The sequence below is a fragment of the Aquarana catesbeiana genome, linkage group LG09, assembly GCF_042186555.1.
Source record: "Aquarana catesbeiana isolate 2022-GZ linkage group LG09, ASM4218655v1, whole genome shotgun sequence".
In the NCBI taxonomy this organism is placed as follows: domain Eukaryota; kingdom Metazoa; phylum Chordata; class Amphibia; order Anura; family Ranidae; genus Aquarana; species Aquarana catesbeiana.
This window is the reverse complement of record NC_133332.1, coordinates 84,757,182-84,829,270: the sequence shown is the minus strand read 5'-3', so window position 1 is coordinate 84,829,270 and position 72,089 is coordinate 84,757,182.

Sequence of the window (72,089 nt, the reverse complement as noted above, 5' to 3'; positions counted from 1 at the left end):
TATATTCTAGATAGTACTGGAATGTCCGTAAGTGTCTGTTTATGTAGAAACTGAAGATTATAAAAATCCAAAGTAGATGATGATGTCTCTACGTCACATAAGTTGAAAGAAGATGGTGTATAATGGTGGAGGCTTACCGGAACCGTTGGACTCACAGAGACATATATCCCTTGAGTCAGAAATGCTTGTGTAGCCACCGGGCAATGGAATGAAGTATCACGCTGGACCAATATGGAATCCGGATACTGTATCCAAGGCTCCCAACAGATTTCTTTCTTGTATGACCAAATTCAGTAGTGGCTCATGGAAAGTAAAAAAGGGGCCACATAGTGTAATACCGTTTAAGAGAAATAAAATTTATTGTGGTAAAAAACTTACATGTTCCATGGTAAAAAAGCGCTTAAAATAGACTTAATGGCAGGCAGTGGAGTCTCCCGACGCGTTTCGTCTCATTAGACTTCCTCTGGGGTACCTTACCACCGCTGCCATACTTACTTATATACCCACTAAGACCCCCTTTGATGAGAATCCGGCGTGTGCCACTTGTTTACTTGCACTTCCGGGTGTCGCCAAAATGGCGGCCCCGCGTGCGTTCCAAGCCTCTTTCCAGTGGCTTCTATGCGTTCCAACCGTCCCTTGTACAAAAATAGGAAACATAAATGGCCAATTGTTGTCCGGTTGCTGAGTCTTATAAACAATAGATACCACCAGTGCTGTGTAGAAGGAAGAATTACTGGTATGGTTTATGGAGAGACAACCGGATCTTCCTCGGGAAGTGGTTAGATCCGGATGTCCGCTCCCCATAATGTGTCTGGCCTTGGCTTCCGCCCGTAAGGCTTCGTAGGAACTGTACGGATGTGGATACATTTATCTCACAAGCTGAGGTCTTAAAACAGAGATTTTTGGATAAAGGGTATAACCAAATAGATCTTGATATTGAGCTTCAAAGAGTGACCAATATAGATAGAAATACTCTTCTATTAACCAAACAAGAAAGAGATCCAGACACCACGTATAAATGGGCATTGTCAACTACATACTCAATACAACATAAACAAATCAAGAGTATTATAAGAAAACATTGGGGAGTATTAAAACAAGACAATGTCTTGGGAAAAATAGTGCCGGAACAAGCTAAGATTATCTTTAGAGGAGCACCATCCTTACAGGGACGAGTAGCACCCAATATTATCAACCCTCCAGTACGTCCTTCCTTCTTCCATGATTGGACAGGGTTTTATCCCTGCAAAAAGTGTGTTGTGTGTCGGCACAACATACCAATAAGAAGAAAATTAACGGAATTTACCTCAACAGCTACAGGGAAGAGATATACTGTTAAACCCTTTTGCACATGCAAAACGCCGGATTCTCATCAAAGGGGGTCTTAGTGGGTATATAAGTAAGTATGGCAGCGGTGGTAAGGTACCCCAGAGGAAGTCTAATGAGACGAAACGCGTCGGGAGACTCCACTGCCTGCCATTAAGTCTATTTTAAGCGCTTTTTTACCATGGAACATGTAAGTTTTTTACCACAATAAATTTTATTTCTCTTAAACGGTATTACACTATGTGGCCCCTTTTTTACTTTCCATGAGCCACTACTGAATTTGGTCATACAAGAAAGAAATCTGTTGGGAGCCTTGGATACAGTATCCGGATTCCATATTGGTCCAGCGTGATACTTCATTCCATTGCCCGGTGGCTACACAAGCATTTCTGACTCAAGGGATATATGTCTCTGTGAGTCCAATGGTTCCGGTAAGCCTCCACCATTATACACCATCTTCTTTCAACTTATGTGACGTAGAGACATCATCATCTACTTTGGATTTTTATAATCTTCAGTTTCTACATAAACAGACACTTACGGACATTCCAGTACTATCTAGAATATATGGTGTTGTGAACCAAATAGTTATATGTACATTTTCCTTGTCCCTTCTTTGCTTACTGCTTCTTTTAATTTAGCTATGGGGTGCATAGACACTACCATTAGAATCTGATCCTTCATTGGTTTCCAGATTTCTTTCAGGCGAATAGATATTTATTTAAATCCTTCTTGGCACCACTCCCTAAGTTTGTGGTGGCACGAATTGGACACTATGCTTTTTGTGACTTTTATTTATTATTAATTTATTATATTTTTTTTTGTGATTTAATATTAGCGCTACACTATTTATATACATACGGTTTACAAAATCTCCTTATTTTGTGTGTGAGCTGCTTTGATAGAGCAAGCGCGGTGTTTCTTGAGTTTATTTATTTTCATAGTGATTTAGCTGGGGGCAGAGTTGTGGATGGCTTTGTAACTTATTGTTAGTATTTTGAATTTAATTCGTTGGGTGAGTGGTAGCCAGTGGAGGGATTGGCAGAGAGGGGTAGCAGACACTGAGTGGTTTGTAAGGTGGATGAGTCTGGCAGCAGCATTCATGATGGACTGAAGGGGGGATAGTCTATTTAAAGGTAAGCCAATGAGGAGGGAGTTGCAGTAGTCGAGGCGAGAGGTAACCAGGGAGTGAATAAGGAGCTTTGTGGTTTCATTGGTTAGAAAGGGACATAGTTTAGAGATGTTGCGGAGGTTGAGGCGGCAAGCTTTGGAAAGTGATTGGATGTGGGGCCGAAAGGAGAGTTCAGAGTCCAGGATAACACCTAGCACCCTGACATGTGGGGACGGGTGGATGGTTTTGCCATTGCTCTTGACAGAGAAGTCAGGGGAAGAGGAACGTGGGGGAGGAAATATTATAAGCTCGGTTTTGGACAAGTTGAGTTTGAGGAAGTGGTGTGACATCCATACAGATATGTCGGTCAGTAAGTTAGTGATGCGTGAGGAGACTGATGGAGTGAGTTGAGGGGTGGAGAGATAGATTTATGTGTCGTCAGCATAGAAATGATATTGAAAGCCATGAGAGGCTATCAGCTGACCCAGGGAAGAGGTGTAGATTGAAAATAAAAGAGGTCCAAGAACAGAACCTTGGAGGACCCCAACAGAGAAGGGAAGAGGAGTGGAGGAAGTAGAATTGTAAGTGACACTGAATGTGCGTTGGAATAGGTAGAATGAGAGCCACTGAAGAGCACAGTCATGGAGACCGAGGGAGTAAAGTTTTTTGAGGAGGAGGGGGTGGTCAACCGTGTCAAAGGCAGCTGAAAGGGGCGTCTCTAAGGGGCGTCTCTAAGCTAGAAACTTTTTGGATACACCAAATTAAATGTTATACACCACATGGACTCAACATTGATTGGGATATCAATGCCTTTATCAACCAATCCTAGGCAATGATGTTCCCTTCATTGTGGGCCTATTATTTGAGATGCCTACATATCTTTATCTCTGTATACATTTATTGCCACCCCCCTTAGTTTCCTTCATCTAGGTTTTATCAGATTAATACTAGATTCCCTTTTATAGGTTGTCTGATACATACCAGAAGGTTACTCTTCAGATAGTTATCATTTTCCAACTCATTTCACTACATAGGAATTGGTTATCAAGCTGACTTTGTCTTTTTTCTTGTCAAAAGAAGTTTATTGAGTATACAATGTTATAAAGATACATAAAGTAAGTTTACAAGGATCTATAAAGTAAGCTCATTGTTTTACAGTAGGGTTTATATAGGTAAATATCATGAAATTTCAAATATTAAACATCGGGTTCACATAAACCTAAATTAAAGATATATATCATTTCCTTAGTTACTTTTGTAGGTATTTAAATGATTTATACCTACTATACATATTGTTTACAAGTAGAGTGTATATAGGTCAAATAAATTCTGATAATGAGCTTTAATCGTAAGGTGGAGAAAAGGAAAGAGAAAGAAGAAAAAGGGTTGAAAGGTAGAGGTATGGTCCACAAGGTTGTCCAGTTGGTCAGTTTATTATTCTTTTTAGTTCTCTTTGAAGCCTTAGAATGGGTGTTTCTGTAAGTCATTTAATCTGTTACCATGGCAACAGGACAGAGTCATTGAAGTTTGACAGGAACTGTTGTTTTATCCAAGGATGCCAAAGTTTTTCAAATTTTGGAATTTGATTTTGATCGATGGCTACCATCTTAGCATGGGACATTGTATTATTCATTCTGTGAATTGTTTCTGCTAGTACCAATGTAGGAGATTTCCATGCCTTGGCCACTGTTTGTTTTGCAGCCGTTATTAGTTGGATCATAAGTTTGAATTGAGAGAGTGTTAACCATTCCGGTTTTAGATTAAGTAAAGTTAAATATGGATCTGGTTGTATTATTTTTTTAAATATTTTAGATGCAATCACGAAGACTTCCTTCCAGAAGGTTTGGATTACTGGGCACGTCCACCATATGTGTAAATGTGTGCCTATTTCTGGGCATCCTCGAAAACAAAGACCTGAGGTATTAGGTGAATATTTTGCCACTCTAGCGGGTACAAGGTACCAGCGAGTTAGGACTTTATAATTTGTCTCCAGTGCTAAGATGTTGGGTGAAGATGACTTAGATGTGAGCCATATGTTAGACCAGTCCGTGTCTTCTAAAGTTCGTCCCAGGTCCTCCTCCCACCTCTGAACGTAAGAGGGTCTATTAAGATTTGCTACTCCATATAATTGATTATAAAGTGATGAAATTGTACCTTTAGCAAATGGATCTTTTGTACAGATTGATTCAAAAATGGATAATTGGGATAATGGTGTGTCCCCCTTTAGGAATGGTGTATAGAAATTTTTGATTTGGAGATATCTAAATATCTCAGAGTTTGGTAGATCATATTTTTCTCTAAGCGATGGGAATGAAAGGAATGATTTAGATGCTATGAAGTCATTTAGTGTCTGAATGCCTGATGTTGTCCAAGCTTTAAAAGAATTTGGGTAGATCCATGCCGGATAAAAGGCCGGATTTCTGATAAAAGAAAGGAGAGGATTGTGCGGAGATTGTAACTGATATTTGGTTTTTAGTTTATCCCAGAGAGATAAGAAGTGTTTAGTTATGGGATTATGAATTTTAAAGCGGTCTTTAGGATCAAGCCATAATAAATTTGATATTAATAGAGGGTCATTTTCTGAAGCCTCTATAAATACCCATAATGGGGTTTCCTGTTTTGCATGGTATTTGGACAGACTGGCCAAATGTGCTGCTCTGTAGTAGTTAGTAAAATTAGGGTATCCCAGGCCTCCTTTATTTTTGGGAAGATGTAGTGTGTGTATAGGTATACGTGGTTTAGAAGAGCCCCATATAAACGAAGTTGCTCTTTTTTCTACTATTCTCAAAAAATAGGAAGGAATTGGAATAGGGAGGACTCTGAATAGATAAAGCAATTTGGGTAGAATAGTCATTTTGATTGCATTAATCTTCCCTATCCAGGATAAAGGAAGTTGTGACCATTGTTTTATTAGATTTGTGATCTGTCTTAATACAGGAGGATAATTGGTTGAGAATAAGTCAGAATGAGATGCTGTTAAATGAATTCCAAGATATGGGATTGATTTTTCTGCCCATGTGAATGGGAGTGCAGCCCTAGCCGGGATCAATTCCATGTTTGTGAGTGAAATATTAAGCACTAGGCATTTCTTAGGATTAATCATAAGGCCGGATAGGGCTGCAAATCCATCAAGAGCTGGTATTAAGTTAGGACCAGAGACCTGTGGTGATGATAGAAAAAGTAATATATCGTCTGCAAATATACATAGTTTGTGTGTAATACCTCCTACTTCAATGCCAGTTATAGTTTGGTTTGTTCTGATGTATTGGGCCATGGGTTCGAGTATAACGGCAAATAATAAGGGAGATAATGGGCAACCCTGTCGGGTACCTCTTTCGATATTAAAGGCTTCAGATTTGTATCCAGCATATTTTATATAGGCTTTGGGTTTATTATATAATGCTTTGATCCATGTTAAAAAGTGGGGTCCAAAACCCCATTTTTGTAATGAATATTGCATATATTGCCAGGATACTGTGTCAAATGCCCTCTTAATATCGAGAGATAGAAAACATAAAGGGATTTTCTGTTTTTTAGCAATATGTGCCAACAACACTGCCCTGCGTATATTATCGCCTGCCTGTCTATTTGGCATGAAGCCTACTTGATCTCTATGTATTAATTTTCCTATAATGCTATTGAGGCGTTTTGCTATTATTTTTGCTAATAATTTAATATCGAGGTTTAACAGAGAGATAGGCTGATAATTCACACAGGAAGTATCATCAGAAAGGGGTTTTGGGATCATACAAACAATTGCCATTAGTGTTTCTTGCCGAAAAGAATGTCCATCTAGAAGTTTGTTAAAAGTTTCAGTGAGAATGGGAGAGAGTATTTCTGAGAATGTTTTATAGTATAAAGCAGAGTAGCCGTCTGGGCCTGGTCTTTTGTTAAGTTTTAGGTCTTTTATGGCGTTAGCAACTTCATCTATAGTTATAGGCTCATCCAAACTGCTTTTTTGATTCTGAGATAACTCAGGTAAGGTTATTTTTGAGAAGAAGGATTCAGCCTCTGTAGGATTAAATTCATTGTTTGTCTTGTATAAAGTTGCGAGATGTGAGTGAAATTTATGGACTATTTTAACTGGATTACAAGTGTAAACATTTTTTGATAATTTCAAACGTATTGGTTTGAAAGATTTGTTAGTTGAATTTAATGCCCGAGCCAAATATGTACCTGGTTTATTTGTATTCATGTAGAAATTGTGTTTGGAGCGTTTGAGGGATTTATCAACTGACTCAGTGAGAAATAGATCGTATTCCAATCTAGATTTTTCCAGATGAGATTTTGTACTCTGAGATGGATTATCTTGAAATGATATGTAGGCTGCATTAAAATTGAGTTCTAGTTTTTTTGCTAGATTTTTGCGTTCCCGTTTAAATAGTGCCATTTGTCTTTGTATTGTACCACGCAAGACAGGCTTATGAGCTTCCCACAGTGTTATTGGGGAGATGTCTGTTGTATTATTAATTGATATGTATTCCTTTAAAGCTTGTTCAATGGCCATCTGATGTAGTGGGTGTTTGAGCATTTTGTCCGGTAAGTACCACGTTGGGTCATGCGCTTTTGGTATGGCTGAGGCTATAGTAGTGTATACTGCATTATGGTCAGACCACGGAATCGGAATTATATCTGATGCAATAATTTCTGGTATCATTCCTATCGTTAGAAAAATATGATCTATTCTGGTGAAGGTTTGATGAGGGTGCGAGAAATAAGTGAATTTCTTTTTCATTGGGTTACTTTCTCTCCACGAATCTACCAGATTGTATTTGGAAAGAAGTTGAGAAAAAGGTAATCTAGAGGTTATTTTGGATGGTGTAAAAGGTGATTTATCTAGAAATGGGAGGAGGACCTGGTTCGAATCCCCACACATTATCACTGTTCCTATTTTGTGTGTATTAATCACTTGTAATATATGTGAGAGGAATGGTGTAGGTTGTTTGTTAGGAGCGTAGTAGGAAATCACCGTGATTGCTGTATCCATTATATAACCCATGAGTATCAGGTATCTACCTTCTGGGTCTTTAATTTCTGATGATAAGGTGAATGGTGTGGATCGGTGAAATGCAATTAGAGTTCCCCTTTGCTTGGTACAGGCAGAAGCCGAGGCATACTATGTGAGCCTTCTTGTTATGGAAAGTACGGAAGGCTTTGGTCCTTTTTTGAGGGACATTTATTCCCTGAACATTCAGGGAAAGTATATTCAGTGGTGCCATGGCAATAGATCAAATAGTTTTGACTTACTTTTTGTTATGCAGAGCTGACTGCGCAGATCAACCTGTGTGGACTGAAGAGATGAATAGATAGAAAAGAAACCAGTGAATTCTGGAGTAAAGAGTAAACAAAAAACATATGAGATTAGATGATACATTGTATAAATTATTTTTTGCAAATAATCACAATTTACCCGTGAAAGAGAATAAATATCTCTCTCAGGGGAATAAGTGCCTTCGTCACACTCCCACATAATATGGTTGGGAGAATGAGGAGGGCTAATGGGGGTACACGGATCTTCCGCTTACAGGAAAGAAGTGCTATGTCAAAAGACATCAAAATGATGTTTCATTAATTGGAGTGCAGAATATAGTTTTTGTTGAAATTATTTATTCCAGGGTGGTTGTATATGGTTAGTCTTGCCCTAGGCTAAATAATTCAGTTAGAAAGGTACTGTTAATAACTTTGGTATTGATGAAGATAGTTTGAATTATTTTGGGATTTTAACCCTTTTAGAGTAAACAATTACATATTTTATTCATATGTAACTGTTTAGATATGTTAACTCATAAAATTGAGGTTGTATTGCTTCAGATTGGAATAAACAAAAACATAATTCTAGGAACTAGTTAGGTAATAATATATTTGTTTTAAGAAAAGAAAGAAAAAGCTTCCATTACTTCTGGATTATTGAACATATTTGTCCTAAAAAGTAATAAATCTATTGTTATTACCTGATAATATATAACTGAACAAGAATTTCCTTATTTCACTTATATATTCTAAGGCTATATGAATCAGAAGTAATAAGAAATATAACTGGAATGTAACATGATCCCACACAGTGTGTGACTATCAGAATGCAGTTACATTCAGTTATAAATATAGTTTTTTTATAGAGAACCATCTCTTAGTATAATAAATGAAGAGATATCAGGAATTAGGATGTCAGTCTATTGAATCTTCTTGGTCCATGGATGATGTGGCATAACGGCCTCTTTTGTGAGAATGATGAATCCCATTTTGTTCTGAAATTTTCTGGGTGCTGCCTGAAGGTGAAGATGATGCCATTCTTCTGCGTGTGGGAGTCTTGCTGCTTGTGGGTTCTGTCAGATTTAATTTTAAAAGGGTTTGTTGTAGTTCATCTGCTGATCTGCTTCTGTAAATTGTACCTTGGTAGTTAAATCTGACTGAAAAGGGGAAGCCCCATTGATACATAATGTTGTGGCGTTGCAGTTCCATTAGTTGGGGTTTCATGGATCGTCTTTTAGTAATAGTAAGTTGGGATAGGTCAGCAAAAATTTGATAATTGTGTCCTTGAAAATTAAGTTCCTTTTTTTCTCTTGCAGCAATTAGTATTTGTTCTTTCGTTCTGTAATAATGAAATTTTGTGATTATATCACGTGGGGGTCCATCTTACTTTTTGGCTGTGAGGGCTCTGTGTACTCTGTCCAGTTCTAAACGTTCAATAGGGATATCTGGCTTTAGTTCTTGTAATAGAGCAGTAATAGTAGATTGCAGGTCTGTCACAGTTTCAGGTATTCCCCTTATGCGCAAGTTTGAACGTCTGGCTCTATTTTCGTAATCTTCGAGCTTAGTTTGAAGTATTAAATTCTCTTTTTTTAATTGTTCCAATTCTGTTATATTTTCTTGGGTTGTAATTTCAATTTCATCCATTTTTATTTCTAAGGCTGCGGTGCGGTTTCCCAGCTCTCTTATTTCTTTGGTTAGGCTTTTTGTTATTTGGTCTGAGGTTTGTTTTAAAGCCTTATGAAGCATCTTTTCAAATTGTAATAATATTACTGGGGATACTGAGGAGGCTTGTGGAGAAGTTTGTGAGAGGATTTGTTCTGTATCTGACTCAAATGGAGAGTCTTGCTGTGACATTTTTTGTCTGTGAGAGCGCCCTGATGCTGTATCTTGTGAGGTGACTGGAGCTGCTTCAGCTGCAGTGAGTGCCTGTGAGCTCTTTGTGAGGTGATTTTTATTTCTGCCACGGTTTCCTCCCAGTACCATATTTCCTGCCCAAACTTTCACAGTTTGTTCCCTGGGGCAAAAAGGTTCAAATGGATACCTTTTGAGCCTGCAGGCTCCGCTTTGTCCTTCTCTTCTCTCCTCAGCGGTGTGGAGCTCTAACAATGCATGTCTGCTCCGCTAGGCTCCGCCTCCTGCCCCCCGACTTTGTCTTTTTCTACTTATACAATTATATTTATGATTTACATTTCTCATTTTTATTTTTCCTATTTTAAAGATGCATTTTTTGCTACACCTATTTTTATGATGATTCAATATATGCATTCTTTTTCACTTATTGTTGATATCACCATGGTATTTCACTGCATCATGAATACTGTCTTGTTAGACAGATGATTCTCCCTTTATGTGCAATTTTTGCATTCATAGTCCCTATATTATTCCTATTTGATGATATTTCCTTACACGTCATGTTTACATATACATGTGATTACCATTGGTTTATGATGCACATTATTTGTTTGTAAGGCTGTTATCTGTCGTAGATTGTTGCGTGACCTGACTTCTGCTTTTTGGTATTGTCATGCCTATTGACATGCAGCCGGTGGTATAGATTCACCCATTACAAAATTTTACTTCCGACCATATAAGTGCTTGGAACATATTTGCGTTCCAAACCACGGATCAGGTAGTCTGCTCTTCCTGCCTCCTATCATACACAGTCTCCAAGTAGTCCATGTGTCACTCCGCTCACGTCAGATCACGTGGTGATCATGTGGCCATCCCGTCAGAGGAATACTCAGGAGTGTTGATTGGAGGGTCATAGAGAGGCTTGGCTCCTGATCAACCATGCTGAGATAGGATTGGCTTTCTACTTATCACATGGTCGTAGATTGCTAATGACCTAGACGAACCCGGAAGGCACGCCGCACATCATCGCGAACAGCTGTTTTTTATGATTTTGTATTCATTTTATATAAAGTGCAGTGGATGGAAGGTAAATTTACACCCCAGCAGAAGTCCTAGAGGACGAAACGAAGACGCCTACAGTGTCATACTGGCACCGTGACTAACCTATTCTTCAGAGACAGACAATAATATTCCACACGCCCACATTTTTGATACATTCATGTATTTTAGATTTTTATAATAAGTCTGACAGAAGTGTATTATTGCTGAGTTTATCTATATTACATCCATGTTAGTTTTCATATTGTGTTAATTTTCATTGGGTGTTTTATAGGTTATTCATCTATTTGTTATTTACATCCAGGTCACACTCATCATAACAGATTCACTTATCTGTAATTCATTATTAGGAGTTACACGCAGCTTATTTTTCAATACTCCTCACAATTTATTGATATTAGTCATTCACTTTTCACTTTTTGGGGGGGATACCCCTCTTCACATTTTTTTTGGTATATTGGTATATTATAAGTTTTATCACTATTTATTTAGGGCAACAACCCTTCTTTATTTTATGCATTATCACTACCCACTGTGATTTTTTGTTTTTTTCCATTGATGTTTAGTATACTTTATTAGCGCCACACTTTGTTGTTCCTCATACATTCACACATATGCCTACAAGGGATCATTGAATGTAGCAATACAAGAAAATGGCTAAAAGATAGTCACAAAATGGTATAGAACACTGACTCGCCTACACAAATTCTCACTCTCAATCCCAAACACATGCTGGAGGTGCAATAGGGATGAAGGATCCATGATCCACATATGGTGGGAGTGCTTAGTGCTTCAACCATTCTGGAGAGAGATACACTCCATAATAGCACGAGTCACTACTTACACCCTGGACTATAATCCGGCTCAGTATCTCCTCCATCATACAACCCTGCCTAAACAATCCTATCATAAATCACTGGCCATGCACATGGTTAATGCAGCCAGATTATGCATTCCTGTACACTGGCGATCAACCAACTCCCCAACTATCAGGGAATGGTTAACTAGGATTGCAAAGATTGAGGAGATGAAAGAGTTGATTTATACATCACAAGACCGCATACAGAAATTTGGCACTACCTGGGTGTGCTGGACACAATTCAAGACTACAGACTGCTATAAATCCTACTTCCCGATGTGATACTCCCTTCCCCAACTTGCATAGAACCAATCCGGTCGCTCCCTGACCTAAACCAGGAGGTCTGAGACGAGGAGCTCCCCCCTACTTCCCAACCCTTTCTTTTTCAATTTCTCCCCCACCCCCGCTTTCCCTCACATGTAATTCTTCCCCCTTTATCCCCCAATACCCCCCCACCATCAAGCTCTCTTTTTCCACTTACCCTTACCCCCCATACTGTCTCTATGCTATCTTATTGAAATAACTAGCAAAATGTGCTCTAATCTCTTGCTAGAGACACATGAACCTTACCCTATCTTATATATAAGTACAATGCTCTTCTCTACACCATGATTGGACCTGTTGATATTGGCCCACATGGATGACAACCAATTGTAACAGTACTTGTCTCAATTAGGATGTCTCACCCCAGGATGCATTAATATTGTTTCTTCATATAGCGTTTATACTCTTTTTAGTGTTTATACTCTTTTCGATTCATTTATGCTTATCATACCCTGCAACTCCATTTTCTATGACCCAGATTGTAACAACATTCTCTGTACTGCTAATGTATAACAATGTCATGGATGCTGTTTTCAAGGACTTGTTAAATGTTTTGTACATTCAATATTATTTAAAGTGACAGTCCCAACACCATAAATAAATTAAATCTTCTGGTTTGATGTTCCTTCAAATAAAAGCTTCACCACGAGTGCTCATGAGGTAGATGGCAGCTACACGTGTACACAATAAACACCAAAAATTACCGCGCTTCTCAAAACAGTAATATACTGCTAACTAGATTCTGTACAATTAGAGCTGCAGTCCTAAAGTGAGGCGTGCACATATATAGACAAAAATATTCAAAAAGACTGCGCTAAAAAATGTGACATTAATAATATTTATTTTTTTTTTAGTCAGAAAGGTTTTTATTTTGCATAAAGAAACAAATACAGGTAGCATACAGATACTCGTATATAACATGTACAAATTTCGGGATTCTCATAAAGCATGTCACAGGAGCAGTTATCAACTACCTTAGATTATTGTAGACTGTTCCAATGATATGTTACCAGGAGCATCACCTGTCTTACCCATGTCTTTTAATTATACTAGGTCTAACATATAATATATTTCGCAGGGAGTATGACTCCATACAAGGTACAGATTTAAGCAAATACCAGCTATAATAATAGTACCCTTATATGTTGAACGCTCTAATGATTTCCAATCATATTAGAGTATGAAAATAGTGAACCTGTTGTTCATTCAGCAGCAATATCAGAATCAACTCTCACTGTATTATAATTCCGACAACCTTAACTTGATTCGTTATGTTTAGTTCAATATTATATTCATTTTTAAAGTAAGGGAATATAATAGAAGGGAAAAACAGAAAAAAAAGGGATAGAAACAAAACAGAGTAAAGCCTTGCCATGTAGTACCTCATCATACATACTGTTTCATATTCCCCAGGGGGTGTCTTTTTTTTTTTTTTTTTTTTTTTAAATTTTTACGTTTCCTTGCATGCGCATAGTTACTATACAGTAGTCAAGTCTACATCAACCCAAGAGTAACCTATCCCTAACTAGTTGATGCGGGGCCAAACCAGGGATGTCCAACCATGCCTGCCATATGGAGAGGAATTTTTGTGGAGCCTTTCTACGTTGGTAGGTTATTTTTTCTCTTATTAGGATCCTATTCACACTGTCTATCCATTGCCCCCTGGTGGGAACTCGCGGGGTAATCCACCACTGGGCAATTAATTTCTTTGCTATGTATAGTAAACGAAGAAGCGCTATACGTGTAGGTGGAGGTGCAAATTCTTCGTCTATTCCCCCCAGTACACAAACCACCGGAGTTCTCTCAAGAGGTACCATATATACTTCTGAAATCGTGTCCAGCACTTCCTTCCAATATCTGAATAGCTTGGGGCATTTCCAGATCATGTGGAGTAGATTTCCATGATCCCGTTCACATTTTGGGCACAGGGGTGAGTCTCTAATTCCCCACTTATAGAGTTGAAGAGGGGTTCTGTACGCCCTATGTAGAAGGTAAAGATGTGAAAGTTTCTGTGATGCAGAAAGTGACACCAAGGGGGCATTCATAAGGCATATCTCCCAGGTGTCTCCATCTATTGCTCCTATATTTTCCTCCCACCGCTGTCTGGCTGGTAGTCTAGAGGGGTCTTGTATTCGTGCTATAAGTGTATTATAACATCTAGATATCATGCCCTTTTTAACTTCATCCATAAATACATCTTGTATAATCGGATGTTCTGTCGGTTGGATTCTAACATTTCTATTCTGGGTTTGTAAGGCATGACGCAATTGGAGGTATTTATAAAAATTATTATGTGGGATTCCAAACTCTGTGTGGATCTGTTGGAATGATTTGAGAGTATTGCCCTGGTATAACTGTGAGATATATTTGATGCCTGCGTCCTCCCAGCCCTTGAAGTCTTTTAGTTTTTGTATTTCTTTTAGTTGTCTATTTCGCCAGAGAGGCGTGCTGGACAGAAAGCCCGTGATGCCCATTAGTTTTTTGACATAGGCCCAAAGTGAGTTTAGTAATTTAACTGTAGGAGCTTCCGGGTCTAAGTGTAAGAATCCCGCCTCCAAAGCTGTCAGTGCTGTATAATTATTGTCTTCCAGCACCACAAGTTTACGGATCGGGTCTTTCGGGTCCAGCAGGCCCCATCCTCCTAGTTGTTGTAGTTGGGAGGCGAGATAATACATCCTAGGATGAGGGACTGCAAGTCCTCCCTCCTCTTTGCCGTATTGTAACGTTGATAATTTTATCCTCGCTATTTTTTTTCTCCATATGAGCTCTCTGAATTGGGTCTCTAATCTATCGAACCATTTTTTTGGTATCCAAACTGGGGAATTGTTAAAAATATAAAGCAGTTGTGGTGCCCAGACCATTTTAATAAGGTTAATTCTACCAACAACAGACAGGGGCAGTTTACACCAGGCCCTGCTTTTTTCGCGGAATTTGGTTAATAAGGGTGTTAGGTTCTGTTCAACATAAGTGGCTGGGTTAGGGGTCACCTGGATCCCTAGGTAGCGGAATGAGCCTACTTGTTGTATCATCTCTGCACCTAGTGGTAATGGAGTGTTCAGGGGGTCAAGCGGCATCAGCACTGACTTGTCCCAGTTAATGGAGAAGCCCGATAGCTCCCCAAAGTCCTTGATGAGGGACATAACCGTTTCTAATGAGTCTTTTGTGTCTCCTAGGTAGAGCAGGGTATCATCTGCGTACATGGACACTACATCTTTGTTCATACCTCTTTGGAATCCCGCTATTCTAGAGTCTCCTCTGATTTTTGCTCCCAGAGGTTCCAGGGCCAAGGCAAACAGCAGGGGCGACAGTGGGCACCCCTGTCTGGTGCCTCTAAACAAAGGAAAGGGTTCTGAAAGTTCCCCATTAATCCGTATTCTGGCCGTGGGCGCAGCATACAAAAGCTGTATCCATCGAATAAAGGTATCTCCCAATCCCATATTTTGTAATGTTTTCCACAGATAAGGCCACTCGACACTGTCGAAAGCCTTAGCTGCGTCCAGCGAAAAAATTGCTCTATTGCCTGTGTTGTCCACTGGGAGCTGTAAGTTCAGGAATAGTCTTCTTATATTTTGGGCCGTGGATCTCGTGGGGATAAACCCGGATTGGTCTCTATGCACTATTTTATGAATTACCTTGGCCAATCTGTTTGCTAACATCCGGGCCAGCAACTTGATATCAGATGTGAGTAGTGAGATGGGTCTGTAAGATCCTGGGGAATTCACATCTTTACCCGGTTTTAATATAACAATAATGATTGCCTCATTCATTGAGCTTGGCAATGAACCCTCCTTAAATGCTTCATTGTATACTTTCAGCAGTGTGGGGAGCATGGAGTCTGCATAGCGTTTGTATATCTCTGCAGGGAGGCCATCTATACCTGGTGCTTTATTGTTTTTAGTTTGAGATAGGGCAATATCCAGTTCTTCTGCAGTTAAAGGGGCATTGAGCATGACCCTATCCTCTAGTGAGAGACTGGGGAGTTCACAGCTATCTAAGAAGCGTGTTATTGCACTATCAGTGGGCGTAACTTTAGACGTATAGAGATCAGCATAGAAATCACCAAAGACCTTCAGGATATCAGGAGTAGAGCATTTCAGAGCACCCTGTGCGTCACATATGGCGGAGATGAGAGAGGTCGACTGTTGAGACCGCGCCAGTACTGTAAGCATATGACCAGTCGTCTCCCCCTTCTCAAAATGTGACTGTTGGAGAAAAAAACGTTTGTTCTCCGCCAGCTGCAACGCCAGTTGTCCAGACATTGTCTGTGCACTCAACCATACCCTCTTGTTGTCTCCTGTGGGATTGTTAATATAATCGTTTTCAGTCTCGGTGACTCTATTTCTTATCAATAGTTCCCAAGCCTTGGTGTCAGTTTTAATCTGTGTTATTGTTTTGATAAGTTGTCCTCTCAAAAAGGCTTTCGCTGTATCCCAAACCAGCCCCAGCCCAGCCGTGCCAATATTATCTCTCAGAAACAGTGTGAGTGCTCTGGCTATAGGATCTGGCTCGGCAAACAACGAGAGCCAAAAAGGATTAAGTTTCCACATTGGCCGTTTGTACCTACTTGGTAATGAAATGGTTACACAAAGTGCCGAGTGATCAGATATGTGCCTGTCTGCATAGTCAGATTCCACTATTAAATGTAGCATCTTGTCATTCCCAAGGCCCAAATCTATTCTGGATAACCCGTCATGTGAAGCTGAGTGGCAGGAGTATTTTTTATCATTTGGGTGTTTGGATCTCCAGACATCTATCAGCCCTGTTTCTTCAAGTAATCTGGCAAAGGGGGTACCACTTTTCATCTGAGATGTGCCAGCAGTAGGTACAGGAAATTTATCTTTGAGAGGATTTAAGAGATTATTGTAGTCCCCCATTGCCAGTAAGGGTACTTCTGGGTATTGGGCCATAAAACCTGTTAGGTGTCGGATAACCTCTGAGTTATACGGTGGGGGTATATAGATGCTAGCAAGGATACATTTGAGGCCTGTAATTGAGCATAAAAGAAAGACATATCTGCCAGCCGGGTCAATGCGTTTTCTAATGCAGTTGAACTGAACATCTTTTCTGAACAGTATACTTGCTCCCCTTGAGTAAGTGGAGTGGGTTGCATGAAACTGGTTAGTATACAGTCGTGGACAGAGGCTTGGAGGAGGGTCTGCAGAGAAATGGGTCTCCTGTAGGCAGACTACCCCCGCATTCAGTGACTTGAGATGTCTAAGGACCGCCCCCCTTTTAACTGGATTTCCCAGTCCTCTGACATTCCAAGTCACAATGGACAATTTAGTCATCCCCATTTTGTTTCAGGATCATTGACCAGGCCGGCATAATTCTCGACAAGACTCCCGGGTTATACCGTGACATGTTATCTGGAAGGGGGGATAGGCCCCTTTTCTTCAAATTATGTTTGTTTTCTCCTTTCAGAGAACATGTAGGTATTTGTAGACATGGAATCATATTGCAAGGCAGGGAGAAATACATTATTAGGTTAGTACATAGGTACAGAAGACAGCAAATTATTGGGTTAATGCATGTTACTCTGCATGGCAAGAATCTAAAGGTCAACAGTTTACACAGCCACTTGGCTGCAGCGTTAACTTTTCCCACACAACAGGTGTGGGGGGGGGTAAAAGCCTTGAAAACTCCTAGACAACCAGTAGGCTAGTTTCCATAGGGGTTTCACAGCTACGGTAGGCATGTATTGCTTCGTTATTTGCAGGCAAAAATGCGGACAGAAAAGGGATCAAAAGGATAAAAAATAGAAAAAAAAAGGGGGAAAAGAAAATCCTGTGGGGAGGAGGGTGATACAAACAAACAGTTCTCCTCGGCCGCCTGAACATCGGATGTGAGAGTAAAAACTGTCCTCCATAGACAACAATTATTTTGAATCTTAAGGCCTCTTCATGGCCCAGGGATTTATCTCAACAAAAATAGACCTGGTCTTGCCAGGTCATTGCATATCCAGGACTTATCTCTTAAGCAGGGACATCTCTTTGCGGTCTAGCAGCTTTAAGGGCCCTATCCTCACGATCCAGCCATTGGGCCGCCATGTCCGGGCGTTCAAAGAAGCGGGTTTCTCCAAGAGCGACTACCCTAAGGCGGGCAGGATATAGCATCGCATATGGCAAGTTAAGATCCCTTAATCTTCGTTTGACATCCATAAACTTTGCTCGTTGCTTCTGGAGTTCAGCTGAAAAGTCCGGAAACAGGGAGATTTTGGAGTTTTCAATGGATAACTTACTGCCCATGGTTCTGGCTTTAGCAAGAATGACATCTCTGTCCTTGTAGTTTAAAAGCTTAAACAGAAAAGCACGCGGGTGATTGCCAGGGGGTAGTGGACGAGATGGCACTCTATGCGCTCTCTCCACCGCAAATAGCGGAGAGAATGCTTCTTTTCCAAATGTAGTGAGGAGCCATTGTTCGATAAAAGCGACAGGGTCTTTACCCTCTATCCTTTCTGGGAATCCTAAGGCGCGGACATTGTTGCGGCGCATGCGATTTTCCAAATCATCTAAACGCGCAGCATGCTGATCAGCAAGATGGCAGTTATACTTTAAATCTCTCTGCATAGGCACTAAGTCATCTTCAATAACACTGACTCTACTCTCCACTGCAGCTGTGCGCTCTCTCAGCTTTTGCATGTCCTGTCTCACATAGGATATTTCAGCTTTAACACCTTTCACTTCATCAGTCAGGGTTGAGATGGATCTGTTGCATATAGTCACTGCAGAAAGGATATCTCTGAGAGTGGGTTCAGGGCCATCCAGGGGGATATTTGGTGTCTGAGTGCCTTGATAGGGATGTGAAACTGTACTCACTGTGGCCCAGTCAGATGGGGATCCAGCGCCATCCTCCAGTGGCATAGTATTATCCATCTCCAGCTGGTTTGCTTCTTCCTCACTGAGGTCAGATGTGGGTGATGGTATTTCTTTTGATGACTTATTACCAAACAGGAGTTTCTGGGCTGCTTCCTTATATTTTTCCTTTTGAGATCGCTGTGGCAGAGCGCCATCTTGGGCCTGTACTGCGGGCCGGCCGCCACCATTCTTGTCCCGTTTTGGCATGTTTTTCTGCTGTAGATCGGTCGGGTGGTTGGGTCTGCTGTGGCCCGGATAGTGTGCGGTTCCGATCGGAGGTATCAGCGGGTTGGATGAGTGATCTGGAGGATGATTACCAGGATTTTCGGCGGAGCTGAGGAGAAGTGTGTCCTGCTACATGCGCTGCCTGGCCACGCCCCCCCATTAATAATATTTATACATACATGAATATATAAATGGTGATGAATATCGATCTATCAAGTGATACAAAATGTTGATAATATAATGAAAGCAAGATATCAATAAAAATAAATGTGAAAAATAATAAAATAATAAAAAAGTCCCAAATGAAATCAAGTATTGAACACCAAATGACAAAAGTGACTGGAGATGAAATAAGGATGATCAGAAGAGAAACAGTCCTTGGAGCCAAGGCAGATTCAAATGGTGATCATAAAAGTTAAACAACCAACACCCAGTGAGGAATCCTCCACCTTATTAAATGTACGCTTACCAGAGGTAAGCTAAATATCAGCTTATCTATGGACATCCACTCAGGGGAAACCGACTCCTCAAATCTCCTCACAGAGAAGGGGCGAGGTGATATCGGCTCCGGTGGAGCCTTCGGGTGGAGCAGAAAAGAACGGGTCCCCCCGGCATGTCGATTGAATCCACCGCACGGAGAGATCCTGCCTGCCCCTTCCCTGTGAGGAGATTTGAGGAGTCGGTTTCCCCTGAGTGGATGTCCATAGATAAGCTGATATTTAGCTCACCTCTGGTAAGCGTACACGTGTACACAAATTTGTAGACCCTAATCCAAAACCTCCGTACCTTGGGACATAGCCACCAGATATGGTACGCCGATCCCACCTGGCCGCAACCCCGAAAGCACTCCAGAGTAGCGCACAAATGTGGCCAGTCTAGCTGGCACCATATACCACCTTAGTAAAACTTTATAATTCCCTTCAATAATTGAGGTGTTGATAAGAGATTTAGAGGCCGCCATTGCTATTGAGTGCCATTCCTCGAGGTCCAGACTTTCCTGTAGATCATATTCCCATTGTGTCATGTAGGACAGTTTTACTGAGACATATCCATGGAGGTCATTGTCACAAGGTCACCCATGCGTTGGATTTCGAAGTAGAAATGATGAGGGTATTACGGTACAATAGCAAAAAAAGTTTTTTGTTTTTTTTTTAATGAAAAATAGTTATTTATGAAAAGGAAGGAAATAAAGGTGGGCTCTAACCCCATTTAACCACATAGGAGAATGCTACATGTGACAAACCAAAAGGGAGGAAATTAGAGGTGAGATTTGTCATACATGGTAGGCCAGATTACATAATGACAAACATATAACATAGCCACGAGGTTCTCCCCCAGCCCACCCCATTTTCATTAGGCCCTAACTCGTTTAATAATCTGTAATAAAATATTTGGGATCTATATCTAAGTTTACGCCCCGGAGATATAGAGACTGGAGCCTATATATCCACCGGGTCTCCATTTGGCGGACTCCCTTAGTCATATCTTGACCCCTCCAATAGGTACAGACTTTGATATTCTTCTTTTTTGGTTTGCCACATGCCGCATTACCCTATGTGGTTATGTGGTTAAATAGGGTTAGATCCCACCTTTATTCCCTTCCTTTTCATAAATAACTATTTATAATTTTTTTAACGAACATAAAAAAACAAAACAAGAAAAAAATTTTTTTTTTTGCTATTATACTTTTATACCATCACCATTTCTACTTCGAAATCCAACTTATGGTATTTTAATTCCCCCACTAGAGGGAGCCAAAGAGCGTTTTGACCACACATGGTATGCCCAATCTAGGAAACCATGTTTGTGATGGGGGATATGTTACATTAGATATCTATGTTAAACTAGTATTATTTTTAAATAGGAGTTTTTATGAATTTATAGCTATCATTGTTAGTTGCAATTGTTTAGGTGTGTGCGGCATGGGTGGATGATATCCGGGAATGAGGTAGATTCCTTTTTTGTCCCCAACCTCCATGTTTGGGGAGCCTAGCCAATCACCCCTTTGTGCATTATAAAAGCAAACAGGAAATGGGAGTTCCTCACATCCTGATGACGCCAGTACGGTGAAATGTACATAGAAGCGCGGACTCGTCACTTCCAGATCTTCTATGTGACATCCTTTTGGTATATCCAGAATGAGGCGTGGAATGCACGCCGCCACGATTCTGATATATCCACCCGCACATGCTGTAGACACCTTAGTGCTGGGCATAGCACAGTCACATGTGGAGGGGGTCACTCAGTTGCAGGGGCGGACTGACAACTCATGGGGCCCCCGGGCAATAGGAGATCATGGGGCTCCCCTGTGTCCCTGCCACACTGCCCACATTACATACATTGGTCTCTACCCCCTTTAGCTGCAGAGGCAGCAGCTGAACAGGTACACATGCTGCCGCAGGAATTATACCCCCCCTTGCTTTTGGTGGGTGATCGTGACCCAATCAAGTGAATAGGGCCACTCTGCAAACACCCAGCAACCATGTGTAATGCACGCAGTAGCAGCATGCCAGTGTGGGATACAAGGGGTTAAAGCAGGTTATGTGATGAGGCAATACAACGCCTCCTTATAGCCTGCTTTAGCCACTTGGTCGCTGTACTGCATAAGGTTGTACAACCTTTGCAGAGCAAGCACCATGCCAAGCGTGATAGGGATATTTCTGCTGAGGCTGCAACATGTGTACACCCCTGGACCCCTAGGATGGAAGCAGAGAGGGATCCCTGGTATGGAAGCAGAGAGGGGCCCCTGGGATGGGGGCAGAGAGGGGCCCCTGGGATGAAAGCGGAGAGGGGTCCCTGGGATGAAAGCAGAGAGGGGCCCCTGGGATGGGGGCAGAGAGGGATCCCTGGGATGGGAGCAGAGAGGTGCCCCTGGGATGGGGGCAGAGAGGGGCCCCTGGGTTGGGGGCAGAGAGTGGCCCCTGGGATGGGGACAGAGAGGGATCCCTGGGATGGGGGCAGAGAGGGATCCCTGGGATGGGGGCAGAGAGGGTCCCTTGGGATGGGGGCAGAGAGGGTCCCTTGGGATGGGGGCAGAGAGGGGCCCCTGGGATGGGGGCAGAGAGGGGAAAGTGGCAACTCTTTGCTTTGGGGAAGGGGGGTTGGTTTTGAAATCCCCCTACTAGCACATGTCCTCTTCCCTCAAAGACCCCCCCAGCACATTTTTCCTATACCCCCCTTCTCCATGTAATACCTGCCCCCAACCCCCTCCTGTATCCACAAACTATACACAGACCTCAGAATCAGCGTGGCTCCTGCAGTGTAAGATCTCTTCTCCCCGGCTCCTCTCCCTCCTGTCAGTGGAGCCGAGGAGGAGGATCCTCAGTGAGCCGCGTTCAGGCTCAGGAGGGAGAGATGTCGGCTCAGCTGCTACAGTCAGAGAAGAATCACTGCGGGAGGGAGCCCAGGTACAGAAGATATCCTGACTCACTGCCCGAAACACTAGCGAACCCGTCAGCCTAGTTACTGGAGCTCAGTGCTGGGACTTGTTCCGGCACTTGGCTCTGGGATAAGCAGAGATTGGGACAGACAGGGGGAGTCTCATGGGGCCCCAGTGTTGCCAACCCCCCAAAGTGAAATTTACTGGCAGAACGACAAAATCTACAAGCGGCACCAATTTTTTACTGACAAAAATTCATGACATTTACTGGCAGATCCATATTCTTTACTGGCACTGCAAAAAAGTACTTAAAATAACTGTTTTTAGTGCTAAACAGTGCAAATATCAATATTTGAACTATAAATACATAGCTAATGCTATTAGTAATGTGTTTAAGTTAAACAAAAGTCAAAAAACATATTTCTCATTTTACATGAAGATCAGGTTACTGTAACCCAGCCAGCACAGAGTTCCCCCTTACATCAGAGTCTGCAGGATTCCCCCTTATAGTGCAAGGGAACTCTTATGTAAAGGGGAGCGCTGCAGAACATGATGTAAGGGGGAACCCTGATGTGGAGGGGGGCTCTGGTGAATAGAGGCCACCTTCCACAGAGTGAATACACTAAGTAAGGGGGGGTTACTAATATAAGGGGGAAACTTTATAACAGCGCCCACTTACATTATTTTATTCACTCCCCTCCTTACATCAGTGACCCCCCCCAGACTGGCTTGGTGGCACTGTCACTGACCTCTTAGGTGCACCATGCAGGGCTCAGTCAGACGGCTGCAGCTTGGCGGCTCTGGTTTTATTCTATAGTCTCCTCTCCACAGTCCACACACGTCTGTCTCTTCCCGTAACCCCCATCCCGGCAGATATCCCACTCTTGACTCCTTTCTAGGATCCCCCTCAGAGACTGCAGACATGATAAAAGACAAGAGATGGTCAGAGGCTGTGGACATGATACAGGAAGTGGACAGAGGCTGAGAAGTGCGAACATGATACAGGAGGTGGACAAAGGCTGCAGACATGATACAGGAGGTGGAGAGAGGCTGTGGACATTATACAGGAGGTGGACAGAGGCTGCAGACATGATACAGGAGGTGGACAAAGGCTGCAGACATGGTACAGGAGGTGGAAAGAGGCTGTGGACATACTGCAGGTGGACAGAGGTTGCGGACATACTGCAGGTGGACAGAGGTTGCGGACATACTGCAGGTGGACAGAGGTTGCGGACATACTGCAGGGGGTGGACAGAGGTTGCGGACATACTGCAGGTGGACAGAGGTTGCGGACATACTGCAGGAGGTGGACAGAGGTTGCGGACATACTGCAGGTGGACAGAGGTTGTGGACATACTGCGGGTGGACAGAGGTTGCGGACATACTGCAGGTGGACAGAGGTTGCGGACATACTGCAGGTGGACAGAGGTTGCGGACATACTGCAGGAGGTGGACAGAGGTTGCAGACATACTGTAGGTGTACAGAGGTTGCAGACATACTGCAGGAGGTGGACAGAGGTTGCAGACATGATAGTGTCCTCCTCACCCCCTCACAGTAGCCTCCTCCTCTGTCCACCATCATATTACTTCTCCACATCATCAGTGTGCTTTGTCCTCCTCCTGTGCCCCTTTCACCTCTCCACAGGTCAGGGCAGCACAGTGCTGCCCTGACCTGTGGAGAGGTGAAAGGGGCACAGGAGGAGGACACAGCACTGATGATGTGGAGAAGTAATGTGATGGTGGACAGTGGACAGAACACATCAGTCTCTGTCCCTCCCCTGCATGCCACAGCTTCACCCTCCGCCGCCTCCAGGCTCCCAGCGATGTCCTCCGTTCTCACTCCCCACAGTTTTACTCTCCTCCTGATCCTCAGTCCTCACCCCTGCTCCTCTGTCTGGACCTCTGCCATAGTGCGCCGTTCCATGGTCGGCTCGCGGCCATCTTTTTTATGGGCACCGATGCCCATAACGGAATTTAAAGGCAGCCCCAAAAAGGGTTTAAATCTACAGGTGGTTGGCAACACTGTGGGGCCCCTGCTGAACACCGGGCCCTCGGTTGGCGCCCAAGTGTCCTAATGGTCAGTCCACCCCTGGTCAGTGGAGAGATGAATACCTAGGATTCCTCTGGTCCATTTAACCTAAGCGCATTTTGATGAACTGTAAAAAGTGGTCAGACACCTTTGGTGAGTTGCCATCTACCTCATGAGCGCTCATGGTGAAGCTAGCAATTAATTTTTTATTCGGTTCAGTGTTTACACTTTCTTAAAGGGGAAGCTATATTTTTTAAAACAAGACACTTGGCGCCATTTTTAACCCACTCATTATCACATTGTTAAAATCATTGTAATGTACTGTGTACATGGATCACCCAGAGGGGAACATTTTTTTCTCAACAAGAGTGGAGTTACTCTTTAAAGTTCATGTGCGTGTAGAGGCATCCCAATACTTTTGGCAATATATACAAATATCTTTTCATGTGACAACACTGAAGAAATGACACTTTGCTACAATGTAAAGTAGTGAGTGTACAGCTTGTATAACAGTGTAAATTTGCTGGCCCCTCAAAATAACTCAACACACAGCCATTGATGTCTAAACCGCTGGCAACAAAAGTGAGTACACCCCTGAGTGAAAATGTCCACAATGGGTCCAATTAGCCATTTTCCCTCTGCTGTGTCATGTGACTCTTTAGTGTTACAAGGTCTAAGGTTTGAATGGGGAGCAGATGTGTTAAATTTGGTGCTATCGCTCTTACTCTCTCATACTGGTCACTGGAAGTTCAACATGGCACCTCATGGCAAAGAACTCTCTGAGGATCCAAAAAAAAAGAATTGTTGCTCTACATAAAGATGGCCTAGGCTATAAAATGATTGCCAGGATCCTGAAACTGAGCTGCAGCATGGTGAAGAAGACCATACAGCGGTTTAACAGGACAAGTTCAACTCAGAACAGGCCACGCCATGGTCGACCAAAGAAGTTGAGTGCACGTGCTCAGTGTCATATCCAGAGGTTGTCTTTGGGAAATAGATGTATGAGTGCTGCCAGCATTGCTGCAGAGGTTGAAGGGGTGGGGGGGGCAGCCTGTCAGTGCTCAGACAATACGCCGTATACTGCATCAAATTGGTCTGCATGGCTGTCATCCCAGAAGGAAGCCTCTTCTAAAGATAATGCTCAGGAAAGCCATCAAACTGTTTGCTGAAGACAAGCAGACCAAGGACATGGATTACTGGAACCACATCCTGTGGTCTGATGAGACGAAGATAAACTTATTTGGTTCAGATAGTGTCAAGTGTGTGTGGCGGCAAACAGGTGAGGAGTACAAAGACAAGTGTGTCTTGCCTATAGTCAAGCATGGTGGTGGGAGTGTCATGGTCCTGGCTGCATGAGTGCTGCCAGCACTGGGGAGCTACAGTTCATTGAGGGAACCATGAATGTCAACATGTACTGTGACATAGTGAAGCAGAGCATGATCCCCTCCCTTTGTATTCCAACATGATAATGACCCCAGAAACACCTCCAAGACGACCACTGCCTTGCTAAAGAAGCTGAGGGTAAAGGTGATGAACCGGGCAAGCATGTCTCCAGACCTAAACCCTATTGAGCATCTGTGTGGCATCCTCAAACAGAAGGTAGAGGAGCACAAGGTCTCTAACATCCACCAGCTCCATTATGTCGTCATGGAGGAGTGGAAGCGGACTCCAGTGGCAACCTGTGAAGCTCTGGTGAACTCCATGCCCAAGGGGTTAAGGCAGTGCTGGAAAATAATGGTGGCCAATCAGAATATTGACACTTTGGGCCCAATTTGGACATTTTCACCTAGGGTTTAGTCACTTTTGTTGCCAGCGGATTAGATATTAATGGCTATGTGTGGAGCTATTTTTAGGGGACAGCAAATTTACACTATTATACAAGCTGTACACTCACTAATCTTCATTGTTGTCACATGAAAAGATATTATAAAACATTTACAAAAATGTGAGGGGTGTACTCACTTTTGTGAGATACTGTGTGTGTGTGTATATATATATATATATATATATATATATATATATATATATATATATATAATTTTGTGTAGGGGGGCTTATTATTTTATTATTATTATTATTATCTCATTATACCCAAAATTAATTTAAAATCTTCTTAATTGATTTCTAGAAAGCCTTTACTTGTTTTATTTGTAATTTTCTTGTCTAGCGTCTTATATTTTATCATTGTAGTTGGTAATAATTTTTTTTTTGTATATGTGAAAGTAAACCAGGAAATGTATATAATACTAACAATATACAGATTGGGTATCACGTTTCAGAGATATATGGCTATACCTGGTAACGAATCAACCACTAGATGGTGCGAATATGGACGGGTTTATATATATATATATATATATATATATATATATATATATATATATATATATATATATATATATATATATATCTTGTGGATTACATTTTGTAATCAACTTAACTCAAATTTATTCACATTCATTGATCTGATTTAATAGTATTTTGTGATACTCCACAACACTAGAAGTATATAGTTTGTGGACTATGTATTAAGTATATAAAGCACGCAGTAGTACAAGTATAAAGCACATAAGATCGTTACTTTAGTTTTTTTAAAAGTTGCCCCATATGCTGGATATAACCCTGCGGCACCCATAATACCTCGGATTAAGCAAACCAAATCGAGTTAGTGAAAGCAAGGGCAACCACTAATGTGTAGTGACGTTGATTAACAAATTAGTAACCATGGGAACAATGTATGGCTACAAATAGAGGACTGTCACCCACCGACTCCACCCCTGATGAAGTCACGTGTGTTGTGACGCAACACATTGGGAGGAACCGGATTACATAACTTTTGGTCACAGCCGGGACTAGAAGATTTGTGTATTGATGTGCTCTGGAGATTTATCCATGCCGAATATTGTTTGTTATATGTGAGTTACTGCTTTTTAATAAAATCTTTTTATAAAAATACTACACTATGAGGATTATTTTCATTACATATTGGCACTGCTGACTGGAGAAAGGAAGAATATACAGTAAGCCACAGTGAGGAATTACTTGCTACCAAGTGCTGTTAGACCTGTATGGTCTAAATGTGAGGTGAGCTGCTGGAGTACACTGTGTGGATTTCAGATGGTGTATGGGAGTGTGATTGCGTCACACAACAAGCTTATCTTATATGCACTTTATCATCACTGGACTTTAGTTCACTTATTTATGGACACCTGATTTCATGAATTTAAGCACTAAAATTGATTGTATATTGCTACTCTATTGGTCATTGTATTTATTGACATATAAAATGTGTTTTTCTTTAATTTGCTCATTTGCACAATTTTTGGATTCACCACTCAGTAGGGTCACTTTAGAAATTATGTATTTTTATTTTATTGCTGTATGAAATTGCTCCATTTATTTTACTTCACATGTGTGGCTTCTGTGCTTGAGCTCGTCGGGACGGGGCGCTTTAAAAATGTTTATTTTTCTTATTTATTTTACTTGATTTTATTTATTTTTTCACTGTTTTTAAAAAAAAATAAAAATTTGGTCACTTATTTCCTATTACAAGGAATGTAAACATCCCTTGTAATAGAAAAAAAGCATGACAGGACCTCTTAAATATGAGATCTGGGGTCAAAAAGTCCTCAGATCTCATATTTGGACTACAATGCAAAAAAAAAAAAATTGTCATTTGAAAAAATGACAACAGAAAAATGTGCCTTTAAGACGTATGGGCGGAAGTGACGTTTTGACGTCGCTTCTGCCCTCCTATGCTATGGAGACGGGTGGGGGCCATCTTCCCCTCACTCATCTCCATACCACAGATGTGAAAGATATCGATCACCGGAACCATCAGTAGCGGCGGAGGGCACGGGTGATCGGTGGGAGGGGGGTGCCACCTCTCCCGCCGCCGATAATGGTGATCTTGCGGTGAATCCTTCGCAAAGGCCACCATTATCGTAAACAGAACAGCCGGCTCTAAGATGGATACTTTGGTTGTGGCAGCAGCTGCTGCCGTTACCGAGATATCCATCTTCAAACTGCCGACATATATGTACATGAGCCGGTCTGTAAGTGGTTAATTGCTTATTTGCACATTTGCTGAGTTCTTTGTAGCACTGGTGATTTGGACTCATCACCCAGTGGAGTTATCTTAAAATTTTATTTTAGAAAATTGATGATTCATACATTTGTTATATGCATATTATTTTGCCCTCTGTAGCACTGGTAATTTGGGATTTTTCACCCAACAGGGTAATTTGGAAAATGTATTCATTGACTCTGGAGATTTTTATACATTTTTTTAATTACGTTTTTTGCACATTGTTGTAAAAGTAATTGTTGTAATTAATCTAATTGATGGAATATTGACACATTAGGGCACAATCACATTTTACGTATGTTTATTGAATATAGTATATAACATACAAGCAATATTTTATAAGGATTTGTGATTTAATGTAACATATAAATAGATACAATTTTATGATTATTCATGTCAGAATCATTACTCGATTCTCTAATCAGCACACACAACTTCAAAACATTAAACATTATTTGCACTTACTGAATTCAGATACCTTAGTGAGTTCATTTGTCTCTGACCCACCTAGACTTACGTATTGACATACTAGATCTGTCGGCAACAAATAAGTCCAAAGTGAATTCAAAGGAACAGAAAGAAAAGACCCTTCCAAACATTTGGGTACTTTCAACTGTGGAGGTTGCTCCTACTGCCAATTCATAAATACCAACAAAAACATCAGATTACCCAATGGTAGTACATTTCATCAATGTCACTGTGCCAGTTATAAAACCATAGGCATCGTATACCTATTGACATGTGAATGCGGATGTTTTTATGTTAGAAAAACAAAACAGGAATTTTGAAGAATGTACTGAGCATGAAGACGTGCGACCCTGACCTCTCCTTAGATAGGCACACTGCATCGGTACATGGACGTATCTTTCCCAAGATCACCTTTTTTGGCCTTAGACCGAATTCATCCCAATAAAAGAGGGGGGGATTGGAATAAGATTTTATTACAGCATAAACTCAAATGGAACTTTTCCCCGGGGTTTAAATGACTCAGCTTCAAACCCTTCCTAGAGGGGTTTGTATCAGGGGATATGGAAAAATAAAACATATCTAGGACCTATTAAGATAGCCATATAATGCCCTTTATGGACATGTATACCTGAGTACATATTCATATAACTGAATGCTGTATAACGAATCCTGTTTATTCCGAATTGCATTATGACATTCTCGTATTTAATGTTCAGGTTCTAGGTATTTCTTGCTATTTTGAGCTGTCCGGTTGAGTTGTCTGGTTTATGTACCCTTTTTTTAGCCATTTGGTTGTTAATACCCACAATATTTCTCTATACTCTTGTGTAATATTGTGATAGCTGGGTGCTGTTCTCGTACGGTCCACTGGGGGCCGCCCGTCTTTGGACCTGGTGTGGTTGGCTGCCACCTTATGCATGGGCCGACCATCTATTAACTTTTTATGGTGGGTGGCTTCTTTAGGCATATGACATGAAATGGATGTTTCCACCTTTTTCCTACGGGCGGATCCGAGCATCTCTCTCATCATCCTATCCCGACTTCCGCCCACATATGTCTGCATGCACACATCTGCCTATCTCCCATGTGTCAGCGGGCCTTCGACATGTGACGTCATCCTGCCTCCCACAGGGCGGGGTGCCGCCGCATGTCAGGGACTCAGAGGGTCGACGCTTTTTAACGGTGGAGCTTAAGAAGCTCACATTACCATTGCTCCTTGCTGCTCATGTGTGGGGGAGCGAGATCCGGTGCCTCATGTGGATACTGTGCTATCCTGGCCATTTACAAGACCTTGCAGGCTATCTTATTTACAACTACTTTCAACCACTATAGGTAAGATTTTTACTTTAATATGTCAACCTGCTCTCCTCATCCCTACATTTGCTACTGATGGTTGGTTTATAAAGCCAGTGTTAAAGTGGAAGTAAACTCCCATGCATGATTTTTACCTATAGGTAAGCCTACAATAAGCCTTACCTGTAGGTACTGTAACTATCTCCTAAACGTGCATCGTTTAGGAGATGTTACTTTGGATGCAGCCAGTGACATCACCCACCAATATGCTCTGAAGGAACGGCATACTCGTGCTATTCCTTCAGGGTCCTGTGCCATAAATGGAGGCTCTGGCTTGCATGTGTAGGAGTGACGTCATCGTGGCTCAAGCCCTTGAACTCCAACTCTGTGACTGGCCGGAGCCACGATGATGTCACTCCTATGCATGCACATGGGAGCCGCTGTTCACAGCACAGGGCTCTGAAGGAACAGCATTAGTGGCCATTCCTTCAGAGCGCATGGGCCAGTGATGTCACTGACTGCATGTACAGTAAATATCTCCTAAACGATGCACATTTAGAAGATATTTACACTACTTATAGGTAAGGCTTATTGTAGGCTTACCTATCAGTAAAATTTAGTGATGGAAGTTTACTTCCACTTTAAGGTAAAACATATTTTACGTTTAAAACTATTTTAACTTTTGCTGCTGTGTGTAATACATAGCTGATATGTATTTAGTTTTGATTACAATATTTCAGGAAATGAAAGAAAGATTATCTTCAATTAATATAAAATGAGTCACTAGGTAAAGTTTTTTTGTTGCCATAGATTTGGCCTCTGCTCAGAAATAATGGGGTGGATTTACTAAAGGCAACTAGACTGTGAACATTGGAAGTGCAGTTGCACTCATTTTCCCTAGAACTTAGTGAATGTGCTGAAACTTCCTAATGAATACCCGATCGGGTGCAAGAAAAATGAAAAGGAAAAACTATTTTTGCTTGCACATGATTGGATGATGGTAATCAGCAGAGCTTCACCTCATTCACTAATCTCTGGGGAAAAAAACAGAATTGGGAAGCGCAGATCCAGGAGGTGGCAAAGAATCTATTGGAGATGGAATCCATGTGAAATTTAAAACAGTTTATTGCTGATGAAACACGTAACCAATGCACAGTACAAATGGGAAAAATCTTCAGAATGGCCAAACTCACTGTGATAGTGCCAGCAATGGAGCCAAAGGTGGTGGAGAAATGGCTGTCCCACTTCCGTGAGGGCTGTGGACAGAGGGAGCTGCAGACCAAAAATGGGAAGCCTGAAATCACTTTCAAACAGCTGGGAGCGGTGACCATAACCAAAGCTGGGCTACATCAGGGAGGGGAAAGGCTGGGCACAGATCCAGGAAGCATGGTCACTGTATGACCAGAGTGGAAGATGGCAGAGCCGCTACAGCGACCAGTGAGACCAGAGATGGAATTTTCTTACTAAGCTCTGGGGAAAATTAGTGCAACTGCCCTTCCAAAGCACACAGTTTTTGTCTTTAGTAAATTCACCCCAACATATTTTCTTGCAGCTGCTTATCACGTCCCTGTTGTCAAACTTATTATGGGCAAATTCCGACTCCAGCAAAATGTACTGGTAGTTCATGCTCACAACGTATACAAATTCTATTACTTGATTTCTTTAATTTATACTTGCAAGGCTTTCTGGGTTTTACATTGCATTCAGCGAGATAAAACTCTGAATTACTTAACACATCTGCGGAGAATATAACTCCTCTACAAAGGGCCTTCACTGGCCCAGGAAGTGAATAGATAAAAGTGTTCTTGTCCTTGCAGTCGAACAAGCTTGTTGGCATGAGATTATCACAGTCAACATCCCAAGTGTCCGTCAGGTGCTTCTTCTTAAATGTTGCCCAGTCTTGACATAAGGACTTATGGGTGAGACTCAAAACAATTGCAAATATCAGGAGAAATGAGAATTTTGGAAACATTTTGGAAGTCGTGATCTGTAAAAGAAGAGCAAAGAAAATGATTATGTCCTTTTTACCTTTGCTGACATGTAACACCAAAAATTCACCTGTAACATTGTGTAAATTGTTGTGCGCTTCAACACACTTGTGTCAGTCATGTGCGACGTGTCTTAATGTGTGTAGTACTAACACATCCAAACAGAGGTATCTAAATAGGCCCCGATAGCCTATTTACACTTCTCTGTTCCAGTGCATTGCAGTAATGTGTGTTAATGTGCTTGTTATTGCAATGGATGTCAACACACCTCAACTGTTAGCACTGTTCTGGTGTAGAACACAAGAGCTCACAAAATAGTGAATGGTATTGTATCATGTATCACAAGCATTTTAACCACTTCAGCCCCGGAAGGATTTTACCCCTTTTCTGACCAGAGCACTTTTTGCGATACGGCACTGTGTCGCTTTAACTGATACTTGTGCGGTTGTGGGACATTGCACCCAAACAAAATTGACATCCTTTTTTTCCCCACAAGCGTTTCTTTTGGTGGTCCTCTACGGTTTTTATTTTTTGTGCTATAAACAAAAAAAAGCAATATTTTTTACTTTTTGCTATAATAAATATCCCCAAAAAATATATAAAAAAACGAATTTCTTTCTCAGTTTAGACTGATACGTATTCTTCTACTATTTTTGGTAAAAAAAAAACGCAATAAGCGTATATTGATTGGTTTGCGCAAAAGTTATAGCATCCACAAAATAGGGGATAGATTTATGGCATTTTAATTTTTCTTTATTAGTATTGGCGGTGATCTGCGATTTTTATCGTGACTGTGACATTATAGCGGACACATCGGACACTTTTGACACTATTTTGGGACCGTTGTCATTTATACAGTGATCAGTAGACATGTGCATTTCGTTTCGTTCCGAATCGAAATTCGGATGAATTTTTCATTATTCGGAAATTCGTATACATCCTAATTTCCGAATTACAAAAGTAATTGATTTAAACGAATCTGAAATAATGACTCAAATCGAAAAAAGCAAACGAAATTCGCATCAAATCGAATTCGGAAACAAATTTGAATCAAATTCGAAAGCAAATTCGAAAAAATAGAAATCTATTTTCTAAAAAATACATTATAATAGAATATAAAACAATAAAGCAAAAGAATAAAAAAAAGAATAGTAAAGAATAGAATAGAATTCAATAGAATGTAATAAAGTAGAACATGACCGTCTTCCGAAATTCAAATTCCGAGTAGTATAAATTAAAATTCGAGAATAGATTGAACTATAATTCAAAACAATGGAAACTAAAATAGAAAAGACTAGAAAAACAATAGAACAGAATAGAATAAAATATAATATATAATTTATTTTATTCTATTCTGTTCTATTGTTTTTCTTTTCTCTTCTTTTCTATTCTATTCTAATCTTTTCTAATCGAATTTGAATTCATTCTATACGAAATTCGAATGTCTTATGGAATGCAATCGAATTTGAATAGAAAAGATTAGAATATATTAGTTTCGAATTCGAAAAAATTTTGACCGAATTTGAAAAAAGTCGATCAAATTTGAATAATTTGATCAAATTCGAAAAAGTAAACTATATATAACCATTTTCCAAGATTCGAATTTCATATAGAATGAAATCAAATTAGAATGGAAAAGATTAGAACAGAAAATAATAGAAAAGAATAAACTAGAAAAACAATAGAACAGAATAGAATAAAATATAACATATATATATATATATATATATATATATATATATATATATATATATATATATATATATATATAAAATATTTTTTTCTATTCTGTTCTATTGTTTTTCTAGTCTATTCTTTTCTATTGTAATCTATTCTAATTCCAATTCATTCTATACGAAATTCGAACTTCGGAAGCCATCTTCCGAAATTCGAATTTCATATAGAATGAATTTGAATTTGAATAGAAAAGATTACAATAGAATAGAAAAGAAAAGAATAGAAAAGAATAGCATAGAAAAACAATAGAACAGACTAAAAAAAATATTGTATATATATATATTTTTTTTTTTAATTCTGTTCTATTGTTTTTCTATGCTATTCTTTTCTATTATTTTCTATTCTATTCTAATCTTTTCTGTTCAAATTCAAATTTATTCTATACAAAATTCGAATTTCGAAAGATGGCTTCTGAAGTTCTGATTTCGTATAGAATGAATTTGAATTTGAATAGAAAAGACTTGAATAGAAAAGAATGGACTAGAAAAACAATAGAACAGAATAGAAAAATATATTTTATATATATATATATATATATATATATATATATATATATATATATATGAAACACCTTCCAAAATTCGAATTTCGTATAGAATGAAATGGAATTCAAATAGAAAAGATTAGAATAGAATAGAAAATAATAGAAAAGAATAAACTAAAAAAAATAATATATTTTATTCTATTCTGTGCTATTGTTTTTCTATTCTATTCTTTTCTATTCTATTCTAATCTTTTCTATTCAAATTCAAAATCATTCTATACGAAATTCGAATTTCGGAAAATGGTTATATATATAAATATTATATATATATATATATATATATATATATATATATATATATATATAAAATCATCTTACGAAGTTCTAACTTCATATAGAATGAAATAGAATTGGAATAGATTAGAAAATAATAGAAAAGAATAGACTAGAAAAACAATAGAACAGAATAGAATAAAATATTATATTTTTTCCGTTCTGCGCTATTGTTTTTCTATGCTATTCTTTTCTATTATTTTCCATTCTTTTCTAATATTCTCTATTCAAATCCATTCTATACAAAATTCCAACTTCAGAAGATGGTTATATATATATATATATATATATATATATATATATATATATATATATATATATATATATATATATATATATATATATATATATATATATATATATATATATATATAAAATATTTTTTCTATGCTATTCTATTATTTTCTACTTTATTTTAATCTTTTCTATTCGAATGCAAATTCATTCTATACGAAATTCGAATTTCGGAAGATCACTCTTCGTATAGAATTATTGAGAATTCGAATAGAAAAGATTAGCATAAAAAAACAATAGAACAGCATAAATATATATATATATATATATATATATATATATATACACACACACACAGTAGGGACGGAAAGTATTCAGACCCCCTTAAATTTTTCACTCTTTGTTATATTGAATCCATTTGCTAAAATCTTTTAAGTTCATTTTTTTCCTCATTAATGTACACACAGCACCGCATATTGACAGAAAAACACAGAATTGTTGACATTTTTGCAGATTTATTAAAAAAGAAAAACTGAAATATCACATGGTCCTAAGTATTCAGACCCTTTGCTGTGACACTCATATTTAACTCAGGTGCTGTCCATTTCTTCTGATCATCCTTGAGATGGCTCTACACCTTCATTTGAGTCCAGCTGTGTTTGGTTATACGGATTGGACTTGATTAGGAAAGCCACACACCTGTCTATATAAGACCTTACAGCTCACAGTGCATGTCAGAGCAAATGAGAATCATGAGGTCAAAGGAACTGCCTGAAGAGCTCAGAGACAGAATTGTGGCAAGGCAAAGATCTGGCCAAGGTTACAAAAAATTTCGGCTGCACTTAAGGTTCCTAATAGCACAGTGGCCTCCATAATCCTTAAATGGAAGACTTTTGGGACGACCAGAACCCTTCCTAGAGATGACCGTCTGGCCAAACTGAGGGAGAAGAGCCTTGGTGAGAGAGGTAAAGAAGAACCCAAAGATCACTGTGGTTGAGCTCCAGAGTCAACCATCACTGCAGCCCTCCACCAGTCGGGGCTTTATGGCAGAGTGGCCCAATGGAACCCTCTCCTCGGGGGAAGACACATGAAAGCCCGCATGGTGAGAAATAAGATTCTCTGGTCCGATGAGACCAAGATAGAACTTTTTGGCCTTAATTCTGAGGTTTTCAGCTGCAAGCACAGGACAACTGGTTGCAATCGAAGGAAAGATGAATGCGGCCAAGTACAGGGATATCCTGGACGAAAACCTTCTCCAGAGTGCTCAGGACCTCAGACTGGGCTGAAGGTTTACCTTCCAACAAGACAATGACCCTAAGCACACAGCTAAAATAACGAAGGAGTGGCTTCACAACAACTCCGTGGCTGTTCTTGAATGGCCCAGCCAGAGCCCTGACTTAAACCCAATTGAGCATCTCTGGAGAGACCTAAAAATGGCTGTCCACCAATGTTTACCATCCAACCTAACAGAACTGGAGAGGATCTGCAAGGAGGAATGGCAGAGGATCCCCAAATCCAGGTGTGAAAAACTTGTTGCATCTTTACCAAAAAGATTCATGGCTATATTAGATCAAAAGGGTGCTTCTACTAAATAGTGAGCAAAGAGTCTGAATACTTAGGACCATGTGATATTTCAGTTTTTCTTTTTTAATAAATCTGCAAAAATGTCAACAATTCTGTGTTTTTCTGTCAATATGGGGTGCTGTATGTACATTCATGAGGAAAAAGAGTGAAAAATGTAAGGGGGTCTGAATACTTTCCTTTCCCACTGTATATATATATAACATCTTCCAAAATTTGAATTTAGTATAGATTAAAATCAAATTTGAAAAGAAAAGATTAGAATACAAAGTAATAGAAAGGAATAGCATAGAAAAACAATAGAACAGAATATAATAAAATATAATATATATTATATTTTTTCTATTCCATTCTACTGTTTTTCTATGCTATTCTTTTTATTATTTTCTATCATAGTCTAATCTTTTCTATTCAAATTTTAGAAATAGAAAAAACAATAGAACAGAATAGAAAAAAATATAACATATATTATATTTTATTCTATTTTGTCCTATTGTTTTTCTAGTCTATTCTTTTCTATTGTAATTTTTTCTATTCTAATTCAAATTCATTCTATACGAAAAATCGAACTTCTGAAGCCATCTTTCGAAATTCGAATTTCATATAGAATGAATATGAATTCGAATAGAAAAGATTACAATAGAATAGAAAAGAAAAAGAATAGAAAAGAATAGCATAGAAAAACAATAGAACAGAGTAAAAAAAATATTATATATAAATATATATTTATTTATATATAAATATAAATATTTTTTTATTCTGTTCTATTGTTTTTTTATGCTATTCTTTTCCATTATTTTCTATTCTATTCTAATCTTTTCTATTCAAATTCGAATTCATTCTATACAAAAATATGTATATATATATATATATATATATATATATATATATATATATATATATATATATATATATATATTAATATATATATATATATATATATATATATATATATATATATATATATATAAAACCATCTTCCAAAATTCAAATTTGGTACAAAATTAATTTGAATTCCAATACAAAAGATTAGAATGGAATATATTATATTTTTTCTATTCTGTTCTATTATTTTTCTATGCCATTCCTTTCTATTATTTTCTACTCTAATCTTTTGTATTGGAATTCGATTTCATTCTATACGAAATTCGAATTTCAGAAGATGTTTTGCATCCTACGAGCACTGTATTTCTAAAAATCCTAACTCGGTTTGCGAGTGTTGTCTCACAAAACAAGCAGGATTCAGGTCAAAGCAGTGTGCAGTACCGCTTTTGGCCTGAGGTATGGGCGCTGGAGCCGAACGGCGCCGATTGCAGCCGATCGTCGGCGTTCAGAAATGCATGGAAAGGCCCTGAGGACAGTTTGGCTGACTTCGGCAAATCTCGGAAAGTCTTTTCTGAGGCTCTTCAGCGCCCCCCGCCTCTGACCGCATGCGGTATTGCATGTCATTGAAGTCAACAAATTACAAATTATTTTTGTTTCCATTGACTTTAATGGAGAAACTCCCTTTGATATGTGAGTACTTTGGATTATGGATAATGCTCGTAATCCAAGGTTCCACTGTTATATAGATATATAGATATATTTATATAATATTTTTTTCTGTTCTGTACTATTGTTTTTCTATGCTATTCTTTTCTAGTATTTTCGATTCTATTCTAATCTTTTTTATTCAAATTCGATTTCATTCTATACGAATTTCGAATTTTGGAAAATGGCTATATATTGTTTACTTTTTCAAATTCGGTCAAATTTTTTCGAATGCGGTAGAATTATTTTGAATTTGATAATTTTTTTTCGAATTTGGTAGATTTTTTTTCTAATGCGGTAGATTTTTTCGAATGCAGTAGAATTATTTTGAATTTGAATACGAAACGAAAAGAATGCCGAAAAGGAATGTAACGGATGCAATGAATTTAACTAAACAATTTTTTTTTTTTTCTTCAAAAGAAACATGTTTATTCAGGAAAAAAATATATGTAAAGAAGCATACAAGCATTTCATGCAATATACATATCTCCTGTGTACATGTGTGGTATACATATGCATTTACAAACTATGTAAAATAAGCTAAAAACTAAAAACTCTGGCACATTTTGTAATGGTAATCATAACACACTAGTAGAGCACAAAACTTTCTGCGTCTTCCCTTCTTGTGGTATATTTTCATAATTATGTAGACCTAAGGACAGTACCCAAAACCAAAACTCTTATTGTACATATATCTATACGTCACATGTGTTAGTATTATTAAGCCACTTATCCCAGACCTTATTGTACTTATCAGGACACCCCCTGTGTTTATATATAACCTTTTTGTAGGGTATGGACAGATTTACCATTTTAATCCAATCCTGAAAAGTAGGAGGGACGACCCTCATCCAATGTCTTGCTATTAGTTTTCTGGCACAAAAGAGTGTTTCATACAGAAAAGTAGCTGTAAATTTGTCCATGGTAATATCTGGAAGCAGCCCCAGTACACATAACCTTGGCTCTACCTGAACAGGGGAGCCCATATCATCATGCAAGAATTTAATAATTTGAGTCCAGTAACTCTGGATACCCGGACAGGACCATATAAGGTGAAAAAAGTAACTTGATAAGCTTGTACACCATGGACATTGAGTGTTCTGTTTTTGGGAGAACTTAGCTATTCTAGCTGGTGTGAGGTAGGATTTGTAGATTATATATAGCTGCGTCATACGCTCCGGGAGCCTAGGGGAAACCTTTTTGACGTTTTCCAAGACGTCGTCTCAATCAGCATCCTCTACTGGGCCTATATCCTCTTCCCATCTAATTTTCGCTGTATCGATTATGCCCGCAACCGAACGTGGCCGAAGGGCTAAATACAAAGTTGATATCAGTTTAGCCGAGTCCACACCCGTTATCACATCTACCAGGGACAGTACTTGTGGATTTGGGAAACCGTTTGCAAATTGTGCTTGTAGGGCATGTTTCAGTTGTCTATAATTAAATAACATGCGTGGAGGCAGCTGAAACTCAGCACTCAAAGATTTAAAGTCTCTTACTCCCGATGGGGTAATCACCTGATGTAGAAAAATGATCCCCTTTGCAGCCCATCCAGCAACACCGGGATCGAAAGTAATTCTCTCATTTGTGGGTTGTGCCACAGAGGAGTATGAGAGTGAAAAAAATTAGCTCCAATTAGTTTTAACGCTATCTTCCAAACACGATGTTGTATCAGTAAGGGTCCTCGGCCCACTGTTCCCCTCCCACCAGTTCTACCCCTGAACAAAACCTGTAGGGGGGTGTAGGTATCCTTATTGGGTTTGTTACAAACAAGAGCCTGGTATTTGGCGCTATCTGTGTTGTGGATGTAATAGAAGTGAGATAATTGTGCGGCTATGTAGTATGAGTGAAAGTCGGGAAGGGCTGCCCCTCCTGATGAGGTAGGGTTTTTAAGAGTATTCCAAGCCAATTTGTGCCTACACGAGCCCCACACAAATGAATTGATAAGTTTGTCGATTGTTTTAAATACTTTGAGGGGGATGAGTACTGGTGAGTTCCAGAACACATATAAAAACTTTGGCATTATGATCATTTTAATAAGGTTGATCCTACCCATGATCCCCAATGGAAGGCGTGCCCATATCTGTATGTGTGATTTTAGGTATAAGAAGAGCGGTTCTATGTTATTATCTAAAAATTCCGTGGGATCCCTAGTTATTTGTAATCCCAGGTATTGAATACATGCCACTCTCTGCAAGGGGAGGCTTGCTGACTGGCTAGTGGGCGGTGATACATCTAGAGGCAGAATTTGTGACTTTGACCAGTTCATTCGCAATCCCGAATGTTTTCCAAAATTTTCAATTGTCTGGAGGGCAGCCTGCAGTGACGGACCTGTATCCTCCAGGTACAGGAGCATGTCGTCAGCATATAAACTCACTGTTTCCACCAAGTTCTCCATTCTAAGGCCCTGTATCTCTGGATTGTTCCTGAGGGAGATGGCGAGTGGTTCCACCGCCAATGCATAAAGGAGTGGGGAAAGCAGACACCCCTGTCTAGTCCCCCGTTCAAGGGGAAATGGGTCCGACGTTCTCCCATTCACCGACACACTGGCCTCAGGTAGATAGTAAAGTAGCTTAACCCACTTTATAAAATTGGGTCCAAACCCAAACCCCCTCAAACACTCCCACAGGTACCCCCACTCCACGGAGTCGAACGCCTTGGCGGCGTCTAGTGTCACCACTGCCCTATTCCCCATCTCCCCATGCACTGCCGAAACATTCATGTACAGGCGACGTAGATTCATGGCCGTGTTTTTCCCCGGCATGAATCCCGTCTGGTCCGGGTATATTAGGGATAAAATGATTTGGTTCAGGCGAATAGCCAGAATCTTTGCCAAGATCTTGATATCGGCCTGGAGCAAAGAGATTGGGCGATAAGACTCGGGGTAAAGGGGGTCCTTACCCGGCTTGGGAAGTACTATAATCACCGCTTGCCTAAGTGAATGGGGAAGGGACTCAGATTCAAAAATGTGATTATATAACCTCAGTAACTCAGGCACCAATACCTCTGAATAAGCTGCATAAAAGTCTAGTGGCAGGCCATCCAGCACGGGAGCCTTAGCAGGCGCCAGGGATGCCACAGCCGCCGCAATCTCGTCCACAGTGAGAGGGGCCTCAAGGGCCTCCATCTGCGACTCCGAGATCTGAGGAAAGGGGACATCCTGCAAAAAGGTCCGGGTTTCCTGCACAGTAACCTGCACTTTAGATGAGTACAGGTCTGCATAGTACGCCCGAAATGTATCCGCCACCGACTTAGGATCAGTCAGTAGCACATCCCCCGTAGACATTAGGGAGACAACAGCGGGAGGTCTAGCATCTTGTTTAGCCAAGTACGCTAACAATTTACCCGCCCATTCACCTTGTTCGAATACTCTTTGCTTTGAGAAAAATAATTTTTGTTTAGCCCTTTCAAAGTGTAATTAGTCTAATATCCGGGTGTGAAATTTAAGTGCTGATGCTTTATCGGGCGTAGGGTCTATGCTAAAGTCATTTGTAGTCTCGTCTAGTTTCTCGGTGGCCTTTTGAAGGAGCATTCGTAAGGAGGTTTTTAGTCTATTAATACGTGTTGTCAGTAGGGCCCGGACATGTAGTTTGAATGATTCGCAGACCATACCCGCAGTAGCGGTGTCTCTGTTAGTGTTAAAGAAATATTGCCATTCTCCATGTATGTCATCCTGATCCCCCAATGCCGATATCCAGAAGGGATGAAGGCGCAACAACCTAGGCCCTGTCGATGGGGATAGTGTCAGGGAGGCCCAGCATGGAGCATGGTCAGATAGAGACCTAGTGTGGTAACCTGAGTCTGTTAACAGAGGGAGTAAGATATTCAAGGTTAGTATCATATCTATGCGTGACATGGAAGAGTGCGAAGAGACATCGGTGCCGTCTTTCTTGCAAATATCACCTTAACCATGTAGGTTAAGGAGATATTTCTTGCACCTACAGGTAAGCCTTAATCTAGGCTTACCTGTAGGTCAAAGTGGTCTGTAAGGGTTTACAACCACTTTAACAAAGCAATTAACCCTATAAGTCCCAAATCAACAGCCACCAGATATTTTTTCATAAATATCAAATGTTAACATTAACAATTATGACTTCATACCCCAAATTAATCACTGCCACCATATATCTTTATCGTAAAATATCAAATATCACAATATTAACAATAGCAATTATGACTTTATATAAATGTCTGTAATGCACACTGTCACTACAGTAAGGTGAGCAGACTTCCCTGGTTTCCAGGGACAGTCCCCGGACTGAAGACACTGTTCCCGGATCAAGTCTGTCCCCAGTTTTGTCCCCAGATTGGATTTGAACAGGGGCCCGGGGAATTTCAAAAGACAGTTGGTGCAGAATTAGAAAAAAAAATTCTGAAATACAAACCCCCACTCCGCCGTTCCTACTAGCTCAGGGGGTGTATTTTTTCTATTACCCGTGATCATGTGCTGGTCGGAGCGGAGGGACTAGTTCTTCAGTTTTCCCATTCCGCTCCCACTCGCATGTTCTGCCTTGGCTAAAGTCACAGTCAGCTGCCTGTCTGCCTAACGCCTTGCTTTCCCCGGCAGAGTGATCTTCCTCCGCTCCCCACCCAGTAGTAGCCAGGGCCCAGAGAGTGAGTGTCATGAAGATCCTGCCAGTAACAGGCAGAGTAGACCCATCAGTGTATGATTGCGGGCGTTTATGCGCACGCGCACATGCACTCGTTAGTGTCTGGCGGCTTATTTAAACCTGTCTGGCACTTGCATCATTGCTGTTTGCTCTGCAGCTCTGTGTATGTGTTCCCTGAAAACCTGATATCTGCTCCTGGTTCCTGACCCGGCTTGCTTTGAGACTATTCCTGTTATCTGCCTGTACCTGATCCTTGGCCTGTTTGACGATCCCTCTGCCTGCTCCTTTTGTATCTCTGCTGCCAGCCTGCTTACCGACCCGGCCTGTCTGATGATCCTGGACGTCCATCCAGTCTGCTGAGTCTGTCTGCTGAGCCATCCAGGCTATTCACCTGTCTGCTGATCATCCAGTCTGCTGGGCCTGTCTGCTGAGCCATCTAGGCTGTTCACCTGTCTGCTGATCATCCAGTCTGCTGGGCCTGTCTGCTGAGTAGGGATGAGCCGAACACCCCCCGGTTCGGTTCGCACCAGAACCTGCGAACGGACCGAAAGTTCGCACGAACGTTAGAACCCCATTGACGTCTATGGGACTCGAACGTTCGAAATCAAAAGTGCTCATTTTAAAGGCTAATTTGCATGGTATTGTCCTAAAAAGGTTTTGGGGACCCGGGTCCTACCCCAGGGGACATGTATCAATGCAAAAAAAACTTTTAAAAACTGCCGTTTTTTCGGGAGCAGTGATTTTAATGATGCTTAAAGTAAAAAAAAAAGTGAAATATTCCTTTAAATATCGTACCTGGGGTGAGTCTATAGTAGGCCTGTAAAGTGGCTCGTGTTTCCCGTGTTTAGAACAGTCCCTGCACCAAATGTCATTTTTAAAGGAAAAAATCTCATTTAAAACTGCTTGCGGGTTTAATGTCATGTCGGGTCATGGCAATATGGATGAAAATCAGTGAGACAAATGGCATGGGTACCCCCCAGTCCATTACCAGGCCCTTTGGGTCTTGTATGGATATTAAGGGGAACCCCGCACCCAAATTAAAATAAGGAAAGGCCCTATATACTCTGAACAGCAGTATACAGGCGGTGCAAACAAGACAGGGACTGTAGGTTTGTTGTTAAGTAGAATCTCTTTGTAATTTTGAACGGGTAAATTTTTAAAGCGTTTAGCTCCAGCCAAAAAATCTTTTTTAAGCTTTTTGGAAAACATAGGGAAGGGTTATCACCCCTGTGACATTTGTTTTGCTGTCTTTCCTCCTCTTCAGAAGATTTCACCTCACTTTTTGTCCCAATGAAAAATGTTTTTTGAAAATTTGGGTTTTTTGTGGAACAAGGATTGGAAAGCATCAGTGGAAAGGAGAAATTGTTTTCCCATATTAACTCTTACAGGAGAGAATTTCCCTTCCTAGGGGTAGATTTCATCTCACTTCCTGTTGTCTCCTTCCGTTTGCAAGTAGGAGTCGTTTGTAAGTTAGATGTTTGAAAGTAGGGTCCTGCCCTATATACTCAGCAGAAATTTGGGCCTTAGGTGTTGCTGTGGCCACAACACTGTAAGCCCTCACAGGGCCCTGCTGTGAAATATTAGATCAAGAATTGTAATTACATGCCCCTGTTGAACAGGAGCTGAAAAATTAGGCCTTAGGCACTGGTGCTGGTGCCACAACACTGCAACCCCTCACAGACACTCTAGTTGGAACGCAGGAACGAGCCCTGCTGCAAAGTATTGCATCAAAAATTGTAATTACACGCCCCTGTTAGACAGGGGCAGAAAAATTGGGCCTTAGGCACTGGTGCTGGTGCCACAACACTGCAACCCCTCACAGACACTCTAGTTGGAATGCAGGAACGAGCCCTGCTGCAAAGTATTACATCAAAAATTGTAATTAACACGCCCCTGTTAAACAGGGGCTGAAAAATTGTGCCTTAGGCACTGGTGGTGGCGCCCAGAACCAAAAATGTTCTTACAAGCTATCAGCGTGATGATTGAGGAGGAAGAGGATAATTACTCAGGGATAGTCACTCAGCATCAGCATAGGCAGTCTTTGAAGGGATCTGAGATTTCAAAAAAAATTATTCGGTTACATCAGCATCAGGTGCTTGGTAGCTGGTGGTGATCCAAGACTCATTCATTTTTATGAAGGTCAGCCGATCGACCGAGTCGGTGGACAGACGCACCCTGTGATCGGTTACCACGCCTCCAGCAGCACTGAATGTGCGTTCCGAAAGAACGCTGGATGCAGGACAGGCCAGTAGCTCAATTGCATACTGTGCAAGCTCTGGCCAGTGATCCATCCTCAAGACCCAGTAACCCAGAGGATTTTCGGTGGGAAAGGTGTCCAAGTCTGATCTTGCCCCTAGGTATTCCTGCACCATGTAAAACAGACGCTGGCGATGGTTGCTGGAACCGATCATACCTTGGGGCTGCGGACCAAAAAATTGTCTGAACGCATCGGTCAGACGGCCACCTTCTCCACCGCTCCTTCTTTGACTGACCGAAGCCTCAGCAACACGTTGTCCAGAAACAGGAGTTTGTAACCTCCCAGTCTCTGGGAACGCATTGCACAGACCTTTCTGCAAGGCCTCCCGAAGATGTTTCATCCTTTGCTCCCTCTGCGATGGCAAGATAAGGTCCGCAACCTTACCCTTGTAACGTGGATCAAGGAGGGTTGCCAGCCAGTATTGGTCCTTCTCCTTGATACCACGAATACGAGGATCCTTACGCAGGCTTTGCAGGATCAGGGAGGCCATGCAGCGTAGGTTTGCTGAGGCATTCGGTCCGGAGTCCTCTGGGTCACTAAGGACGACAACGTCTGCAGCCACCTCCTCCCAGCCACGTACAAGTCCATGTGTTTCTTGGGACTGATCCCTTAAAGACTGCTGCTGATGCTGAGTGCTAGGCTCCACCTCCATACTGACACAATCTTCCTCCTCCTCCTCCTCCTCCTCGTCCTCTTCCTGTGTGATCGGCGGGCACGCAGGAACACTGTCTGGATAAAGGGGGCCTTGAGAGCTAAGGAAGTCCTCCTCTTCCTGCCTCTGTTCTGCCTCAAGTGCCCTGTCCATTATTCCACGCAGCGTGTGCTCCAACAGGTGGACAAGGGGGACAGTGTCACTGATGCATGCACTGTCACTGCTCACCATCCTCGTGGCCTCCTCGAATGGTGACAGGACAGTGCATGCATCCCTGATCATGGCCCACTGGCGTGGGGAAAAAAAACCAAGCTCCCCTGACCCTGTCCTGGTGCCATAGTCGCACAGGTACTCATTGATGGCCCTCTGCTGCGTGTGCAGCCGCTGCAGCATGGCCAACGTTGAGTTCCACCTGGTGGGCATGTCACAGATTAGGCGGTTCTTGGGCAGGTTAAACTCCTTTTGGAGGTCCGTCAGCCGAGCACTGGCATTATATGACCGGCGGAAATGCACACAGACTTTCCTGGCCTGCCTCAGGACATCCTGTAAGCCCGGGTACCTGCCCAAGAACTGCTGCACCACCAAGTTAAGGACGTGAGCCAAACAGGGCACATGGGTCATTTGTCCCTGTCGGAGGGCAGAGAGGAGGTTGGTGCCATTGTCGCAAACCACCATTCCTGCCTTAAGTTGGCGTGGCATCAACCACCTCTGAACCTGCCCCTGCAGAGCTGACAGAACCTCTGCCCCAGTGTGGCTCCTGTCCCCCAAGCACACCAGCTCAAGCACCGCATGGCATCTTTTGGCCTGCGTACTTGCGTAGCCCCTTGAACGACTACGGAGCACCGCTGGTTCCGAGGAAGAGGCCATGGAGGAAGAAGAAGAGGAGGGGGTGGAGGAGAGAGGTGTGTCACAATCAGCATTTTGGAGGCGTGGTGGCGGAACAACCTCCAACACTACTGCACCTTGTCCTGCATCCTTCCCAGCTGCCAGCAGAGTCACCCAATGTGCCGTGAAACTTAGGTAACGTCCCTGTCCATGCCTGCTGGACCATGAGTCAGCGGTAATATGCACCTTACCGCTGACCGCCCTGTCCAGCGAGGCATGGACATTGCCTTCCACATGCCGGTAGAGAGCCGGAATCGCCTTCCGTGAGAAAAAGTGGCATTTGGGTACCTGCCACTGAGGAACCGCACATTCCACAAACTCACGGAAGGGGGCAGAGTCTACCAACTGAAAAGGCAGTAGTTGAAGTGCTAGCAATTTTGCCAAGCTAGCATTCAACCGCTGGGCATGTGGATGGCTGGGAGCAAACTTCTTTCGGCGGTGCAGCAGCTGGGGCAGGGAAATTTGCCTGGTACAATCTGACGTCGGTGTACCAAAAGCAGATTGCCCACAAGTACTTGGCTGTGACACACCTAATTCTACACCTTCATTCCTCTCACTGCAGGTCTCAGAGAGGACTGGAGGTCTAGTGGGGTTGGAAATCTCAGCTGATGAGGAGCAAGGAGAGATCCTCTTTGTTCTTTGGTGTGGGTCTTTTAGATACGCTTGCCAACGAACTGCATGGCAGGTCAACATATGTCTGGTCAAGCATGTGGTACCCAAGCGGGAGATGTTTTGGCCACGTGAGATACGCTTGAGACATATGTTGCAAATAGCAGCGGTGCGATCTGATGCACTCGTCTCAAAAAAGGCCCACACCAAAGAACCTTTTGAATAACGCGCAGAGACTGCAGCGCCCTGCACATGTGGAGCTTTGGGGTGTGATGCAGTCAATGTGCTGCCCTTAGGCTGGCCCCTGGAGGGCATCCTGCCTCGTTGGTGATGTGCCGCCTCCTCCTCCTCCTCCTCCTCCTCTCTCCTATCAGGCACCCACGTTGAGTCAGTGACCTCATCATCCCCTCCCTCCTCATCACTGTAGCAAACCTGGCAGTATGCTGCAGCAGGGGGAGCATGACTGCCAGATTGCTGTCCTTCTTGGGCACCCCCTCTGTCCGTGCTCATGTTACTGCCTTCATCGAGCTCAGTATCATCATCAGAGCCTTCCAAACGCTGGGCATCCTCCTGGAGCATGTACCCAACACTGTGGTCAAACAGTTCGAGGGAATCCTCATGAGGACATGGTGGAGCTAGGGAAGGAGTCACTGATGACATTGAGCTGAGGGAAGAGCCCGCTGCTTTGCCAGACAAAGCACCCTGGGCATGGGTGAGAGAGGATGAGGAGGATGAGGACGGCTTGGTCATCCACTCGACCAAGTCTTCCGCATGTTGCGGCTCAACACGGCCAGCTGCCGAAAAAAAGGCCCAGCGTGTCCCATGGCCATGTGCTGATGAGGATGCACCGTCTCCACGACCAGCACTAGACACAGAGCCTGCTTGCCCTCTCTTATTGGCTTGTGACTGTCTGCCTCTCCTTCTTGGCCTTCCAGACATACTAATGGCCTGTAGCTGCACTAAGCTGGGATAGAACACCAGTAATTTTCTTCAGGTAGCTTTATATACTGTAACCAGACAAGCCTGCCTGTCAGTAGGAAGATAACAGGAACGGATCTAGCTGAACACTGTGAGCAGGACGCACTGTACTAAATGTAAATAGTCTAGCTGCCTGACCGTGGTACTAATAGGATCAAATAGAACACCAGTAATTTTCTTCAGGTAGCTTTATATACTGTAACCAGACAAGCCTGCCTGTCAGTAGGAAGATAACAGGAACGGATCTAGCTGAACACTGTGAGCAGGACGCACTGTACTAAATGTAAATAGTCTAGCTGCCTGACCGTGGTACTAATAGGATCAAATAGAACACCAGTAATTTTCTTCAGGTAGCTTTATATACTGTAACCAGACAAGCCTGCCTGTCAGTAGGAAGATAACAGGAACGGATCTAGCTGAACACTGTGAGCAGGACGCACTGTACTAAATGTAAATAGTCTAGCTGCCTGACCGTGGTACTAATAGGATCAAATAGAACACCAGTAATTTTCTTCAGGTAGCTTTATATACTGTAACCAGACAAGCCTGCCTGTCAGTAGGAAGATAACAGGAACGGATCTAGCTGAACACTGTGAGCAGGACGCACTGTACTAAATGTAAATAGTCTAGCTGCCTGACCGTGGTACTAATAGGATCAAATAGAACACCAGTAATTTTCTTCAGGTAGCTTTATATACTGTAACCAGACAAGCCTGCCTGTCAGTAGGAAGATAACAGGAACGGATCTAGCTGAACACTGTGAGCAGGACGCACTGTACTAAATGTAAATAGTCTAGCTGCCTGACCGTGGTACTAATAGGATCAAATAGAACACCAGTAATTTTCTTCAGGTAGCTTTATATACTGTAACCAGACAAGCCTGCCTGTCAGTAGGAAGATAACAGGAACGGATCTAGCTGAACACTGTGAGCAGGACGCACTGTACTAAATGTAAATAGTCTAGCTGCCTGACCGTGGTACTAATAGGATCAAATAGAACACCAGTAATTTTCTTCAGGTAGCTTTATATACTGTAACCAGACAAGCCTGCCTGTCAGTAGGAAGATAACAGGAACGGATCTAGCTGAACACTGTGAGCAGGACGCACTGTACTAAATGTAAATAGTCTAGCTGCCTGACCGTGGTACTAATAGGATCAAATAGAACACCAGTAATTTTCTTCAGGTAGTTTTATATACTGTAACCAGACAAGCCTGCCTGTCAGTAGGAAGATAACAGGAACGGATCTAGCTGAACACTGTGAGCAGGACGCACTGTACTAAATGTAAATAGTCTAGCTGCCTGACCGTGGTACTAATAGGATCAAAGAGAACACCAGTAATTTTCTTCAGGTAGCTTTATATACTGTAACCAGACAAGCCTGAGATCCACTCAATAGGGACATCACCATCTGTCTCTGCATGGAGGGGAGATCACCCAGGATTCATCAGTAGTGATTGGCTCGGTAATGGAGACCCAAGAAGATAAGAAATACATCTACCATAGTGTGAATCCGTTTGACCAGTTTATTAAAGGATAAAGTAGCACACTTACCAAAAGAAACAGTTAAAAAAGCATATACACAATCAGCCGGCCGGCCTGCAAACACCCGTTCGTTATAGAGTGGAAACGATGATGTCAGCGCGTCTGCCTTCCGACGTACGTTTCGTCCTATTGGACGTTGTCATAGGAACGGGCGACGCACTGACTCATCGCTCTTTAAATACACTTGTACCGCTATACCTCGTTATGACGCTCTAGTGGCCACATCCTGCTAGGGAGATAGGAAGTACCTAGAGCAAACCAAGCCTCCCTGTAAACCAGGAAATGACGCTCATCAACCCATCTGATGCTAACAGGAAGCAGCTACACACCAAGCCTCCCTGTGATACCAGGAAGTGACGCTTGTCAGCCTATCTGATGTTAGCAAAAAACTGCTAAACATAGGATAAACCTTTATATATACAAGACACAAAACTAAAAAATTGGGCAAACTACCTGGGCCTCCCAATATAATCCCATTTGGGGAACGGACATCTGACAAGAACAACTTATTAGGAGTCGTCCTATCAGAATCTGTCCATAAAAGATTAAAAGAACGCCATCTAGTGGAGGTCAATCAGTTAGCATTATTTAAAAAATGTAAACAATTTATTTGAAAAGGTGGGTGATTTCTGCTATGATGACCACAGAGTCATGTAGCAATCCCTGGAAATTATGGATCATCTCATTCCTTCATTATTATTAAAAAGGTGTTTCTTGCGTGCAGAAACTTAAAAAACAAATAAACTAAAACAGCCGTAAACCCATACGTGCCCCAAAAAAAGGGGGGGTTTTTATTAGGCCTACACGGCCATCCTACAAGAAAAATGGAATTATAAACTAATTAAGGAGGGCCTTTACTAGGGATGGAGTATATCAGATATTAAGTGAACCCTAGTGGGTATCCTACCTGGTAATTCCAATAAGACCTTAGCACTCATTACAAAAACCAGGCTTCTATATGACAACTCAGCCACCATTCCAGGGGAGTTGGAATATTCAGAAAAAGACTTTATAAGGGATAGGGCATATCAAAAAGTCGCTGGACCTTCATGAATGTCCTAACCGGTATACTCTGTAAAAAATATGGAAGTCATTATAAAAAACTAGACAATATAAGGTATGAAACATATGTGTCCCCACAATAGGGCCATACTTCATCCCAACATAATGACCACAACTATTAAAGTCAAAAACAATATGTGGCCAAAAAGGGGGACAAAACTAGTGAGAGCTGGTGGACATTACCTAGTTGGCAATAGAGTAAGGCCACCAAAGGGTCACAACGGGTTTACATTGGGCAGCAAAATCCTAAAAATGTGTAAATAATTAATAATCCTAGACTTTCACAATCAATAAGTACATTTTCATATATATATACTCTCATAGTCCTATAAGCGTATTGTAAACAAATAAGTTCATGAATTGTCAAGAAAGGCGTTGAGGTCTACCTCAACGTTGAGCCCAAACGGAGTATAACACCTAAGCCTGTATATCCAGGCCATCTCAAGCCTAGAGATCCCCCTTAATAGGGAACCACCTCTCCAGGGTGTGGTATATCTATCAATCCCCAGAAAGATGGTCTTCCTAGGGTCCCGATTATGAGTTTCGAGATAATGTCTGGAGACTGGATGTTTAGGAAAACCTGCCAAGATGTTGGTTACATGTTCGTTGAGCCTTACGGAGAGAGGGCGCTTTGTCCTCCCTACGTATTGCAATCCACAAGGGCATTGCAATAAATACACCACACGCTCAGTAGAACATGTGATAAAAGTTTTAATTTCAAATTCGGCCAACGTACTGGTGGAAATGAACTTATGTGTCCTCCTGTGTATACATCCACTCAAAGAGCATATTCTGCATTTTTTACATTGGTAGAAACCAGTCATATACTCAAAGAAACCCCTCTTGATTGGGGGAGGGTCAAGGATATTGGGGGCCACTCTCCCTCTGAGTGAGGGGGCACCTTTATACACCATTTGTGGTTTTGCCGGGAGAATGGTACCCAATACAGGGTCATTACGAAGGACATACCAATATTTATTGACCAGCCTCGCTACATTTCTATGCTGCAAAGAATAGGTAGTTATAAACGGTACAGATGGTGTCCTGTCCACATTGGGAATCTTATCACTAAGTAGAGTGCGCCTATCAATGGTAGCGACCTCATCCAATGTGGTTCTAAGGGACACCTCAGGGTAGCCTTTCTCGAGAAAACGTTCAATCAAGACATTAGCCTGAGTCAAAAATTCCTCATGATCTGAACAATTCCGTTTCAGGCGTATGAGCTGGCTTTTCGGTACTGACCTTAACCAGGCTTCATGGTGGCAGCTATCTGTAGGTATGTAAGAATTACGATCAGTATTCTTAAAATAGGTAGCTGTAGAAAGTTGCCCATCTTTAATACTTATCTTAAGATCTAGGAAGTTGATCTCAGTCTGACTTGCCTCGTAAGCGAATCTTATGCCACGATTATTGTCATTTAGCATATTCATAAAGATGTCTAGATCATGGCGATCACCATCCCATAGGAGGAGGACGTCATCTATATATCTAGCCCACAAAGCCACCTGTGGTTTCTGATGGGCATAGATGACATCCTCCTCCCATAGGGCCATAAAGAGGTTAGCCAGGCTCGGGGCGTATTTAGCCCCCATGGCGACGCCTCTATCTTGTCTATAGAATTGACCTCCAAACCAAAAATAGTTCCGGGTAGCTACAAAGTGAAGTAACTGCATGATGAAACAAATCTGTTCATCAAATAATGCAGAGTCGCGTCTTAAATAGTACTCTACAGCGAATAACCCCAGATCATGTGGTATCACTGTATATAATGAGGCGACATCAGCTGTCACTAGCCAACACCCTGATTTAGGGGTAACATTAGAGAGTAGGTTGATCACATGACGAGAGTCAAAAAGAGAAAGAAGTTCAATAGAGATTTATTGGATTATCAAGGGGCAGTGGTGTTCGAATGGCAGAAAAAGTTGCTAGCAGAACAGGCCCCCACTGATCCTGTCAATATGGAGACAGTTCCGGCACATATAGGGGGAGTACCTCCCTCTGGGCCATATATTGCCCCTCCCCCACCACAATCTGGTAATGTTAGACAATACCCTGGAGGCCATATTGGCCCCCAGGGGAGATCCAGACAGGGTTTTCAACATTCCCCCGCGAGACGGGGTGGTGGAGGTGGAGGGAAAAGGGCTACATCTAATCATCCGCATGCCCTCCCACGACGGCCTCGTGGGATGAATGTTCCCTACCAGGGGGGACGTGGTAGAGGGGGTGATCAGGCCAATGGTGGCTCTTGGTTGGCCCCACATTTTGGGGATAGACCATACGACCAATATAATGCCTATGCGGATTATCCACCCACCCCCCGGGCCTTTGATTTTGGGTCATATCCTGATCGTAATTATGAGCCTAATCAAGGCCTTAGGTATGATCATTACGAAAGACGAGGGCGGGGTTCCCAAGTACCTAGACCTTCAAACAATGGTAGAGGCTATCCTGACTATAACAGACCAGGTCAGGGCATCAAAAGGTCGGCAGACCAAAGAGAGGATCTAGAGGGGGGCGGCGACTGCGAGCAAAAAAAGAAAAAATCGTAACCTCTGATGGAATATTTAATTTAAGTTCTGTTACGTTGAGCGATTCGGAAAAAACCTTACTCAACAAGGGCCTTAAGTTTGCACCTCCCCGTGGTCTGGATAAATTCCAGACTTACATAGATATACATAAATTTGTACGAAGGGTTAATATTAAAAGGTATATGACCTCCAACCCCATCATAAATACTGTGTCTCACTCCACTGAATACCGTCATTCGGGATTAGCTAATGCATCTTTATTCAACCCCCCGGGTGCTATGGCCCCCTCCTTGAGGGTGTTTAGGGATCTTCTCCTCAGGGATTTGGAACAATTACCCCTAAAAAAAGTACATTTCAATAGGGAGTTGAAATCAGGTCTGAACTCCCTATGTGAAAATAAGAATTTAATAATTAGACCCGCTGATAAAGGGGGGGTATCATTGTGTTAGATAAGAAGGACTATCTTGCGGAGATGTCGAAGATTTTGGGTGATCGTGACACATACACCCCCCTTAGATCAGACCCCAAGGCACAATATAAAAGGGAACTCGAAGCAATTGTTCAATATGGCTTTGAGCAGGGTATCTTGAATGGCAAGGAGAGATCATATTTGGTTCCTAAGGCCCCACGCACCCCAGTTATTTATTACTTGCCAAAAATCCACAAGCATCCCACCTGCCCCCCGGGACGCCCTATTGTTAGTGGCATTGATTCTATCTCGTCCCGGGTGGGCAGGTATATTGATTTCTTTTTACAACCCTTGGTTTCCAAAATGCCGTCATATTTAAGAGATTCTTGTCATGTGATCAACCTACTCTCTAATGTTACCCCTAAATCAGGGTGTTGGCTAGTGACAGCTGATGTCGCCTCATTATATACAGTGATACCACATGATCTGGGGTTATTCGCTGTAGAGTACTATTTAAGGCGCGACTCTGCATTATTTGATGAACAGATTTGTTTCATCATGCAGTTACTTCACTTTGTAGCTACCCGGAACTATTTTTGGTTTGGAGGTCAATTCTATAGACAAGATAGAGGCGTCGCCATGGGGGCTAAATACGCCCCGAGCCTGGCTAACCTCTTTATGGCCCTATGGGAGGAGGATGTCATCTATGCCCATCAGAAACCACAGGTGGCTTTGTGGGCTAGATATATAGATGACGTCCTCCTCCTATGGGATGGTGATCGCCATGATCTAGACATCTTTATGAATATGCTAAATGACAATAATCGTGGCATAAGATTCGCTTACGAGGCAAGTCAGACTGAGATCAACTTCCTAGATCTTAAGATAAATATTAAAGATGGGCAACTTTCTACAGCTACCTATTTTAAGAATACTGATCGTAATTCTTACATACCTACAGATAGCTGCCACCATGAAGCCTGGTTAAGGTCAGTACCGAAAAGCCAGCTCATACGCCTGAAACGGAATTGTTCAGATCATGAGGAATTTTTGACTCAGGCTAATGTCTTGATTGAACGTTTTCTCGAGAAAGGCTACCCTGAGGTGTCCCTTAGAACCACATTGGATGAGGTCGCTACCATTGATAGGCGCACTCTACTTAGTGATAAGATTCCCAATGTGGACAGGACACCATCTGTACCGTTTATAACTACCTATTCTTTGCAGCATAGAAATGTAGCGAGGCTGGTCAATAAATATTGGCATGTCCTTCGTAATGACCCTGTATTGGGTACCATTCTCCCGGCAAAACCACAAATGGTGTATAAAGGTGCCCCCTCACTCAGAGGGAGAGTGGCCCCCAATATCCTTGACCCTCCCCCAATCAAGAGGGGTTTCTTTGAGTATATGACTGGTTTCTACCAATGTAAAAAATGCAGAATATGCTCTTTGAGTGGATGTATACACAGGAGGACACATAAGTTCATTTCCACCAGTACGTTGGCCGAATTTGAAATTAAAACTTTTATCACATGTTCTACTGAGCGTGTGGTGTATTTATTGCAATGCCCTTGTGGATTGCAATACGTAGGGAGGACAAAGCGCCCTCTCTCCGTAAGGCTCAACGAACATGTAACCAACATCTTGGCAGGTTTTCCTAAACATCCAGTCTCCAGACATTATCTCGAAACTCATAATCGGGACCCTAGGAAGACCATCTTTCTGGGGATTGATAGATATACCACACCCTGGAGAGGTGGTTCCCTATTAAGGGGGATCTCTAGGCTTGAGGTGGCCTGGATATACAGGCTTAGGTGTTATACTCCGTTTGGGCTCAACGTTGAGGTAGACCTCAACGCCTTTCTTGACAATTCATGAACTTATTTGTTTACAATACGCTTATAGGACTATGAGAGTATATATATATGAAAATGTACTTATTGATTGTGAAAGTCTAGGATTATTAATTATTTACACATTTTTAGGATTTTGCTGCCCAATGTAAACCCGTTGTGACCCTTTGGTGGCCTTACTCTATTGCCAACTAGGTAATGTCCACCAGCTCTCACTAGTTTTGTCCCCCTTTTTGGCCACATATTGTTTTTGACTTTAATAGTTGTGGTCATTATGTTGGGATGAAGTATGGCCCTATTGTGGGGACACATATGTTTCATACCTTATATTGTCTAGAAGATAACAGGAACGGATCTAGCTAAACTGAATACAGTGTATATATATATATGCAACACCTGGGATGCATATATATACACAATACACTGTAAGTGCAGCTAACTGACTGACTGTTCTGCCTAATCTATCTAACTCAAATCAAATGACACTGTCTGTCTCTCTCTCTCTCTCAATGAACGCCGGAACACACACTACACAGGGCCGCCGTGCAGGCGGCCTTATATAGTGTGGGGCGTGTACTAAATCCCCTGAGCCATAATTGGCCAAAGCCTCCTTGGCTTTGGCCAATTATGGCTCTTTGTTCAGGCGGCGCTGTGATTGGCCAAGCATGCGGGTCATAGTGCATGCTTGGCCAATCATCAGCAAGCAATGCACTGCCATGCCGCAGTGAATTATGGGCCGTGACGCGCCACACGAATTTGGCGCGAACGGCCCATATCGTTCGCAATTCGGCGAACGGGCGAACAGCCGATGTTCGAGTCGAACATGGGTTTGACTCGAACACGAAGCTCATCCCTACTGCTGAGCCATCCAGGCTGTTCACCTGTCTGCTGATCATCTAGTCTGCTGGGCCTGTCTGCTGAGCCATCCAGGCTGCTCACCTGTCTGCCTGATCCATCCAGCCTGCTGTCCTGTCTGCTGAGTTGTCCAGTCTGCAGTTCCTGTCTACTGATCCATCCCGTCAGCTGTGCCGGCCATCTGATCCTTCTGCTGTTAATCCTGCCAGGCACTCATACCACTCCACACTCCTGCACCCCTGTCACCACTACCAGGGGCTGTCGAGTTGGAGGCGTAGGAGAGGCCATCCTCTGCAATTCGGGCTCACCCTTTAGGTACGTAACAGTGAGACTTGAGAGGCTGTGAAATGGGTGGCAGCAGCAGCAGGCAGAGAGAGGCAGCTGAGCTCAGCTGACAGTGTCCAGCAGCAGGAACAGAGGGAAAGCGGATCTGATTGTGGGGCTGCCAGTGCCTTCAAGTCTTCAACACAGGTGTGCTTTGGGGCTGTCTGTGAATAGACCTCATTGCACTGTGTCTTCCTCTCTGGCATAATGGATGGTATCATAACTGGTATTGATTACCGGTATCTCAGTGTTTACATGTGACCGGCTGTGATTGGACACAGCCAATCACATGGTTAAAGAGCTGCAGATGCGGTTCTTTGCGGAGGTCGGGGCCACGCCGTGTCCTAGCAACACAGCACGGTGTGCGCACGAGAGCGGCCGTCGCCGTCAACCAGTTAAACAACACAAAAATCTAACGGTCAAATATCTGAATAGGTGGTGGGATATATCTTCTTTAGAATCCCATATAAACTTTGGGGTTATACCCAAAGGATTAAGGGAAAGAGTTATACCAGCAGAGCATTTGCATACAACAAGGTTCTTAGAAAAGTGGAAAACTATTAGTGCTGAACATTGGAATATCCATTATGAAACTCATAGTGGATGAAGAAAGGGCCCAATTAGAGGAAATTGAAACTGAGCTAGATGAAAGTAGCAAAGCTCTGTTACCTTTTCAAGGTGAACCGGCCTTTGAAAAAGGCAATGACACACTTAGAAAGGAAATAGAAAAGATCCAAAAACATTTGAGGACAACCAAACAACAGCAGTTCAGACAGAACCTTGACAACTGGGAAAAAAGGAGAAGGAGGAAACATCAAGGGAACCGTATTGAAGACAGACGCAGCGGGAAATATAATGAATGATGAGACCCCAATTATAGTTGAGAATCCTGAGAAAGACATGAAAGTTTTTATATTGACTTGCTCAGTAAAGGTTTGTCCTTTTCACGGGTCTGTCCTTTTCACCGGCAGAATCTATGGATGAGTTTACTGCCTTCAAAGACATTTATTTTTACTAAAGCTACTCTTACGACTTTGGCATGTCGGTCATGAAAAATTACAAAAAACAGGAGAGAGGGGAAGAACAGGTACCCACAACCCCTATGGAAAGTGAGGAACAGATAGCTTTGGACAATCTACTAGCACTTCTTGATGAACAAAGATCTCAAAGAAGAACCCTGTCCTACAGGCCTGAGAAGACAAAATAGTCTATACATCAAATCAATGAAAATGCCCCCCCCCCCCCCTACATAAGTATCAGTGGATTAAGGTTTTCCTTGATTTTGTCAAGCAAGACCTGAAAAGAATCAATTGGTCATGGCGAGGTCTTGATAACCTATACACAGTTGAAAGAAATGTACCTCAGCCACTTGGCTGAGGTACATCGATGATATCCTGGTGGTGTGGATGGGAAGTGAGGAATAACTTAAGGAATTTCTGTTTGGCCTGAATGAAAATGAGAGAAACATTAAACTTACTTATACGGTCGACCATACATCTATTCCCTTCCTAGATCTACTTATATCCAATGGGGGGGTTAAAATTAACACATACCTACCGGAAACCAATGGTAGCAAATACCCTATTACAAGCCTCAAGTCACCATCCTGAACCCCTTATTAAAGAGATCCTGGTGGGCCAATTCCTGCGAGTTCACCAGAACTGTTTACAGGACCAGGACTTCAAGAATGAGGCATGCAAAATGTTCCAGAGATTTAGGGAAAGTGGGTACCCCCATAATACCCTGAAGAAGAGGCAGGTAAAAAAGCATGGTCAAGTGCTAGAAACAATCTATTGAAATTAAACGCTAAGTCCAAAGGACAAAGGAAAAAACGCCCCCCCAGCTATGGGGCACAATGAGAACTGGTGAGACAGGTCCTCACCAACCATTGAAGTATCTTAACAAAATCCCCAGTCCTGGCAGATATAGTTGGCTCAAGACCCCAGCTCGTAGCCCAAAGGGCACGCAATCTACAGGATGCTCTAGTTCACTCAGAATATATGAAAGAGAAAACGAGTAACTGGCTGACAGACCTGCCCCAAATTAAGGGCATGTATGCCTGTGGCCATTGCAAAATTTGCAGATATGTGGATAGATCTGCTGTGTTCACCGATGCAGATCACAATGTCGAATTTCAGATTAAGAATTTTATCAATTGCTCTACTAAAAGAGTAATCTACATGCTGGAATGTTCCTGTCGAAAATATTATATAGGGAAAACTAAACAACAGCTTTAGGGCCCGCATCGGTGAACACATTAGAAGCATAGGGGAGGCCAACAGGGAGGATAGGGGAATGAAAAAGAAGGAGCTGACTCCCCTAGCGATACACTTTGCCAAACTCCACGGGGGGGGGGGTAATCCTGAGGGCTGGAAGGTTAAGGGTATCCCTTAATCTCCCACCACGCAGAGGAGACTTTGACACTATATTGCTCTGGAAAGAAAAAATGTGGGTGTACAGGCTAAATACCCTTGTCCCCACAGGGCTAAAAACCGAATGTAACTCTAAAGTCTTTCTTCAATAGACTTATAAATATCTATCTACAACTGTAAATTTTGACTGCAAACTGATTTTGATATTAACTCAATGGTGAGTGTTCACCAGATATGATTATTCAATGTTTTACTGATCTATACTTGATTCCTTGAATCTTTTTCTAACTTGGTCTTTGATATATCCTCTTTCCTTTTTTTTTTGCTGTTTTCCTGCTACCTATTTCCCCCCACTTCAATTCTCTAGAAACTGAACTATGGCTATCGCAGCAGAAACCAATTGAAATTACTATTATAATATAGGGACGTGAATGTTGAGAGTGACTAGTGGGGAAAAATTTAAATGCAGCCCGATTTATTTGGGTATAAATAAATGCCCAGCATTAGTCCCTCCCATCCCAGATGATGCTCAAGTTGATTGGGCAAAACATGTTGAATTACACGACACCCTGTGAGTGATGCTCTGTTGTCACATCCAGTGCAGCTTGTTCACCTGCATATGTTCTATGGATTCCTCAAGCACTCGGACATCCATCTTTGATCAGGCACATTCAGCCACTGCTCCATGAGACTTGATCTGAACAAGTGGTGAACTATCTAACTCTCTGTCAAGCTCCCCATGCTGACTCCAGTCATGCACTGACCCCAAGCGCCCTGTTAGTGTGATCGTACCGGCTACTCAGGGCTGCAGTGAAAGAGGAAAGTCATCACATCAAGGCTGGGTGAGCGGACTTATAGCACTTTTTGACTTTACATCTGTCTTTTTGAATTGTGCAGTCATAATCAATTTAAATGCAAAGTGGTTCTAGCTCAGCTAGTGGAACAATAGGTTTAGCTGAGTAACACTGACCACTATGTTTTCAACATCTGAAGGGCTATCATTTAACGCTGACACACAGTGCTGGTTATACCATATATCCTCCATTCAGTGGAAATCCAAACTGTGGATTCAATAATCATCACTTTGGTTCTACAATCTTTCAAAATAGTGCTTTTTGGAGTACCCCTCCCACCTTCACATGTGACTTTTGGAGTCCTCACACAAACAGGAACCCCCGTATCTTTATGCAACCTGGCTATTTTTTCAACAATCCCCCCTTTTTTGAGAAGGCGTTATTGAACTCTGCATTTAATGATTACAACATTATTGGATAGGCCACTATACAAGATAATGGGCCCATATGTGTTTGATGTGTGAATGAGCGATATGAATTCAGCAGTTGCTTTTTATTATAGACAATGTTGTCTGTTTTAATCTTTTCTGCTTAAGTGCTGGTGGTGGAATTTATATATCTAGTTGTTTTGTATCATTATCTACTTTGTAATAAAGATCCTCTTTCAAGCTGCTTATTCCATGGTAATTACTTTTAGGTGGGATTTCCCAAACTTCTTTTTGTTCCTTGTCGGATCTATGCCTTCCAATAGTAAAAGCACTTCCCCCACAGTGAATAAACACATGTTAGGCACACATTTAACCCTTATATTGCCCTAGATGCTAACCCCTTCCCAGCCAGTATCATTTGTACAGTGACAGTGCATATTTTTAGCACCGATCATTACTAGTAAAAAAAAAATATATGTCCCCAGATTTAATTTTAAAAATCTGGTCACCCTTCACTACAGACAGGTATATCCAGAGATTTACCATGTAGTAGCACTCTTCAAAAGACAGGAATTCTGACCCAGACCCCGTGCACGATATCACGTACGTGATTTTGCGCAGGAGGGCCGCCATGCCACAGTTTATCTGAGTGGGGCGATCCTTAAGTGGTGATACATCAGACATTATGGGGATAATTTATAAAAGTTTTCATGCAAGGTGTACAAAACTTTTCTCCAGGATTTACAATGTTTTCAAGTTGTATACAGTTAGAAAAATTGTGAATTTTAGTGATTGCTGTGCAAAGAATTTCAGTCTTATGCGCGTACACACGATCGCACATTCCGACAACAAAATCCATGTTTTTTTTCGTTCAGATGTTGTCTCAAATTTGTCTTACATACACATGGTCACACAAATCTTGTCAGAAATTTTGATCGTCAAGAGCACAGTGACGTACAACACGTACAACGAGCCGAGAAAAATGAAGTTCAATAGCCAGTGAGACTCTTCTGCTTGATTCCGAGCATGTGTTGAATTTTGTGCGTCGGAATTGTGTACGCGCGATTTTGTTGTCGGAAAATTTGAGATCCAGATCTCAAATTTTGTTTCTCGGAAATTCCGACAAAAATGTCCAATGGAGCCTACACACGGTCGGAATTTCTGACAACAAGCTCCTATCGAACATTTCCCGTTGGAAAATCCGACTGTGTGTACGCTGCATTAGTCTGCATAATAAATCCTATGGGCTATAGTTGTGGCACCACAATAAAATGGCAGCAAATCTGCCACTGTATGGCAGAATTATAATATACTGTATAAGTATGACATGTTTGTTTTTCTTAAAAAAAATCAATGGTTTACAACCCCTTTAAGCCTAACATTAGCTTGTTCTGCAAAGGTAAGCAAATTGGAGGTGGAACCCTTCTTCAAAATAATATGGTGCCACAGTACCCTTCATTTTGGTGCATGTAAATCCGCACATCTCAGCTGATGCATGAGGGTGTCATTAACAATTAATGGCACTGCTGTGTATGTGCTAAAGGGCAGCACGTTTCTGTGATGTCAGGAAAGCGATTTTGCATGTATTCCCAACACACAAACCAATCTCGCCGTCGTCAACCAGTATCTGAGCAGACCCAGCCGTCCGGTTGGCACAGAACACAGATTACCTGACTCCACCTAATTATATAGGTTCTCCCAGCAAGCCAAGGTATTCAAGAAAACCCTTGTCCATTGGCTGAGATAGCCCACATATCCATAACCTGACCTTGGGTCACCCTTCTCTTATCTAGTACCGCCAAGTACCCGACCACCTAGAGGTAGAAGAGAAAAGTGCAACAAGGCAAAATTTAACGAGAAATCAATAGATCTTTATCAATCAACCAGGATAACTACTCCTGGCAAGTAAATTTGTGAGGAGCTCCCTGCCTAAACTACAGGGTGCTACGTAGGCTTATTGTGATTTTTTTTACCAAAGATATATGTAGAAGAATACATATTGGCTAAAACTGATGAATAAATACCACCAAAAGAAAGCTCTATTTGTGGGGAAAAAAAAGGACATCAGTTTTATTTGGGTACATCGTTGCGCGACCACGCAATTGTCAGTTAAAGCGACGCAGTGCCATATCGCAAAAAATGGCCTGGTCATTAAGGGGGTAAATCCTTCCGGGGCTGAAGTGGTTAAACATGTTATTAATGAGATAGCTAAGTATAATCAGTTCAATTGTGAACTCACTCTGTTTGAATAAATATGCATTTCTGGGGAAATAACTTCCCATTCCATCTCTTTTTTGTATAACGTATTACTTTCAAAACAATATCTGGAGAAGGTATATTATTTAAGAGAATGGGAAATGAATATTTGTTTAACACAAAAAGATATATCCAGATGTTTCTTACTTACACATAAACTGAGTATGGCTAGCGAGATGCAAGAAAGAAACTGATGGTATGGATCTACTTATAAGTTGCACCAAATATCTGCTATAAATTCAAATAAATGTTGGTGATGCCTCTCGGGGGTTGGCACACTCTTACACATCTGGTGGAGCTGCCCTCTAATTAGGCAGTTTTGGGATAAAGTTGCACAGGTATATAATAGGGTAGTTGCAATAGATTATGAGTGGACACCCAAGATGGTGTTGGTTTCAGTAATCCCTGGTACAATTTCCTCAAATAAGAAGTCATTACTCAAGTTCTTTATTGATGCAGCCAGAGCTCTGATACAGAGACACTGGCAGTCTGTCAAATCCCCAACGATATGGGAATGGGCAATACAGATGTGCTGTTTAATAAAGATGGGGAAGAAGTTGCACAGCAACATGATAGATGCAAGGTCTTTCATTTAAGGTGGACACCCTGAATTATCTATATGGAAACATGATTTTAGGACCTTAAGGTGAAGTTTTGTATCTGTGAAATTGATGAACCCCTTTACTCCTAAGGGTAAAGCTAATCTAAATGCCATAATTTTGCAGCTTTTGACATGTGTTAGTAAAACCGTACATATCATCACAATTACTTTGTGCATCCAGGTGGATTATACCTCGTTTTTTTCAGGACTAATTGGGCTTTCAACTGGTGATAAATGTTAAAGCATATCTCCTGATTTTTTTTTTTATTATCAAAGGAAAACTGGCCAAAAAGAGTAAACAAAAATACATACTTTTTAAATTTAGCTGTATATTTCTACCATCAAAGAATAACCCAAATTAAATTCTCCTGCTCCTAGCGATCACAGTGATACCACATATGTGTATGTTAGTTGTTGTACATACCGGTAGTACAGCCCAAAAACAATGGTGCACGTTTTTGCTTTTTTTATCCTACCTACTGTAAAACACACTGGCACTAACTGACAATGATACTACTTAAAAAAAAAAAAAACTCTGTCCAAAAAAATTACTGACACTGACCTTGATCCAAACGCTAACCCTGGCACTGTCCTACTGTCCTAGATCAAACCTTGATCTAGGTATTTGTTGTATTTTTTATTATTATTATTTAAAGTGCTTGTCAGAGGTTTTTTTTTTATCTTAATGCATTCTATGCCTTCTGTGTGTAGCAGCCCCCCCTGCCCCCTAACACTTACCTGAGCCCCATCTCTAACCAGCGATATGCACAAGTGCCTCAACCCTCTGGGACTCTCCCTCCTGATTGGCTGAGATACAGCTGCATCGCCATAGGCTCCCACTGCTGTCAATCAAAGTCAGTTAGCCAATTAGGAGAGGGAGGGGGCGGGGCTCAATCACGGCTCCATGTTTGAATGAACACAGGGAGCTGTGGCTCAGCTCGGGCATCCCCATACCAAGCTGCTTGCTGTGCGGGCACTCGACAAGAGGGATAGGCCAGGAACGCTGGTGAGGGACCCGAGAAAAGTATTGGGGCTGCTCAGTGCAATACCACTGCACAGAGCCCTTAAGTATAACATATTATATTTGTTATTTGTTTGTTATTTTTAATGAAAAAAGCCCAATCCAGTGGGGCTGCATATTTGTGTTACACCGGCATGAAGGAGTTAAGGTGGATAACGTGAAATAAGCCCACTTTTTGGATATGCCTCTCTTATTGTGCTTATGCTTTTTTTTTCTTGTTGTTTTGTTTTGTTTTAAGGGTGTCCAATAGAGTTTTAGTTAAAATAATGATGATATTAGTATTTCTACAAGACAGATATATAGGCATGTATAGAAATAGAAATACATATGACTAGACTTTATACATGTTTAAGGAAGAGGAAATATGGATACTGAAGGACTTTTGTATCCCCTTTTATATTTTATATCTTTTACTTTTACCTTACTTTTTTTGAATTTGTACTTTTTTCCCAGTTTCTTATAAAATTTTATAAAAATAAAGCAAAAGGGAAAAGAAAGAAAGGAAAAAAAAGAGCCTTTCATGGGAAACACAAAAAAAAAAAAAAAACAACAGCAGGGATCTGCTGAAACCATGCACCAAACCTACCATGGCCTAAAACTTAGCCTGTTATTAGACAACTATATAAAATGCATATTATAGGGAGTATAAAGAAGTCACAGAAAACTGGCAGGTGTGTGACCTTGTTTATAGGGCAATATAGATCTAGTACAGAGGCATGATATAATAGTCGTAGATGGTCCCAGTAATAAGCTCAGCCGCGGGTTGGAAAAGACATCAGCTGCAGGCTGGATGGAGACATGGGAAGCAGAGATAGAGCGCAAGCTTGTGCTGGTTGCCGTGACAATGTCTTTTACGAGCATGCACTTTATGAAGTCAAGACAGAGACAATCAGGTTATTTATAGTAAACTAAAGGTAAGAACCAAAAAGTAAAAAACAAAATTGAATTATCAGGACTGGGTACTAAAAACGGGACTGGATAACCAAAACCCATTCATGTTCAGATCCAGGGGGGATATTTTAAAAATTATCTATTTAGTTATATATTATATGAAAACTGAAAAAGTAATTCAAATATATATATATATATATAAAAAAATAAAAATGAAACAAAAATCAAAAAATGTAAAATACAAAAAGAAAAAAAAACAAAAGAAAAAAGAAAAAAAATATGAGAATTACTGCTGGTTTTCCACCTTTGTCTTACATTAAAAAAACTCTTTGTTTGAGACAAAAATAAAATTCTATTCACCACTGAAACTTGCAGAATTACTTATGGCTAGAGAGAATATATGTACACACAAGAAAATAACAAATAATGATATACTAGAACCATTATCAGTACATGTAATACAGTTGAATGCATAAAGGATTACAAAATGAAAACAAGTGAAAAAACACTCACCAGGCCTTTATATATAAGAGAAATTATTTATAAATATTGCTTCAGTTGGAAAACAACTTGGTCAAACGATGAGTAACTAAAAAATAATAATCAAAAACATCATAAGTGGTCTGGAAAACCAGAACAGGAAATATGTTTCAAATATAAATAATACCAAAATAAGATAAAAAAAGAAAAAATAGAAATGAGAAACTATACACGCCAACGTCACACTATATTATGTACCTCAAGAGCCTCATTGAGGCCATTTGGGGACATGGAACCTAGTTTAAAAATTCAAAAAGTCTCCCTTTTGCATAAAAGGAAGTCTTTTTTTTATTGGCTGTGAGTGGGTTTTCACCCCTGTCCATTTTATTTTTTTTGCTACCTTTGTCTACTTGAGGAAATGTCCCTTTACTTCCTGTCCCATTGATGCAAGAGGATGTGAGAGGAAATCTTTATAAAGTAAGGAGAAATCTTCTATGAAACAGTCATCACCATCACAGAGCTTCCCTTTAAAACTTTTCAGCTCTTGTTTTGGTGACAACTGTATTTCATATTTCCCATAATTTTCTGCATCTATGAAAATGGTCATCAGGACAAATAATGAAGGTGAATCTGCACAGACATCAATACAGACTTGACAGGAGTTCTAATCCTTCCCACCCCTATCCAAAATAAAAAAATTAAAAAAATGCTTTGCCTATACATACACTCTAACCCAATGCTGGGTGGCAGCATTCAATGATCCTTCAATGATCCTTGTGCAGTACCCAAGAATTCTACTTCAATATCTCTCTACCCAAAAATATAAGTTTAAACTTACCTGATCCAATGCTTTAGCTGTCCTAAGAATGAGGTGTGTTTTGTGTGTTTTGATGAGATATTTATACTTGATTTTAGTGTTACACAATATTTTCACGTGTATTGTTCAAATAAAAATGAGCTTCAAAATTGGTTATTTATTAACTTGCCTTTGTCAGCTTTTGAGATAGGTCAGTGCGTCCTAACCCTCTTGAGTAAAGTTCTTTTAGCAGCAGAACCAGAATATGTCATTTACTTCTGTGTCTAATGCGTAAAACAGTATGAGACAGTAAGGCTGATTTAACTAAAGGAATGGAGAATTTTTACTCATTTTTGTATGAATAGTGTACATGTACAAACCTCAGCACTAGGGATGAGCTCCATGTTCGAATCGAACGTAAGTTCGACTCAAACATTGGGTGTTCGCCTGTTTGCTGAACAGCGAATATTATGGGGCATTCGTGGGAAATTCAAGTGCCGCGGAATGCCCCATAATGCACTGCGAGATTGCAGTTCATTGCTGTATGATGATTAGCCAAAGCATGCACCTGACCTGCATGCTTTGGCCAATCACAACACACTCTGCTGAAAGAGCCATATCTGGCCAACAGCAGGGTGCTTTTGGCCATTCATGGCTCAGGGGGACTAAGTCCACACGCCACACTATATAAGGCTTCTTACAAAGACCTTCCTGGCTTCTTTGGCCAGTCTCCAGGTCTAGGACCCACAGTCTCATTAGTTGTAACAACAGTCTTATCTAACTTCCCCATGTTCTTGAACCCCGGAACTGTCTTACCAGAACCGATGCGCAATCTTGCACCCCTAGACACACAGAAGTGGGGCGTAGACGGGTTCACCAAGCCCTCAGTAGCAATGTACCTCTCTGCTAGGTCCACCAATTGGGTTGCAGTTTTGGGGTCCCCCTGTCTGACCCACTTCCTCAGAGCAGCAGGGAGCGCACACAGGTACTGGTCCATTACCACACGCTCCACGATCTGAGGGCCTGTCAAGGTCTCTGGCTGCAACCACTTCCTGGTGAGGTGGACCAGGTCAAATATTTGAGAACGGGGTGGCTTGTTGCTGGAGTAGGTCCACTGATGTACGCACTGGGCCTGGACTGCCATGGTGACACCCAAGCGTGCGAGTATCTTTGTCTTCAGAGTCTCATAGTCCTGGGCCTTATCTGATTCCAGATCAAAATATGCCTTTTGAGTAGGGATGAGCTTCGAGTTCGAGTCGAACTCATGTTCGACTCGAACATTGGCTGTTCGCAAGTTCACCGAACAGCGAACAATTTGGGGTGTTCGCGGCAAATTCGAATGCCGCGGAACACCCTTTAAAAGTCTATGGGAGAAATCAAAAGTGCTAATTTTAAAGGCTAATATGCAAGTTATTGTCATAAAAAGTGTTTGGGGACCCGGGTCCTGCCCCAGGGGACATGGATCAATGCAAAAAAAAGTTTTAAAAACGGCCGTTTTTTCAGGAGCAGTGATTTTAATAATGCTTAAAGTCAATCAATAAAAGTGTAATATCCCTTTAAATTTCGTACCTGGGGGGTGTCTATAGTATGCCTGTAAAGGGGCGCATGTTTCCTGTGTTTAGAACAGTCTGACAGCAAAATGACATTTTGAAGGAAAAAACTCATTTAAAACTACTCGCGGCTATTGCATTGCCGACAATACACATAGAAGTTCATTGATAAAAACGGCATGGGAATTCCCCAAAGGGGAACCCCGAACCAAAATTTAAAAAAAAATGACGTGGGAGTCCCCCTAAATTCCATACCAGGCCCTTCAGGTCTGGTATGGATATTAAGGGGAACCCCGGCCAAAATTAAAAAAAAAAAATGACGTGGGGTTCCCCCTAAATTCCATATCAGACCCTTCAGGTCTGGTATGGATTTTAAGGGGAACCCCGCGCCAAAAAAAAAAAAAAAAAACGGCGTGGGGTCCCCCCAAAAATCCATACCAGACCCTTATCCGAGCACGCAACCTAGCAGGCCGCAGGAAAAGAGGGGGGGACGAGAGTGCGGCCCCCCCTCCCTCCTGAACCGTACCAGGCCACATGCCCTCAACATTGGGAGGGTGCTTTGGGGTAGCCCCCCAAAACACCTTGTCCCCATGTTGATGAGGACAAGGGCCTCATCCCCACAACCCTGGCCGGTGGTTGTGGGGGTCTGCGGGCGGAGGGCTTATCGGAATCTGGAAGCCCCCTTTAACAAGGTGACCCCCAGATCCCGCCCCCCCCCTGTGTGAAATGGTAAGGGGGTACATAAGTACCCCTACCATTTCACGAAGAAAGTGTCAAAAATGTTAAAAATGACAAGAGACAGTTTTTGACAATTCCTTTATTTAAATGCTTCTTCTTTCTTCTATCTTCCTTCATCTTCTGGTTCTTCTGGTTCTTCTGGCTCTTCTGGTTCTTCCTCCGGCGTTCTCGTCCAGCATCTCCTCCGCGGCGTCTTCTATTTTCTTCTCCTCGGGCCGCTCCGCACCCATGGCATGGGGGGGAGGCTCCCGCTCTTCTCTTCTTCTTTTCTTCTCTTCTTCTCTTCTTCTTTTCTTCTTTTCTTCTCCGGGCCGCTCCGCAATCCATGCTGGCATGGAGGGAGGCTCCCGCTGTGTGACGGCGCTCCTCGTCTGACAGTTCTTAAATAACGGGGGGGGGCGGGGCCACCCGGTGACCCCGCCCCCCTCTGACGCACGGTGACTTGACGGGACTTCCCTGTGACGTCACGGGGAATGCCACAGGGAAGTCCCGTCAAGTCACCGTGCGTCAGAGGGGGCGGGGTCACCAGGTGGCCCCGCCCCCCGTTATTTAAGAAATGTCAGACGAGGAGCGCCGTCACACAGCGGGAGCCTCCCTCCATGCCAGCATGGATTGCGGAGCAGCCCGGAGAAGAAAATGAAGAAGAGAAGAAGAGAAGAAAAGAAGAAGAGAAGAGCGGGAGCCTCCCCCCCATGCCATGGGTGCGGAGCGGCCCGAGGAGAAGAAGATAGAAGACGCCGCGGAGGAGATGCTGGACGAGAACGCCGGAGGAAGAACCAGAAGAGCCAGAAGAACCAGAAGAACCAGAAGATGAAGGAAGATAGAAGAAAGAAGAAGCATTTAAATAAAGGAATTGTCAAAAACTGTCTCTTGTCATTTTTAACATTTTTGACACTTTCTTCATGAAATGGTAGGGGTACTTATGTACCCCCTTACCATTTCACACAGGGGGGGGGCCGGGATCTGGGGGTCTCCTTGTTAAAGGGGGCTTCCAGATTCCAATAAGCCCCCCGCCCGCAGACCCCCACAACCACCGGCCAGGGTTGTGGGGATGAGGCCCTTGTCCTCATCAACATGGGGACAAGGTGTTTTGGGGGGCTACCCCAAAGCACCCTCCCAATGTTGAGGGCATGTGGCCTGGTACGGTTCAGGAGGGAGGGGGGGCCGCACTCTCGTCCCCCCCTCTTTTCCTGCGGCCTGCCAGGTTGCGTGCTCGGATAAGGGTCTGGTATGGATTTTTGGGGGGACCCCACGCCGTTTTTTTTTTTTTTTTTGGCGCGGGGTTCCCCTTAAAATCCATACCAGACCTGAAGGGTCTGGTATGGAATTTAGGGGGAACCCCACGTCATTTTTTTTTTTTAATTTTGGCCGGGGTTCCCCTTAATATCCATACCAGACCTGAAGGGCCTGGTATGGAATTTAGGAGGACTCCCACGTCATTTTTTTTTTTTAATTTTGGTTCGGGGTTCCCCTTTGGGGAATTCCCATGCCGTTTTTATCAATGAACTTCTATGTGTATTGTCGGCAATGCAATAGCCGCGAGTAGTTTTAAATGAGTTTTTTCCTTCAAAATGTCATTTTGCTGTCAGACTGTTCTAAACACAGGAAACATGCGCCCCTTTACAGGCATACTATAGACACCCCCCAGGTACGAAATTTAAAGGGATATTACACTTTTATTGTTTGACTTTAAGCATTATTAAAATCACTGCTCCTGAAAAAACGGCCGTTTTTAAAACTTTTTTTTGCATTGATCCATGTCCCCTGGGGCAGGACCCAGGTCCCCAAACACTTTTTATGACAATAACTTTCATATAAGCCTTTAAAATTAGCACTTTTGATTATTCATGTTCGTGTCCCATAGACTTTAACGGTGTTCGCATGTTCGAACGAACTTTTTTCCTGTTCACATGTTCTGGTGCGAACCGAACAGGGGGGTGTTCGGCTCATCCCTACTTTTGAGGTTCTCCTGTCAGAAATGGGGCCAACAGACCCACCCACTGTTCTTTTGGACATCCTTCACGGACAGCGACTCTCTCAAAAGTCGCAAGGTATGCCTCGACATCATCGGCAGGTGTCATCTTCTGTAGGTGGTACAAGGCACGTACCAATTTCGATTCCACTGGCACAGGAGGTGCGAACCCCTTTTTCAAATCCACCAGAGCCTCTGTGAAATGTCGGTTCATCTCCTACTGGGCCGCCTGTTGTGCTGCAGCAGCCTCTGCGACTTGGCGGTTCATCTCCTGCTGGGCCACCTGTTGTGCTGCAGTGGCCTCTGTGACTTGGCGGTTGGTTTCCCGCTGTGCTGCATTGGCCTGTAGCAGGGCCTTTAACATTTCCTCCATTTTTAGAAATTGCCTGCATTCTCCACCATGTGTGGGAGATTAGCTCGTGGGGATCACCTTTTCTGGAAATTAAGGTCAGCATGCAGTTTCTTTAAAATCTGGTGAGTTGCCAGCTTTATTTAAAAGAGGTTTGCAAAGTCATGAAAACAAACAAAAAACAGTAAACTAAATCCTTGCCGTCCGACGCTAAACTAAACAGTAGACTCCTCTCTATACGGTGTGGGACTGGTCCCCGTCACCCACAAACCTTCTTTTTAAATCCAAACAGAGCTCCTCTCTCTCAGATTCCCTTCTGAATCTCAGGCCAGAGCTCCGCTGTGCTCTCTTCCTGCTCATTGAGGCTGGGTTTACACCTATGCGAATTGGATGCGGGTTTCCAATTCGCATAGCAGGAAAATGTGACCGACTCTCTGTGGAGCTGGTTCACATATCTCCAGGGTGGCTGCGGAGCGCACTGCACAGAAACGTGGTGTGTCTTTGGTTCCGTTTCAGGGCCGAATTCAGGCAGAGATTCGGCCCTGATTCGTCCCTGAACTGGAGAACAGGGATCCGTGGCCGGTTCAAGTGTGAACCAAGCCTTAAAATCCACCTGAGCGTAGACTCAAGTGGACCACAACATCCAGACCGAAACCAAGCGTGCCACAGGCTGGAAAAATCTGGGCCGGATTCCGTTCTGTCTCTTACAATAGAACAGATGCAAGGTGAAATATACCAATTATCCATTACCTCTCCCCGCATACCGTCACAATATATATATTCATATATATATATATATATATATATATATATATATATATATATATATATATATATATATATATTTTTATATATATATATATATATATATATATATATATATATATATATATATATATATATATATATATATACTCTTCACTCAGTGTAGCCTATATAGTCAGTGTAGGCTCTATATTCAGTCAATTCAGGCAGTGTAGTTTATATAACACAGTGTATTGAAGTGGTTAAGGGGAATCCTATGTCAAAATGTTAAAAAAAAATGTGTGGGGGTCCCCCCCAAAATCCAAACCAGGCCCTTCAGGTCTGGTATGGATTTTAAGGGGAACTCCGTGCCAATAAAAAAAATTGAGTGTGGGTCCCCACCAAAATCCATACTGGACCCTTATCCGAGCATACAACCTGACAGGCTGCAGGAAAATAGGGGGGATGAGAGAGCAGCCCCCCTCCTGAACTGTACCAGGCCACATGTCCTCAACATGCAGAGGGTGC